The sequence below is a fragment of the Salvelinus sp. IW2-2015 genome, linkage group LG4q.1:29, assembly GCF_002910315.2.
Source record: "Salvelinus sp. IW2-2015 linkage group LG4q.1:29, ASM291031v2, whole genome shotgun sequence".
Taxonomy (NCBI): domain Eukaryota; kingdom Metazoa; phylum Chordata; class Actinopteri; order Salmoniformes; family Salmonidae; genus Salvelinus; species Salvelinus sp. IW2-2015.
The window spans coordinates 32,358,254-32,430,342 of NC_036842.1; the positions used below are offsets into that span (position 1 = coordinate 32,358,254).

The 72,089-nt window shown below is 42.7% G+C and overlaps 1 protein-coding gene across 1 annotated transcript; it reads left to right on the top strand.

Moving 5' to 3' along the window:
* Positions 1-27,171: 27,171 nt before the first annotated feature.
* On the top strand, positions 27,172-52,122 carry LOC111961827 (neuropeptide FF receptor 2-like). The gene is made up of 6 exons (XM_023984389.2): positions 27,172-27,407; positions 31,588-31,944; positions 46,857-46,956; positions 47,126-47,246; positions 47,401-48,171; positions 49,865-52,122. The coding sequence occupies exons 2-6, from the start codon at positions 31,596-31,598 to the stop codon at positions 49,880-49,882; spliced, it is 1,359 nt and encodes a 452-aa protein (XP_023840157.1). The 5' UTR covers positions 27,172-27,407; positions 31,588-31,595; the 3' UTR covers positions 49,883-52,122.
* The last annotated feature ends 19,967 nt before the right edge of the window (positions 52,123-72,089 follow it).

Genomic DNA, 72,089 nt, shown 5'->3' on the forward strand with positions numbered 1-72,089 from the left:
TTTAGACGACTAACAACAAGAAGACTTTGTGTTGTAGCCTATTTCTTACTATTCAAGAAATAAGAGGTAGGCCTACAGGTTTGACAGACGAAATTATAGCATACTATCCATACATTTTGTCAGCCAATTCCTTCAGTCACAATGCTTGACCTGGTTTTAAACTCAGCAAAAAAAGAAACATCCTCTCTGTCAACTGTGTTTATTTTCAGCAAACTTAACATGTGTAAATATTTGTATGAACATAACGAGATTCAACAACTGAGACATAAACTGAACAAGTTCCACAGACATGTGACTAACAAAAATGGAATAATGTGTCCCTGATCAAAGGGGGGGGGGGGGTCAAAAGTAACAGTCAGTATCTGGTGTGGCCACCAGCTGCATTAAGTACTGCAGTGCATCTCCTCCTCATGGACTGAACCAGATTTGCCACTTCTTGCTGTGGGATGTTACCCCACTCTTCCACCAAGGCACCTGCAAGTTCCTGAACATTTCTGGGGGGAATGGCCCTAGCCCTCACCCTTTGATCCAACAGGTCCCAGATGTGCTCAATGGGATTGAGATCCGGGCTCTTCGCTGGCCATGCCAGAACACTGACATTCCTGTCTTGCAGGAAATCACGCACAGAACGAGCAGTATGGCTGGTGGCATTGTCATGCTGGAGGGTCATGTCAGGATGAGCCTGCAGGAAGGGTACCACATGAGGGAGGAGGATGTCTTCCCTGTAATGTACAGAGTTGAGATTGCCTGCAATGGCAACAAGTTCTGTCCGATGATGCTGTGACACACCGCCCCGAGGCCATGACGAACCCTCCATCTCCAAATCGATCCCGCTCCAGAGTACAGGCTACGCTGTAGTCTGCAATGCTTTATGCAAGAAACAAGCTGTAAAATGCCAGGGAAAGACGTGACTCTGATGCATATGGGATATATTTGGTGTGTCTCTGACATTCAGAGGCTGCGCTACAACCTTCTATAGCCGAGGACAAAAAAATGACTTTTTACTTCGGAAGCAACGATTCTATCACTATCAACTGACATTGGACATTTCAACAGGCTATTAAACAATATACTCTAAATCAGTCAGGAGCAAGACAGGTTGCCTAACAAGGAACGGAAATGTATTATTTAGGCTATATCATTATTTCAAAGCTATAGTGAATCAATTGTGAAGCATCTGTGACACACTACAGGCTGGCAGGAGTGCTCAGCATTTCAACAACAGCACTTCAACAACATGCCTATGATTGTAGCATTTAGGCTGTATAAAATATTTATATATTTTAAATTTTTAACCTGGAATTAAATAATAATGAAAAGAAAAATGCCTTATTAGGCTACACAGTCATTCTACAGTGCCTTTCAATTCACTTTCAGAAACACAAGTTTGGCCAGTCTTTGGTTTGAGGATCATGTGATGATCTATGTATGCCTAGTTTGTTCATTTAGCCTAGCAGACAGTCTTATATTCCCATGCCCTAATCACAGTCAACACAAATCTATTTTGTAACAACAATGAAAAAGTGACAAATAAGATAGATTCATGCAGTGCTTTTATTACAATGGATATCTTTTCACCCTTATCCGTGGTGGTCTGCGAATCCACAACCTTCTGGCTACCTTCTGGCTTACAAAATGAATGCAGTTTCTAAAACTGCATATCTAACGCTTTAGTCTGTCCTGAGGGTAAATGGTAGGTATGTTCTCTGCTATCCACTTTATGTTTTGATTATTATTTTGGGTACAGGGAAGGGTCACTTGTTTTTTTCAAGTATTCAGGGAGTGTTAGGGAAAAATATATTTTAATTAAGGGACGACCATCCATTTTAATTTCAGAGAGATCCAATTTTCTCCAGGTATCCCTCATTATAAATAACGATAACGATAATGTCCCTTAGGATTGACGCACAGGTGCATCAATAGACTCTGAAGGTTAATAGTACTTACACCACACTTGTGAAACTAGTAAATGACCTTTTAAAGGCATCAGAACAAGGCTCTGCATTTGTTCTCATGCTCCTAGACCTTAGTGCCGCTTTCGATACCGCCATCGATCACCACATTCTTTTGGAGAGATTGGAAACCCTAATTGGTCTACACTGACAAGTTCTAGATCTTATCTGTCGGAAAGATATCAGTTTGTTTCTGTGGATGGTTTGTCCTCTGACAAATCAATGGTAAATTTGTGCTCCTTAAGATTCCCTTCTAGGACTACTACTGTTTTCAATATATACTTTACCTCTTGGTGATGTCATTCGGAAACACAATGTCAACTTTCACTGCTGTGCAGACAACACACAGCTACCCTGGAAACCTATGTTTCAGACAAAAGGAAGTGGATGGCAGCAAATGTTTTACTTTTAAAGTCAGACAAAACAGAGATGTTATTTCTAGGTCCGAAGAAACAAAGGTATTAGCTGTTGAATCTGACAATGAATCTCGATGGTTGTACAGTCGTCTCAAATAAAATTGTGATGAACCTTGACATCACTCTGGACAATGATCTCTCTTTAGGTGAACATATCAAAAATATTTTTCCATCTTCGTAACATTTAAAAAATATTAAATATTTATTTCATTTTAAATGATGCAGAAAAGCTAATCAATGCTTTCGTCAATTCAAGATTAGACTATTGCAAAGCTCTACTTGCCGGCTACCCAGATAGGGCACTAAATAAACTTAATTTAGTGCTTAATACAGGTGCTAGAAACTTGATTACAACCCAACATTTTTATCATATTACTCCAGTTCTAGCCTCTGGCTTCCTGTTAAGGCTAGGGCTGATTTCAAGATTTTACTGTTAACCTATGTACAAATCATTACATGGACTTGCTCCTACCTATCTCTCCGATTTGGTCCTGACCTATACATACGCTACGGTCACAAGACTCACACAATTCTCATTGTTCCTAGAATTTCTAAGCAAACACCTTTCGGTCTCAACCTTAAAGTCTTTACTAAAGACTCATCTCTTCAGTAGGTCCTATGATTGAGTGTAGTCTGGCCCAGGGTGTGAATGTGAACGGCACTGGAGTGACTAACCACCCTTGCTGTCTCTGCTGGCTCCAATCTCTCCACTGGGATTCTCTGCCTATGACCCTATTACTGGGACTGAGTCACTGGCTTGCTTGCGCTATCCCATGCCGCCCCTGGGAGGGGTGCATCACAGCTTTTTCACTATACTCAACTTGAGTGGGTTGAGTCACTGACTCTGACTCTATCTCTCTGAGCCTGGTTCCTCTCCAGGTTTATTCCTAGGTTCCTAGCTTTATAGGGAGTTTTTCCTAGCCACCATGCTCCTGCATTGTTCTGGTCTCTCTCTGGTCTCGGTGCTCAAACATCGCCCTACCCGAAGGCCTGCACCCAGCTGTGTGTGTCATTTGTTCAATCTGGAGTTTTCCACTCCCGGGGCCCTCTAACCTTACTGTGAAGAGAGCGATCATCCTGGGATGGGTTCAAATGAGGAGCATTTTCTCCTCCAGAGCATCTTCTCCAAGAGTGGTCTTCAGCCACACAGTCTGATGAGTCTCCTACAGGGATTAGACTAGATGGCTGGGCCATTCCATGTTGCTCCATGAGTGGTGACTATAATCATCTATTACAATGAAAAGAGCTGGTACTGACAAGCCTGGGGGTTTGTTGGGTCATTGTTCTGTTGAAAAATCAATGAGAGCCCCACTAAGCGCAAGCCAGATGGGATGGCGTATCGCTGCAGAATGATGTGGTAGCCATGCTGGTTAAGTGTGCCTTGAATTCTAAATAAATCAAAGACAGTGCCACCAGCAAAGCACCCCCACACCTCCTCCTCCATGTTCACGGTGGGAACCACACATGCGGAGATAATCCGTTCACCTACTCTGCGTCTCACAAAGACACAAATTTGGACTCATCAGACCAAAGGACAGATTTCCACTGGTCTAATGTCCATTGCTCGTGTTTCTTGGCCCAAGCAAGTCTCTTCTTCTTATTGGTGTTCTTTAGTAGTGGTTTCTTTGCAGCAACTTCGGCCATGAAGGCCTGATTCACACAGTCTACTCTGAACAGTTGATGTTGAGATGTGTCTGTTACTTGAATTCTGTGAAGCATTTATTTGGGCTGCAATTTCTGAGGCTGGTAACTCTAATGACCTTATCCTCTGCAGCAGAGGTAACTGGGTCTTCCATTCCTGTGGCGGTCCTCATGAGAGCCTGTTTCATCATAGCACTTGAGGGTTTTTGCAACTGCACTTGAAGAAACTTTACAAGTTCTTGAAATGTTCCTTATTGACTGACCTTCATGTCTTAAATTAATGATGGATTCTCTTTGCTTTTTTGAGCTGTTCTTGCCATAATATGCACTTGGTCTTTTACCAAATAAGGCTATTTTCTGTATACCACCCCTACCTTGTCACAACACAACTGATTGGCTCAAACGCATTAAGAAGGAAAGAAATTTCACAAATTAACTTTTTGCAAGGCACACCTGTTAATTTAAATGCATTCCAGATGACTACCTCATGAAGCTGGTTGAGAGAATGCCAAGAGTGTGCAAAGCTGTCATCAAGGCAAAGGGTGGCTACTTTGAAGAATCTCAAATATATTTTGATTGGTTTAACACTTTTTTGGTGACTACATGATTCCATATGTGTTATTTCATAGTTTTGATGTCTTCACTATTATTATATAATGTAGAAAATTGTAAAAATAAAGAAAAACCCTTGGAATGATTAGGTGTGTCCAAACTCTTGACTGGTACTGTATGTTATTAGTGCATATGGTGATTTTCTCCACAACTAGTGTAGTATATCCATAGTATACTTTAAAATCATTAACTTTGTGGCAAGTGCGTGTCAGAGTGGTAGTGTGGGTATCACATTGAACAAAGAAGGTTGAATGTTTCTATCAAAATGAGTTGTTTCAATACATTGATGGCATTCTCCACGATTAGTGCTATCAGACCTCAGGAGAAGACCTAGATGCAGACAGTTCAAAGTAACAAAAGTGTATTACAAAAACAGGGGGCAGGCAAATGACAGGTCAAGGGCAGGCAGAGGTCAGTAATCCAGGGCAGTGTCACAAGGTATAGAACGGCAGTCAGGGTCAGGTAGGCAGAATGGTCAAAACCGGAAAAACAGGGACTAGAGAGAAAAACAGGAGTACGGGGAAAATGCTGGTAGGCTTGACAAGACGAACTGGCAACAGACAAACAGAAAACACAGGTATAAATGCACAGGGGATAAAGGGGAAAATGGGCGACACCTGGAGGGGGGTGGAGACAAGCACAAGACAGGTGAAACAGATCAGTGTGTGACAAGTGCAGCCTGCATGTACAATATAATCAACTTTGTTAAAGGTTTGGTTTTTTCAATTTTGACGTTATGGCTCAGATAATGGACTGACTCAAGATGGATAGTAGGGTTGAGTCTTGCATTAGAATAATTCATTACCCTGTCTGTTTCTGCATTCTTGCCAACTCCTTATGACATTGTATTTGATTTGACTATGACAGCAATGGAGTTGGCAAGAGCCGAACCAGATCAGGGACCAGGCTAAGAATTCACGGCAATAATGGAAGACAATAAACCAAAACAAGTAAGAGTACTTCATATTGTATGGGACAATATACACTGAACAAAAATATAAAACGCAACATGCAACAATTTCTAAGATTTCACTGAGTTACAGTTCATATAATAATCAGTAAATTTAAATAAATTCATTAGGCCCTAATCTATGGATTTCACATGACTTGGAAAACAGATATGCGTCTTTTGGTCACAGATACCCATTCCTCTTCAATGGCTGTACGAAGTTGCTGGATATTGGCGGCAAACTAGAACACGTCGTAAACTTCGATCCAGAGCATCCCAATGTCACGACTTCCGCCGAAGTTGGTTCTAGCATCATCTATCCACTTTATTTGTTTTGTCTTGTCTTCCCACACACCTGGTTTCAATTCCATCATTACATGTTGTGTATTTAACCCTCTGTTCCCCCCCATGCCCTTGTCCGGAATTGTTTATTGTAAGTGCTTGTGCATGTTATTTTCTGGTGTGCGACGGGTATTGTACCCATTGTATTGATTGTTCTGTTTTCATTATTAAACTGCGCCGTTGTAACATTTTTTGCTCTCCTGCGCCTGACTTCTCTGCCGCCAGTATGCACCCCTTACACCTAAACGTGCTCAATGGGTGACATGTCTGGTGAGTATGCAGGCCATGGAAGATCTGGGACATTTTCAGCTTCCAGGAGTTGTGTACAGATTCTTGCGACATGGGGTCGTGCATTATCATGCTGAAACATGAGGTGATGATGGTGGATGAATGGCACGACAATGGGCCTCAGGATCTCATCACGGTATCTCTGTGCATTCAAATTGCTATCAATAAAATGTAATTCTGTTGTCCATAGGTGATGCCTGTCCATGCCATAACCCCGCCGCCATCATGGGCACTCTGTTTACAACGTTGACATCAGCAAACCGCTCATCCACACGACGCCATACACACTGTCTGCCATCTGCCCGGTATAGTTGAAACTGGGATTCATCCGTGAAGAGTGCCAGTGGCCATCGAAGGTGAGCATTTGCCCACTGAAGTTGGTTACAATGCCGAACTGCTGTCAGGTCAAGACCCTGGTGAGGACGATGAGCATGCAGATGAGCCTCCCTGAGACAGTATCTGACAGTTTGTGCTGAAATCCTTTGGTTTTGCAAACCCACAGTTTCATCAGCTGTCCAGGTGGCTGGTCTCAGATGATCCCGCAGATGAAGAAGCCAGATCTGGAGGTCCTGGGCTGACGTGGGTTACACATGGTCTGCGGTTGTGAGGCCGATTGGACGTACTGCCAAATTCTCTAAAACGACATTGGAGGCAGCTTATGGTAGAGAAATTAACATTCAATTCTCTGCTGGACAACAGCCCTGGTGGACATTCCTGCAGTCAGCATGGCAATTGCACGCTCCCTCAAAACTTGAGACATCTGTGGCATTGTGTTGTGTGACAAAACTGCACATTTTAGAGTGGACATTTATTGTGTAATGATTATGCTGTTTAATCAGCTTCTTGATATGCCACACCTGTCAGATGGATGGATTATCTTGGCAAAGAAGAAATGCTCAATAACAGGGGTCAAAACAAATTTGTGCAAAACAATTGAGAAATAATATTTTTGTGAGTATGGAACATTTCTGGGATCTTTTATTTCAGTTTATGAAACAAGGGACCAACACTTTACATATGTTAATATTTTTGTTCAGTATTTTGGGAAAGATCATTTGATAGAGATGAAAATGTAATAAATTGAAGGTTATGTTATTTGTTGATGTAAAAATGTAAATCGATTGATTTTAAGGTTGTCATTAGATTTGGGAGGGGTGGGGTCACCAGAACTTCTGCTGAAAAACTTTGAATTCCACTGTGTGACAACTTTTTAAACAAATGTTCTTGAATTTCACCCTTCCTCTTTCCTCCTCCCACATTCAAAACATTTTAAATTGACATTTAGCAGACACTTTTATCCAGAGCAACTTACAGGAGCATTTAGGAATAAGTGCATTACTCAAGGGCACAGCGACAGACTTTTCACTTGGAAGACTCAGGGATTCGAACCAGGGGTCTTTCGGTTACTGACCCAATGCTCTTAACCGGTAGGCTACCTGCAGGCAAAGCAGATTTGAAAACAATTGTTTTGACATCCGATTCTGCTTGCAGGCTTTGTTCAGGAATGCAGGATGCTTGAGACACTTTAATAATGAATCACAAATTCTGCAGAGCAATCTGACATTTCTGTTCTGCATATATTTTCTCTTTGGGGTGTAAGAGGAGCCCCATAATTATTATTCTTTGTTTTAACTGAGATCTGGCATAAGTCTCAGACTCAGGTTTATTATCTTCACATACCAGTGAGTGTTTGAGATTCTATCTAGCTCAGGCCTAGGCAATGATTTCCCATGGAGGGCCATTTTAGAACCACGGACGGAACTTTTGTTAACGGGTATGCACAAAAACACAAGAAAGAGAGAGGGCTCAACATTACATATAAACTACTCAGTGTGAGGAGTGAAGTCTCTGATGGGCATTGACTAGAGCAGTGAAGTCAGGTATCGTTTCTGACGTCGCTATCCTGCAGGATTGCTGAGAGGTGAGAGTCAGTAAGAGATGATCTGTGCCTTGACTTGTTATATTTCAACACTGAAAATGTCTGTTCACATAGGTTGACCCAAACAGTACAAATCAAAGTTTATTTGTCACGTGCGCCAAATACAACAGGTGTAGTAGACCTTACAGTGAAATGCTTACTTACAGGCTCTAACCAATTGTCACGATCGTTGTAGAGAAGGACCAAGGCGCAGCAGATGTTGAGTTCCACATAATTTATTAAATGTGAAACTTTAAACAAAACAAAAAATGACCAGTGACTACAGAGGTGCTACATACACTTACTCAAAATAAAATATCCCACAAACACAGGTGTGAATAAACACTACTTAAATATGATCCCCAATTAGAGACAACGATTACCAGCTGCCGCTAATTGGGAATCATACAAATCACCAACATAGAAAATTAAACCTGGAACCCCACATAGAAATAATAAACTAGAACACCCCCCAGTCACGCCCTGACCTACTTCACCATAGAAAATAAAGGCTCTCTATGGTCAGGATGTGACACCAATAGTGAAAAAAAAGGTATTCGGTGAACAATACGTGAGTAAAGAAATAAAAACAACAGTAAAAAGACTGGAAAATAACAGTAGCGAGGCTATATACAGTAGCGAGGCTATAAAAGTAGCGAGGCTACATACAGAAACCGGTTAGTCGGGCTGATTGAGGTAGTATGTACATCTAGATATGGTTAAAGTGACTATGCATATATGATGAACAGAGAGTAGCAGTAGCGTAAAAGAGGGGTTGGCGGGTGGTGGGTGGCGGGACACAATTCAGATAGCCCGGTTAGCCAATGTGCGGGAGCACTGGTTGGTCGGGCCAATTGAGGTAGTATGTACATGAATGTATAGTTAAAGTGACTATGCATATATGATAAACAGAGAGTAGCAGCAGCGTAAAAGAGGGGTTGGGGGGGTGGCACACAGTGCAAATAGTCCAGGTAGCCATTTGATTACCTGTTCAGGAGTCTTATGGCTTGGGGGTAAAAACTGTTGAGAAGCCTTTTTGTCCTAGACTTGGCACTCCGGTACCGCTTGCCATGCGGTAGTAGAGAGAACAGTCTATGACTGGTGTGGCTGGGGTCTTTGACAACTTTTAGGGCCTTCCTCTGACAACGCCTGGTGTAGAGGTCCTGGATGGCAGGCAGCTTAGCCCCAGTGATGTACTGGGCCGTACGCACTACCCTCTGTAGTGCCTTGCGGTCGGAGGATGACCAATTGCCGTACCAGGCAGTGATGCAACCAGTCAAGAGCTCTCAATGTTGCAGCTGTAGAACCAAATCTTTTTAGTTTCCTGAGGGGGAAGAGGCTTTGTTGTGCCCTCTTCACGACTGTCTTGGTGTGTTTGGACCATTCTTGTTTGTTGGTGATGTGGACAACAAGGAACTTGAAGCTCTCAACCTGCTCCACTACAGCCCCGTCGATGAGAATGGGGGCGTGCTCGGTCCTCCTTTTCCTGTAGTCCACAATCATCTCCTTAGTCTTGGTTACGTTGAGGGATAGGGTTGTTATTCTGGCACCACACGGCCAGGTCTCTGACCTCCTCCCTATAGGCTGTCTCGTCGGTGATCAGGCTCATCACTGTTATGTTGTCTGCAAACTTGATGGTGTTGATGGTGTTGGAGTCGTGCCTGGCCATGCAGTCGTGGGTGAGCAGGGAGTACAGGAGGGGATTGAGCATGCACCCCTGGGGGGATTCAGTGTTGAGGATCAGCGTGGCAGATGTGTTGCTACCTACCCTCACCACCTGGGGGCGGCCCGTCAGGAAGTCCAGGATCCAGTTGCATGTCATTTTCCAACACTTTCAAAACGACAAGAAAACTCACCGTTCAAAGCATGCAGCAGCGATGTATACTTCTCCCGCTGGTCATCTGATAGGGAACAGACTAGTGTCGGAATGTGGGTGAGATTGTTGGCTTCTACTTGGCGGGTCAGGAGGAGTCATTTTCCCTTCAAGGCTTTGACAAGGCTGTACATTTGATGTGCAAAAAGGCCCTTCCCTTGTAGTTTAGAATTCAGTTCACTCTTGAGGGCTATGATGTCCACGGTGAAGGCAAAATTAGTCAACCTTTCTTTATTCTTGAGTTGAGGGAAATCCACATACAGTATTTTCCTTTCATTTGCAAAAACTCAGCAATCTCCGACTTCAGGTTCCATGCCCTTTTAAGCACCTTCCCCGAACTGAGCCATCTCACGTTGTGTGGTAGGGGAGATCTGCATGACCTGACGCTGTGTCTTCCAACAGTGAGACAAACCGCCTGTAGTTTAAAGATTTTGCTCTTATGAAATTTACCACTTTAGTGACTGTATCCACAACATGGCTCATTATAATGCAATGCAGGAAAATCGTTTTCTGATCTGGGTTCAGCTCAGCTACTTGATCTTTTATCCTTTTCAAAAGGCCAACGTTTTTTCCTGTCAAGTTTGGGCACCCATCAGTGGTCACACTGGATAACTTTTCAAAACTCTGTCCCAGCTTTGCCACACTTATTAACCTCCTCCAATAAATCTTTCCCTGTGGTTGTGCTCTTCATTGACTGTGCTGAAGCAAGCTCCTCTGTAATGTCAAGCTTTGGGGTTATGCCTAGTAAGAATATCAACAACTGCGCCGTGTCACGTGCATCACTGCTTTCATCCAGGGCCAAGGAGAAATAGGTGAAATCCTTTACCTTGTCTTTCAACTGTTGTTCCATATTCTCTGCGATGTCCTCAACACGCCGTGTCACTGTTCGCCTTGACAGAGAAACATTTTCAAACAGCTATTTCTTGTCGGGGCAAAGTATTGGTCACCACCATGCTTGAAAATAAGGAGGCAGTTACTCAGTTATGTGTTGTGTTGGATTTGCCCCTAACACAAGCCTTTGCATTTAGGCCAAAAAGTGTATTTTCTTGCCGTGTGTTTTTAGTGCCTTGTTGCATACATATGCATGTTTTGGAATATTTTTATTCCGTATATTTTTTATTCAAGATGACACTGCAGTAGGACGTGTATCTGTCTTTAAATTATCCCATGTAAATACTGGTATTTTTCATATTTATCTTAATCTCACTTTCTATCTACGAAATAAAAATACTTTCCTGCAACCCGCCTCACCCAATGTGGTACGGATCTGCTATTTTTATTCCTTATAACTGGAACTTCCATCAGGAGCTTGCCAGCTAACTAGCTACTAGTCTTTGTTAGCCATGGCTAGCGGTCCTCGCCTTTAATCCCCGTCATAAGCCAGCCTTAGCTTGGCCAACACCTGCCAGCCTGCACAGCGCGATATCAACCCAGATCATATCGGACTGCTTCTCTCTACCATATCACCGGATTCCTGCCGTTCTGGATCATTACACCGGATCATTACTCCAGATCATCGCAGCTAGCTAGCTGCAAATGAGTGGCTACTGTTAGCTAATGCCTCTGTCCCGAAGCAAGCACCAGCTAGCCTTGACCTAGCCTCGAGCTAGGCCCATATACCAGCTAATTATAGGGCAACAATACCGTCTTTGCCAATTGGCCTGGACCCTTTATTGTCGACACGGAGCCCCGCCGATCCATCACGACTGGACTGCCGACGTGATCGCCCAATGTGGTCTCAACAGGCTATTCTGTTACGATGTCGCTGAAGAACCAGCTACTAGCCCCGGCCCGCTAGCTTTTCAGAACCCTGTGTCCCCTGCTTGCCTAGCATAGTAGTGACCACCGAACAAAACCCTGACTCAACTTTTGCTGCTCTTTTGACCCTATGATCACTCGGCTACACAGCTGATGCCTCCTGGACTGTTTCAATAACACGGTAACTCATTTTGTTTACCTGTCGGCCCCAGCCTCGAACTCAGGTCCTGTATGTACCTAACTGACCCGCTCTGCCCATTCATCGCCATTTACCCGTTGATCTCTTAGCTCTCCTGATCAACACCTGTGATTGCTTTATGCCTCACTCTAATGTCAATATGCCTTGTCTACTGCTGTCTTGGCTAGTTTTTACTGTTTTATTTCACTGTAGAGCCTTCAGTCCCACTCAAAATGCCATAGATAGCTCTTTCGTCCCACCCCACACACATGCGGAGACCTCACCTGGCTTAACTTTTTGTCCCTCCAGAGACGAAACGTCTGTCATCGTCACTCAATGCCTAGGTTTACCTCCACTGTACTCACATCCTACCATACCCTTGTCTGTACATTAGGCCTTGAATCTATTCTACTTCGCACAAAATCTGCTCCTTTTATTCTCTGTCCCCAACGCACTAGACAACCAGTTCTTATAGCCTTTAGCCGTACCCTTATCCTACTCCTCCTCTGGTGATGTAGAGGTTAACCCAGGCCCTGTAGCCCCTAGTTCCACTCCTATTCCCCAGGTGCTATCATTTGTTGACTTCTGTAACCGCAAAAGCCTTGGTTTCATCCATGTTAACATCAGAAGCCTCCTCCCTAAGTTTGTTTTATTCAATGCTTTAGCACAGTCCGCCAACCCTGATGTCCTAGCCGTGTCTGAATCCTGGCTTAGGAAGGCCACCAAAAATTCTGAAATTTACATCCCCAACTACAACATTTTCCGCCAAGATAGAACTGCCAAAGGGGGTGGAGTTGCAATCTATTGCAGAGATAGCCTGCAGAGTTCTGTCATGCTATCCAGGTCGGTACCCAAACAGTTTGAGCTTCTACTTTTAAAAATCCACCTTTCCTGAAATAAGTCTCTCACTGTTCCCGCTTGTTACAGATCCCCCTGAGCCCTCAGCTGTGCCCTGGACACCATAAGTGAATTAATTGCCCCCCATTTATCTTCAGAGTTTGTTCTGTTAGGTGACCTAAACTGGGATATGCTTAACACCCTGGCCATCCTACAATCTAAGGTAGATGCCCTCAATCTCACACAAATTATCATGGAACCTACCAGGTACAACCAAAATCCGTAAACACGGGCACCCTCATAGATATCATCCTGACCAACCTGCCCTCTAAATAAACCTCTGCTGTCTTCAACCAGGATCTCAGCGATCACTGCCTTATTGCCTACGTCCATAATGGGTCCTTGGTCAAACGACCACCACTCATCACTGTCAAACGCTCCCTAAAACACTTCGGCGAGCAGGCCTTTCTAATCGACCTGGCCCGGGTATCCTGGAAGGATATTGACCTCATTCCGTCAGTAGAGGATGCCTGGTTATTCTTTAAAAATGCTTTCCTCACAATCTTAAATAAGCATGCCATATTATAAAAAATCCAGACCTGACTGCCCTCGACCAGCACAAAAATATTATGTGACGTATTGCATTAGCATCAAACATCCCCGCGATATGCAACTTTTCAGGGAAGTTAGGAACCAATATACACAGGGAGTTAGGAAAGCAAAGGTTAGCTTTTTCAAACAGAAATTTGCATCCTGTATCACAAACTCCAAAAAGTTCTGGGACACTGGAAAGTCCATGGAGAATAAGAGCACTTCCTCCCAGCTGCCCACTGCACTGAGGCTAGGAAATACTGTCACCACCGATAAATCTACGATAATCGAGAATTTCAATAAGCATTTTTCTACGGCTGGCCATGCTTTCCACCTGGCTACCCCTAACCCGGTCAACAGCGCTGCAACTTGCCCAAGCCTCCCCATTTCTCCTTCACCCAAATCCAGATAGCTGATGTTCTGAAAGAGTTGCAAAATCTGGACCCCTACAAATCAGCTGGGCTAGACAATCTGGACCCTCTCTTTCTAAAATTATCCGCAGCAATTGTTGCAACCCCTATTACTAGCCTGTTCAACCTTTCTTTCGTATCGTCTGAGATCCCTAAAGATTGGAAAGCTACCACGGTCATCCCCCTCTTTAAAGGGGGTGACATTCTAGACCCAAACTGTTACAGACCTATCTATCCTACCCTGCCTTTCTAAAGTCTTCGAAGGCCAAGTTAACAAACAGATCACAGACCATTTCGAATCCCACTGTACCTTCTCCCCTATGCAATCTGGTTTCTGAGCTGGTCATGGGTGCACCTCAGCCACGCTCAAGGTCCTAAACAATATCATAACTGCCATCGATAATAGACAGTACTGTGCAGCCGTCTTCATCGACCTGGCCAAGGCTTTCGACTCTGTCAATCACAACATTCTTATCGGCAGACTCAACAGCTTTGGTTTCTCAAATGACTGCCTCGCCTAGTTCACCAACTACTTCTCAGATAGAGTTCAGTGTGTCAAATCGGAGGGCCTGTTGTCTTGACCCCTGGCAGTCTCTATGGGGGTGCCACAAGTTTCAATTCTTGGGCCGACTCTTTTCTCTGTATACATCAATGATGTCGCTCTTGCTGCAGACGACACCCTTCTGTATACTTCTGGCCTTTCTTTGGACACTGTGTTAGCAAACCTCCAGACGAGCTTCAATGCCTTCAATGCCAATGCCACAACACTCCTTCCGTGGCCTCCAAATGCTCTTAAATGCAAGCAAAACTAAGTGTATGCTCTTCAACCGATCGCTGCCCGCATGCACCTGCCCGTCTATCATCACTACTGTGGACGGTTCTGACTTAGAATATGTGGACAACTACAAATACCTAGGTGTCTGGTTAGACTGTAAACTCTCCTTCCAGACTCACATTAAGCATCTCCAATCCAAAAGGAAATCTAGAATCAACTTCCTATTTCTCAACAAAGCATCCTTCACTCATGCTGCCAAACATACCCACGTAAAACTGACTATTCTACCGATTCTTGACTTCGGCGATGCCATTTACAAAATAGCCTCCAACACTCTATTCAGCAAATTGGATGTAGTCTATCACAGTGCCATCCGTTTTGTCACCAAAGCCCCATATACTACCCACCACTGCGATCTGTATGCTCTCATTGGCTGGCCCTCACTTCATATTCGTCGCCAAACCCACTGGCTCCAGGTCATCCATAAGTCTTTAGGTAAAGCTAGGTAAAGCTCCACCTTATCTCAGCTCACTGGTCACCAGAGCAGCACCCACCCGTAACACGCGCTCCAGCAGGTATATTTCACTGGTCATCCCCAAAGCCAACACCTCCTTTGGCCGCCTTTCCTTATAGTTCTCTGCTGCCAATGACTGGAACAAATTGCAAAAATCACTGAAGCTGGAGACTTATTCTCCCTCTCTAACTTTACGCATCAGCTGTCAGAGTGGCTTACTGATCACTGTACCTGTACACAGCCAATCTGTAAATAGCACACACAACTACCTCATCCACATATTGTTATTTATCTTTTTGCTCTTTTGCACCCCAGCATCTCTACTTGCACATCATCATCTGCACATCTATCACTCCAGTATTAATGCTAAATTGTAATTATTTAGCCTCTATGGCATATTCATTGCCTTACCTCCCTAATCTTACTACATTTGCACACAGTGTATATTGACTTGTCTATTGTGTTATTGACTGTACGTTTGTTTATCTCATGTGTAACTCTGTGTTGTTTGTGTCGCAGGTCACAGTTGGCCAGGTCGCAGTTGTAAATGAGAACTTGTTCTCAACTGGCCTACCTGGTTAAATAAATGTGAAATAAAATAAATAAATACATTGCTGCAGAGTCAATTAAACATTCTTTAATGAATTTGCCCTCAGCGATTGGCTTGCTATGTTTAGCAATTTTGTGGGACAGTACATAGCTAGCTCTCGTAATTCTGTCGTTTGCTGAATGCAGTTTTGTGAAAAGTCCTTGCTGCTTTTGCAACTGAGAAAGCAACTCTTTTGATGCACCTGCCCTCTGCTCAGAAGACATATTCCTATATTTCTCTGCATGCTTCATCTGGAGGTGTCGGGACAAGTTGTAGACAGCGATGCTCTCTTTGCACACTAAGCACACAGCTTTCCCTGATACCTCAATAAAGAAATATGTCGATGTTCACTCTTGCTGGAACACCCTACATTCATTGTCTACTTTCCTTTTCTTTGAAATCTTTGAAAAACTAATTTTTGCGCAATTTCTAACTAGCTACTATTTGTAACTGTGTAACTGTACCTGTCAGTCAGTCTGTCCTCGTGCAGTTGTTATTTATACGTGTCTTCATAATAAACATCCCACAAGCGGTGGGAGTTAAATCATTACACAAAGGGGAGTATTCATTGGGCTTTTAATTTGAATAACAAATACCTTTTTCAAAACTTTACTATCGCAAATTCTTATGTGATCTGAGCATGATTCTGCGGGCCGTATTGAATCAGGTTTGCGGGCCGCATACGGCCCCCGGGCCCCCATTTGCCCAGGCCTGATCTAGCTAGTCTTTCTCTGTGTTGCTGTGTCCAATGGGCCTGTAACAATGCATGCCGTTGGACTCTATTCAAGCCAGACCTAGGTTAAAATACATAGGTATTTAATTATTTTTTATATTAAACATATTTTATGTATTTTCAAATAATTTGGCCAAATCAGCTTATTCTATATGAAGTATTTAAAAGTATTTTCAAATAACTTCCGATAAATACATTTGTTTCAAATACCCCTAGGACCAACCAGACCTTGGTTCAAATGCATATTTGGTTCAAACGAGTATTTGAAATTACACTTGTTGGTGTAACGCTCGTCTTCCTCCTCGTCTGAGGAGGAGCAAGGATCGGACCAAAGCGCAGCGTGGTTTGAATACATATTTTAATTATAGCAACGAAGACGAAAAACACTTGACAAAATACAAAACAATAAACGACGTGAACAAACGAACGGAAACAGTACCGTGTGGCGAACAAACATAGACACGGCAAAAATCACCCACAAACAAACAGTGAAAACAGCCTACCTTAATATGGTTCCCAATCAGAGACAATGACAAACACCTGCCTCTGATTGAGAACCATATTAGGCCAAACGAACAAACCTAAACATAGAAACAAATAACATAGACTGCCCACCCCAACTCACGCCCTGACCATCCTAAATAAAGACAAAACAAGGGAAATAAGGTCAGGAACGTGACAGTTGGTGTATTGTATTTTCAAATAGATGCCAATACTTTCCAAGTGTATTTCCAAAAACATTCCAATATTGTACTTGTATTTTCATAGAAAAAATATCCAAATACTTATTTCGAAATGTCTTTGAAAGTATTTGAAATACCCTAAATAGTATTTAAACCAAGGTCTGATTCAAACCTATATCTGCACATGAATCAAATGTGTATTTTGACTTTTAAACTCATGCAGTCTTGCTTGGGAAAATAAATTGTGCAACAGACTTGAAGCTACCACAGATGTACTATGTATTGTACTCTTTTCATTTACATGGTTGTGTTTTCTTGGACCTCCTCTTTTGTATTCTTAATTTTAATGAATTGTTAATGTCTGTGCTTTAGCTATTCCACTATACAGTCACTTGCTACAGTACAGTGCCACTGTAATTATGCATAACATAACACCTTATCTGAGTGCGAAACTGGGGCAGAGCACTCAACCCACAAATGTGTCATCACACAATTATGTCCTTATGATTCTTTGAGATCCTTATAAATACTTTAAAAATCCCCGTTTGATCAATCCAATCACTGTGCTCTCCAGAGGGGCAATGCAGGGCATGCCAACGATGACAGGAAAATAAAATATATTTTGATGTTATTAGAGGATGATCACAAGAGATTAGTTGGGGCTACAGGGCTAGTGTATTGTGTAACTCCCTTGATGTGGCTACTGGATAGTGTTTTGTACATCATCTTGTGAGGAAATGTCTTGCAATGACCTAGTCTGCATCCTAAAAGGCACCCTATTCCCTACATAGTGCACTGTTTTTAATCAGAGCCCTGTGGGCCCTTGTCAAAAGTAGTGCACTATTTGTATGAATAATGTATGGAAGCCTATTTGCGTGTGTTTTCTGTCGCAAATGGTTCTATCCTAGAGGGTTCTATCTCAGAAGGTTCTATCCCAGTGGGTTCTATCCAAAAGGGCTCATTATAATTAAGGGTTGCACTGCAAGGCTCCCTTGAAAAGACACCTTGGTCTCAATCGGGGGAAAAAAAAAAAAAATACAATGCCTTCGGAAAGTATTCAGACCCCTTGACTTTTTCCACATTTTGTTACGATACAACCTTATTCCAAAATAGATTACATGTTTTTTTAATCCTCAGCAATCTACAGACAATACCCCATAATGATGAAGCGAAAACAGGTTTTTTGAAATTTTTGCAAATGTATAAAAAAAAGATATCTTATTTACATATGTATTCAGACCCTTTGCTATGAGACTCAAAATTGAGCTCAGACGCATTATGTTTCTATTGATCATCCTTGAGATGTTTCTACAACTTCATTGGAGTCCACCTGTGGTAAATTCAATTGATTGGACATGATTTGGAAAGGAACCTCCCAGAAGAACAACCATATGCAGCACTCCACCAATCAGGCCTTTATGGTAGAGTGACCAGACGGAAGCTACTCCTCAGTAAAAGGTACATGACAGCCCGCTTAGAGTTTTCCAAAAGACACCTAAAGACTCTCAGACCATGAGAAACAAAATGTTCTGGTCTGATGAAACCAAGATTGAACTCTTTGGCCTGAATGCCAAGCGTCAATTCCGGAGGAAACGTGGCACCATCCCTACGGTGAAGCATGGTGACGGCAACATCATGCTGTGGGGATTTTTTCAGCGGCATGTACTGGGAGACTAGTCAGGATCGAGGCAAAGATGAATGGAGCAAAGTACAGAGAGATCCTTGATGAAAACCTGCTCCAGAGCGCTCAGGACCTCAGACTTGGGCGAATGTTCACCTTCCAACAGGACAACGACCTTAAGCACACAGTCAAGACAACGCAGGAGTGGCTTCGGGATAAGTCTCTGAATGTCCTTCAGTGGCCTAGCCAGAGCCCGGACTTGAACCCGATCGATGTGTGTAGATTGATGAGGATTATTCTTTTTTTGAATGCACTGTTTGTACTGTGTAGGGAATAGGGTGCCATTCGGGACACAACCCTGAACTAGGATGAACATTTTGAGATAGAACCCTTTGAGACCGGAATCACACATGCAAATAGGCTTATAGTCATCCATTATTAATGACTCTCATACAGAGGAAAACCCTGACCTTTGACCCAGTTGATGATTACATTACATAAAGGCCAGAACAATAATGAGCGTTTTTCCCCCTCTGGAATTCTGTGACTAGGAATAGAATAGAAAGAGACATTCTGTTCTCTTTCCTGGAACAGCTGATGGGTTAAACAAGGCCAGTACAGAGGGCATAGTAAAAGGCAAGGAGAAAATGCCTTCATCCCAAATGGAACCCTATTCCCTATATAGTGCACATAGAGCTCTGGTCAAAAGTAGTACACTACAATATATAGGGAATAGGGTGCCATTTGGGATGCAGCCTATGGTTTGATTTAAAAGTCTTGAAAATTGTGAATAATAATTAGATACTAATGAGTATCAGAGTTGTTACAGCATACATACATTATATACTGTATATACACACACACACACACACACTGCATAATCACATCGTTAATTCCTCCCACGTCTGCAACCAGACTGCAGTAAAGAATGCTGTAGTAATTGTTTTCCCTGGTATAGACCAGTGGCGGTCGGTGATGTTTAAGATGAGGGAGGATGATTTTTTTTTTTTATGGGCATGGCCTTATTTCTATTATAGCATATTGGATGACTGTCATTCCTATTCCACTCACCCAGCTCAATGTAACATTGATAGGTTTCGGTTACTACATGATACTTGTCACTGAGTGGGCATTCTATGTTGTATGTCTAGTTTGTCTGTTTCTGTGTTTGGCCTGATATGGTTCTCAATCAGAGGCAGGTGTTAGTTGTTGTCTCTGATTGGGAACCATATTTAGGTAGCCTGTTTTGTCATTTTGGGTTGTGGGTGATTGTCTATGTGTAGTGTTTTGTGTCAGCACTATTATTCGATAGCGTCACGCTCGTTGTTTGTTATTTTTGTATAGTTCGTTCAGTGTTCTCTTTTTAAATAAATATCAAGATGAACACTTACCATGCTGCATATTGGTCCTCCGATCCTTCCAACTACTCCTCCTCAGATGAGGAGGACGACGAGCGTGACAATAATAGCATTTTCCCTATACAAATCACGGGGTTGCTACAACCTAGCCTATGAAAGAAAGTTTACAACATAGGTGCACAGGTCAAGAGAAAAATGTAAGTAATCAAGAGGTGTGTTTGTAAATTCACTCTGGCTATCTACTCCGATTCCAGAGCACTCGTCTCTGTGCCAGAGCGCAGAATAACTGATGAATTTATGAATGTGCAACACCGTTGAATATGGGAGGTGTCAGTAAACGTTGGCAAAGAAACTTAATTAAATTGTTGACAGCAGCACAGTTACATTCACTAACGCTCTCAATAATATGCTAGGGCGAGTAAAATGGTCAGAGTGAGTTGTTCTCTCATTTGTGTCTGGAAGTAGCTACCCAACTTTAGCCAATTAGCTTGGGTGCTTGACTGCCGTTGTGAGGTTAGAACGCTCACATCAACCCTACTGAACGCTCTGAAAGCAACACACTCTGAATATACGAATGGACAATCTGACAACTCTCTGAATTTACACACGCCCAGAGTGCAACGTGAGCATACTCTGGCACTCTGGAGGTAATTTACGAACACACCCAAGGTGACATACAGTGACACATTCAATACAGCCTTGCACACTCTTGCAATAATTAGTCCAACAGTTGCAAACAAGTTTCTATTGGACAAATGCAGGTAGGTTTATCCTCGTTTTGTTCCCTTTGCTTCTGTTTAAGACACGTATTTCAACAGAATCGGAGGAATGAATACACCCCTGATCACTTTCATAGCAACCACATACAAACAGCTTGTTGTATATAAAATACCTCCTAGCAAATATCTACATGTTCTTCTCCTCTCACTTTTTCCCTTAGCTTGTGGACTTCAGTGCACAACACATCAGCTGTCTGTGATCAGGTGAAAAAACCTTTCCAAGCCAAACCTTCATATCATGAGCACTAATTGCTGCACACAGCCTAAATAGTCAGATCATAGACAATAACCACAGTTGCTGGAACTAATGCCATAGTAAACCTGCTACAATCATGCAAAAAACTGTCTACAGTCAGAAGCAAGAAGTTTAGCAGATACACCGGTAGGTCCTGGTGGCAATGCATTTATAAAACCAAAAGCTTACCTTGACACTTGTTCCAGTGTTGGATAGTCATAGCCAGCTAGCTAACATAGCATCCCTCTCTGTTTGAGCCTGGTGTTTAAACAGGCTAAACTAGCTAGCTGCATTTGATACTAGCTGGGTAAGTGAAAGTGAAACAAATATATACAGTGGCTTGCGAAAGTATTCACCCCCCTTGGCATTTTTCCTATTTTGTTGCCTTACAACCTGGAATTAAAATGGATTTTTAGGGGGTGTGTATCATTTGATTTACACAACATGCCTACCACTTTGAAGATGCAAAATATTTTTTATGTGAAACAAACAAGAAATAAGACAAAAAAACTTTAGCGTGCATAACTATTCACCCCTCCAAAGTCAATACTTTGTAGAGCCACCTTCTGCAGCAATTACACCTGGAAGTCTCTTGGAGTATGTCTCTATAAGCTATGCCCATTCTTCAAGGCAAAACTGCTCCAGCTCCTTCAAGTTGGATGGGTTCCGCTGGTGTACAGCATTCTTTAAGTCATACCACAGATTCTCAATTGGATTGAGGTCTGGGCTTTGACTAGGCCATTCCAAGACATTTAAATGTTTCCCCTTAAACCACTCGAGTGTTGCTTTAGCAGTATGCTTAATAAGGTCATTGTCCTGTTGGAAGATGAAACTCCGTCCCAGTCTCAAATCTCTGGAAGACTGAAACAGGTTTCCCTCAGGAATTTCCCTGTATTTAGCGCCATCCATCATTCCTCCAATTCTGAACAGTTTCCCAGTCCCTGCCGATGAAAAACATCCCCACAGCATGATGCTGCCACCACAATGCTTCACTGTGGAAATGGTGTTCTCGGGGTGACGAGAGGTTTTGGGTTTACGCCAGACATAACGTTTTCCTTGATGGCCAAAAAGCTAAATTTTTGTCTCATCTGACCAGAGTACATTCTTCCATGTGTTTGGGGAGTCTCCCACATGCCTTTTGGCGAACACCAAACGTGTTTGCTTATTTTTTTCTTTAAGCAATGGCTTTTTTTCTGGCCACTCTTCCGTAAAGCCCAGCTCTGTGGAGTGTACGGCTTAAAGTGGTCCTATGGACAGATACTCCAATCTCCGCTGTGGAGCTTTACAGCTCCTTCAGGGTTATCTTTGGTCTCTTTGTTGCCTCTCTGATTACTGCCCTCCTTGCCTGGTCCGTGAGTTTGTGGGCGGTCCTCTCTTGGCAGGTTTGTTGTGGTGCCATATTCTTTAAATTTTTGAATAATGGATTTAATGGTGCTCTGTGGGATTTTCAAAGTTTCTGATATTTTTTTATAACCCAACCCTGATCTGTACATCTCCACAACTTTGTCCCTGACCTGTTTGGAGAGCTCTTTGGTCTTCATGGTGCCGCTTGCTTGGTGGTGCCCCTTGTTTAGTGGTGTTGCAGACTCTGGGGCATTTCAGAACAGGTGTATATATACTGAGATCATGTGACAGATCATGTGACACTTAGATTGCACACAGGTGGACTTTATTTAACTAATTATGTGACTTCTGAAGGTAATTGGTTGCACCAGATCTTATTTAGGGGCTTCATAACAAAGGGAGTGAATACATACGCACGCACCACTTTTCAATTTTTAATATTTTAAATTGTTTGAAGAAGTTATTTTTTTCATTTCACTTCACCAATTTGGACTATTTTGTGTATGTCAATTATATGAAATCCAAATAAAAATCTATTTAAATTACAGGTTGTAATGCAACAAAATAGGAAAAACGCCAAAGGGGATGAATACTTTTGCAAGGCGCTGTATGTCTCGCTCTCTCTCTCTCTCTGTCTCTCTCTCTCTGTCTCTCTCTCTCTCTCTTTCTCTCTTGCTTCTCCTTCATTTTGGAAGAAATTAATATGTTAAAATTTTTTCAAATATTGTCTTTCTCTCTCTTTGAGTCAACTACTCACCACATTGTATGCACTGCTGTGCTAGCTAGCTGTAGCTTATGCTTTCAGTACTATATTAATTATCTGATCCTTTGATTGGGTCAGTTAGAGCGTTCGGCCAGTAACCGAAAGGTTGCTGGATTGAATCCCTGAGCTGACAAGGTAAAAATCGGTTGTTCTGCCCCTGAACAAGGCAGTTATCCCACTGTTCCCTGGTAGGCTGTCATTGTAAATAAGAATTTGTTCTTAACTGACTTGCCTAGTTAAATAAAGGTTAAATGTAAAAATATATATACTGTATCTTCATGTCAGTCACCTCTCCTTATTTCTATTGTGATAGTGTTTCTGTGCACCAATGGAAAGTCTACAAAACAATCAGCAAAGCAGCCTTTGTATTGAATACATGGAATTGGATTGTGATGATACCGATGATGAATCCTTATTTATTTTAAAATCAGGAATAATATTTGATATGTATGAAATAATTGGTTGAAATAGGCATAAAAGGAGAGTAATGTCCTATAATTCTGCTCCTTTGGATAGTACTCCCAATTATTATCATCATGATTTAGTGACTACAAAGAAAATGTATTGCTCTACTGGGATTTTTAAAAGACAATTCTAACTTTCTGTTTTGTCTGCTTGGACGCAAGAGATAAGTATGGTTGCATTCATTTTTTGCAGGCCGTTGTGTTCTTTTGTGGAATCTATTTGCAATTTTGACAGTATAATATTGTTTTGAGAAGGCAACTACATTTTGAAAACACATTGTGAAAGTGATTCTCGATCCGTCTGTCTCTAGAGAAACCATCCAAGCTCATTAAAATGTGATCAAACCAGGACTGTGTTCAAACTCTATTTGAAATAATTTCAAATACTTCTGCTGTGCTTGATTGAGCTTGCCAGTTACGCTGCAACCAATAGAAAAGTCCCACAAGTGTAATCCTTGCATGCCGGGCACTCTAGGCAGGCTAAAGCAAACACTCAAAGTATTTGAAAGATGTTGAATAGTATTTGAACACCGGTGTGTATGCTGTGCGCTCTAACCAGGAAGTGTAGCTACACATTGTAACACGAGATGTGATTTAACCAAAACAATTTGGATCATTATACTGGTAGTTACAGGTGTGGCTATACAAAACGTTTGCAGAGATTTTTCAATTTACCTGGTATAGGGTACGGTGCCATCTTGTCTATTTCAAGTCTTCTCTCATTGATCGAGGTGTCTGACATCATGACATGCAGCACTTTGGAATGGACCCACCTGTCTCGAGAGATTTGAAAAAGACAAGATGGCGGTGTATGTATTGTTGGATTACTTCTTGGACTAACACATTTATTTTAATAAGGGAGCATTTTCTAAATTCAAACTGAGCCCCTTCAACTGGACACAGACTTGAAATTCCCGTTTCCACGAATTGAGGACGAATACCAGGTTGGTTGAAAAAAAAATCCATACCATTTTAGGGCATGGTTCTTTCAATAACATTTTAGGGCATGGTTCTTTCCATAACATTTTATGGCATGGTTCTTTCCATAACATTTTATGGCATGGTTCTTTCCATAACATTTTAGGCATGTTATTTCCGTAACATTTTAGGGCATGGTTCTTTCCGTAACATTTTAGGGCATGGTTCTTTCCATAACATTTTAGGGCATGGTTCTTTCCATAACATTTTAGGGCATGGTTCTTTCCATAACATTTTAGGGCATGGTTCTTTCCATAACATTTTAGGGCATGGTTCTTTCCATAACATTTTTAGGGCATGGTCTTTCCATAACATTTTAGGGCATGGTTCTTTCCATAACATTTTAGGGCATGGTTCTTTCCATAACATTTTAGGGCATGGTTCTTTCCATAACATCACACTTTTAAGTTGTACCCATAAATTATACTGAACAAAAATAAACGCAACATGCAACACTTAAAGATTTTACTGAGTTACAGTTCATAAGGAAATCAGTCAATTGAAATACATTCATTAGGCTCTAATCTATGGATTTCACTTCACTAAGCAGGCGCGCAGAATCAGAAGGAGCTTTTCCCCACAAAAGGGCTTAATTACAGAAGGAAATACTAATTTCATCAGCTGTCTGGGGGACTGGTTTCAGACGATCCCGCAGGTGAAGAAGCTGAATGTAGAGATCCTGGGCTGACATGGTTATACATGGTCTGCGGTTGTTAGGCCAGTTGGATGTAGAGCCAAATTCTCTCAAATTACGTTGGAGGCGGCTTATGGTAGTGAAATTGACATGTCATTCTGGCAACAGCTCTGGCAAACATTCCTGCAGTCAGAATGCCAATTGTACACTCCCTCAAAATTGAAAAGAAACAAGCACAGGAAGCGGTGCAGCCTAGTAGACAGGCATCAATTTTCTATAACCTTCTATTGTCCTCTAAACCCAAATCTCACACATGGCCCAGGAAGCTGCCACGTCTCTGGACTGCATCAATTCCCATGAGCAGCCGCCTAGAACACTTCTTCAGTGAGGTTTAACGGCAGTTGTCATACAATATGTTGCATTACCGCCCCCAACTGAACTATAGATCTATTACACTTTGACACAGCCTGAGAGGATGGGACACTACCACTCAACACACCGTGTAACTTCTGAAGTCAAATCTCATAACCCCAAGTACTTCTCTGCAGCTTCCACCACATCTCTTTTCTGTGATTTACTTTCGACTTCTGCAGTACAGTTGATAACCATTGCTGTGAACACTAAGAAGCCAACCTTACCGAAGCATATCACTCATTGGCCTAGACCTCTGCAACATGTGCACCACTACAGTTGACAACTTTATCCACCGAAACGACACAATCCTCTGTCCCAAGCCCCCCTGCACACTTCCCACATCTTGGAATCTCCCTCCTACACTGCTGCGACGTGACCATAAAGTTGCACTTGAAACAGCGTGGTGGATTCGCCAAAAAAGCTTTAACAGGATAAATGATATCCTAACAAGACCTTGTCAGGTAAAGACTGACTCAAAAGGACTGATGTGACGCCTCCGTTTCACCACACTCACCACCGGCTCTGTGTCGCACCAAACAGCAGGGCTCTTCAACGGCTCCACCTCCACATTTCCACAGAAATTACTCCTTTCAAAGGTGCCCTGTTCTTAAGAGCAAAGCAAGAAACAGATCTTGACCCAAGTTGCATGACACGGAGCGTCCACTCCCTCTGCTCAGAAGAAACAATCACAAGTCCACTACAGGTTACCTTCACTGATTCAACTCCTTTCACACCCACCCTGAAACAGATCCACCAAAAGGCAAGGATCCACTTTCTCAAAAATATCACTCCTACTGGACCAAACGCATCTTTATCATAACCATGTCCATCAACAGCTCAGGCTCCAAGCTCCTCACAACACCTTCTACCACTACCAGTTCACCTCCAGAACTCAAACTGGCATCTGGCTCACACTGAACTTGACAACAATCTTCCTCGACATACCTTCTCCCTTGTTATTGCTAGCTTCAACAGATTCAAACCATCATCTGCCTCCCTCAGTCTTTTCAACCTCCTCTTTTTCCCTCCAGTCCTACTTCCGTTAACCAATTACCCAACTCCTTCTGAACATATTAAACTTTTCCAAACATAAATCTCTTTTAAGCCTCCTCAAGAGACATGCTAAGAACTGTACTCCCTCCACTTCAACCTCCACCAGCTCAAGGCTTGGCTAGAGCTCCCTTTTTAAAGCTCTGGATAAATCCTTATCACATTTTTTATGGATTAAAATCAATACAGAGCAATAAGCATGAACTCGAAGACAGATACTGTGAGATGCTTAAAAGTCGATATTTACTGTTTTTGCTTTTGCATGGTGCTACATATGGCAATTGCATTTTAATTGGAGACATTTAATTGAATTACAGCACCACCACCACCACCCACGCAGTTGGTGTGATCTCGTCACCTTTGCTCTCCTCTATAATTCCTTCTTTGGGCAACCTCTTGTTGCGCGAGAAACAGTGGGGCGTTGGGTGGCACGCACTTTACTTACCCGCTCTGCGCGCCTCCTCCCACCCCATTCAATGTTTCTTGCGCTTGTTAGTGGATTTAGCTATTTGTGCCACAGCGCGTGGAGCAACAGCACTCTGTCCGTGTCTGTCCTCTCGGTCGTCGCGATGTAGGCTACGGAGCATCTTCACAGCAACGCTTTCTCATTAACAAGTGGCGCACGTACATCTCTTTGGACTTTTGAGTCTTCCATATTCACATTTTGGAAGGAAATATACATTGGACATCTTTTTCAAGTTACCCAAGGTAAGATCTTTCTTGTTTTTCTTTTTTTAAGGATTTGCTGATCGAATAATAATACCACATCTTCATTAGGTTAATACAACAAAAGCATATTTTAGGAGTGAATGTGAGCAGAAATTGTAATAGCTTAATAATTACATGAAGTATGTTAGAAAATAATGATCAATCATCAATGCATTAGCCTGCCTATTGAAAAAGACTTTGCCTTTATTTTATTTGAAATGCATACAGATTGCCCCGTCCCGTGGTCAATAATCAACCTAATTATTGACCGTGCTTGATTGCAACTGCAAATTAAAATATTCGTGTCATTTGCTCAACTCTTGCAGAGTTGACTGACGGAGCTCAGTGAGCAGAGGGCTGGCCTACAGTGTATAGGACTGATCTTTCTGAACAATGGCAGATGGTATAGCAGTGTACCTTCTCCCATCCACATCATTTAATGCTAGAGATTGGCACAATTCAATTTAGTTTATAGTTAGCTAGTTCAGGAACTGAAATTGAGTTTATGTGAATGTAATTAAATATGAACATTTCATTACATATTGAATTAACATCTACATGAGTAGAATTTGAATTATTTCCATAACTGTCGTTATCCATTGACCTGTGGTGCTGAAGGTTGGAACCTCGGAACGCCGCTATCCCGCTGTCCAAGGTTCTGAAATGAAATCTCTCTTGATTTGTTCACATCGGACATTCTGTATACGTGCAGAGGGAGGATGACTTACTTCTGCTCAGTCATCCTGCTTGTTTACCTTAATATCTTGGTCTTGGTTTTGTCTAGTTGTTGACTGGAGGTTGAAGAGGTTTACAGACAACCTAATCTCCAAATAAAACGCCAACCCGTGCAGCAACATAATTACGCCATGGCTGGACATTGTGGTGCCATATCTTAGCTGTCACAAAATTAAGCCATGGCTGGACGTTTTAATTATACCATGTGGTGCCATATCATAGCTGTCAGTCAAGCTGTCAGTATACTCTAATTATGCCAAACATTTCCAAACGGCCTGTCCAGCGAATTAAAGGCTCCCTGTGTGAAACATTCTATGAGAATTATTTTTATTTAACCTTTATTTATTTAACCTTTATTTAACTAGGCAAGTCAGTTAAGAACACAGTTAGGAACACACTCCTGCCAAACCCGGACGACGCTGGGCCAATTTTGCGCTGCCCTCTGGGACTTCCAATCACAGCCGAATGTGATACAGCCTGGAATCGAACCAGGGACTGTAGTGATGCCTCTTGCACTGAGGTGCAGCGCCTTAGACCGCTTCGCCACTCAGGGGCCCAGCCCCCCGAGAAAGAGTGACACAATCTGAATGACCTAAAATAAAAATCACAAATTGGTCTTTCACAGTCAGGCCAACCCAAGCTGTAATGTGCAAGTAGATTAATAGTAGGCCTAATATTGAAACAGAAAATGTAGGCTTTAAACTGAGTCAGAAATTCAGATTTCCGATTTCCTCCAATTTTTTCAGGTTTTTGCTCTCCAAGTCACACTTTTTTTTTATACAGAAATACGACACAATTGTATGCTATAATACCATGACAATGCTTGAACAACATCAGCAGACCACTTTTGAGGTCTCTGAAAAAATCTAAGAATTCTCTATATTTTTATTTAATTGCCTTTTAATTCAATTGTGCAGGCACTTAGCACTGTTGTTTGATTAGCAGTGTTTCTATTGAACATGAGAAGGAGTTTGCAAAAGAAATGGCCACTGGATTGATGCAAATTATATTGTGACAGGTAGGCAGAGGCTACTTTGTAGCTAGTTAACATTTAAAAGGGACGTTTTTGGGAAAGCCTTGCCATCTACCAGAAAACAGTCAGGTCTATCATTAGCGTCGCTATATTTGTCCTGTTCCTTAATTGTTTGACACCTGGACGGTTTACTTGATATTATGAGTCATGTCTTGCCTTGCTTCAAAATAGCCCATAGCCAAAATCTCCTGTTCTAAATGTTTTCTTTAAACTTTCTTTCATTGTCTAGCAGCCAAAGGCATTATCCTAATCATATTAGCAACCCATGATAGTTGTTGCATCTTTAAACACCCCCTCTTTCTAAATTTCTAAAGAATATTTCCATCTCTGTCCATGAAACCGCTCGCATGCACATTTGCAATTGCATTTTGGAACGTTCACGCGTAGGCCTACCGCCGTGTGTACATTGCTGCGCCTAAAATGTGAAGAAATAATAGTTTATCAACATGTTAAGCTAAACATTCTGATCTGTTCTATCAGCCTTGTTAATTGATATGACATATACTTCCACTACTCTACTTTGTGTGAGGATTAAGAAGTGAGCATACGCAATGCCCACTGAAAAATAAGTGGGTATATGACGCATACCTGCGTATATCCCCATTACACCACTGGGTTAAGGTTAGGGATAGGGTTAAACTTAAGTTTAGGCATTAATTCCGAGTGATTGAGTTAAGGGTTAAGGTTTGGGAAAGGCTTAAAACAAAAAACAAGTGCCTAGCACTGGGATTGAACATCTGGACCCAGATCTGCCCAGGAGACATCCCTGGAGAATATGCTGATTGAAATTCAGAATGATTACTAGAGTAAATTTTATCAGCAGATCTCTCACCTGTAGTTTGAGTTATGAGGTGTTGCAGGTGCACTGACCCTGGAAATGAGCTGTTAATTTCCCAGGTTGGTGGAATTTGTTCTCCATCCAATTAAAATTCCTCGCTTCCAGTACTTTGGACTTCAAAAAAACTTGTCAATTCTGTCAATGTTTCACATGTGAAAGTTAATTAACAAAAGCCCAAAGGAGCTTAGGCCACTTATCAATCATTGGCAGGTTAGAAACTTCAGAGAGAAAGGAGCTTGAAGTCAATAGTTATTCTCTCCAGTTGAGGAGAAACTTTGACCGTTTTTGAGGCAGAGCTGATGTGATTGATGAATAACGTTTTGATGCCATGGTGCTCAGCAGGGTACTAGCACACCTGCAGAATATAATCACTAGCAAAAATACCTTGACATTTTTCACTTCGCTCATTCTTTTGTCATCTGTGTTTGAGTGTGTGTTTGAGTGAGGGAGTGAGTGTGTGTGTGAGAGACGGCATATAGTTGACTGAATCATCACACAATCATCAAGGCAGAAAATGGTTCTTATGGATTTCTGGAGACTATGTTGTGTTTTATACGTAATAACCAATCAATATCCACTTCCTGTGAGTGTGGTGTTGCCTGTTATTACCTAGGTATTGTAAAGGCTCTAACTTGTCTAAGTATGGGCTCTCTTGATTGGATGACTTTGTCAAGGGGATGTTTCTAACAAGGTCTCAGCACACGGTCATGGTCATTGAAATCTTATTGATGTGACTGGAAAGGTTACACCTCCGCCCATCCACTGTTGCACACACACACACACACACACACACACACACACACACACACACACACACACACACACACACACACAGCACACACACACACACATGTACATACATTAGAAGGTTATTCACATAAGGTGCATGTATGTCAATGGAAAGTGCCTTCAAGGTTCCACCCACCATAGAAAGATGGCTTTTAAAGTAGAATTAAAAAGAAATAAAAAAACAGAAGGAAGCAAGCGCACTGTCACGACCGTCGTTCTGATGAGACCAAGGTGCAGCGTGGTAGGCGTACATATTCCTTTTTAATAAATGAACAACCAACAAAAACAACCAATAACGAACGAAACGTGAAGCTTCACAATATGTGCTGACAGGCAATTAAACATAGACAAATCCACAAATAACCATGGGGAAATGGCTACCTAAATATGATCCAAATCAGAGACAACGATAAACAGCTGCTTCTGATTGGGAACCATATCAGGCCACCATAGACATTCAAATTCACCTAGATGACCCTCCCAAGTCACTATCATGCCCAACCAACACAGAGAATAACAGCTTACTATGGTCAGGGTGTGCACACACCATCTCAACCAGACTGTTATTTTGTGAATGACTACAATATATTCTAGAGGTGTCCAATGTGACAAATAATTTCACTGTCTGAAAAGCACAAAGAAAGAAATCCACAAACTAAAACTACCATATCTCCTCTCTCTCTCTCTCTCTCTCTCTCTCTCACTCATTCTCTCGCTCTCTCTCTCTCTCTCTCTCTCTCTCTCTCTCTCTCTCACACTCTCTCTCTCACTCTCTCTGTCCTCAGATTCCACCATGACGCACACTCTGGATTCCATCAGCTCCAACAGAACAGAAGACTGGAACACCACTTTCTTCAACTCATCCAGGGACCTCCAGCACCCCCCATACCCATTCTACCAACAGAACATCACATACGTGGACCTCTACCTCCACAAGCCCTCGGTGGTGGTAGTCTTCATTGTGTCTTACCTGCTCATTTTCCTGGTGTGCATGGTGGGGAATGGTGTTGTGTGTTTCATTGTCTTGCGGAGCAAGAACATGAGGACGGTCACCAACCTCTTTATACTCAACCTGGCCATCAGTGACCTACTGGTGGGCATCTTCTGCATGCCAACTACCCTGGTGGACAACATCATAACAGGTTAGTAGCCAAAGTCCTCTTAACCCTAACCCTAGCCTCAACCACAACACCAACCCAAGCTTAATGTCCACACTCTAGCTCAGTGCTTCTCAATTATTTTCTGTTACGCCACCCCTAGGAAGAAGTAACCATTTCGCGCCCCCCAACTCTCCGCCGCGACTGTAAATAGTTTCATTTGTCTATAAAATTGTTATAAGTACACCTCTGCATAACATTGTATCCTTATTAACATTAAAGAAAACAAAAAAGAAAGATATAGATCAACTTACAAAGAATAACTTTATTAACATTGTTTTTTAGTCTGTAACAGAAAAGACTTAAAGTGCATCGATTTGCCTGAAATGTAAAAAATAATTCAAGCCTTATTTAAACTGTAAGCATTTTTTTACCATTTGATACTGAAAAATTAAATTAAATATTATCAATAAATAATAATAAATTCAAATTGATCAGCAACATTAACTCAGGAGTACAATATATGAAACACTTTGACCTATAAAACAAAAATGAATAAAACCATTTTTGCTGATTTTTTTAAATCAAAATGAGGAAGTGATAGTTTTATTTTTGCAGCACTTGCGTCATCCAGCATGACAGAGACCATGTCTAATGCTGCAGGTAGTATCAGCTCCTCTGCTATGGAGTGTTTTTTTTTGCACTGAGCAATTTGGTACGCCACTTTATATGATGCTAACAGTGCTCGCTGGTTTACTGAAGTAGCATTCACAAAGCGGGACGATTGTTGGCAATATTCGGCACGTTTTTGCTGAAAAAACTCAAATGGCTTATCAGCGTGATTGGGGTGTAATGTCTTTAAGTGACGCCTTAATTTATTTGGCTTTATGCTGTCCGCTGCCAACATTTTTAGACACAGTAAACATACCGGTCTTTCCTCGTCTCCCACCGTAGTCACAGTGAAGCCAAGCGCTACATACGCGTCGTCATATTTCCTCGTCTTAGCTTTCGGGAGACTTACGTTTGTCTCATTATCTCCGTCTCTCTCCGCCTTTCTTTTCATCCCTGTTAAATATTTTTCCATGGTGTCTCTTAAGGGTTTGTTATCTGCACTTCATATCTCCTGCTCTGTGCTGTGTGCTCTTGTTCGGTGCAACAAAAAAAACAATTCCCTGCAGCAAAAAAAAGCATGTTCCCTGGGGTCACATCGCATCGAGCCCCCCGAGGGGGGCGCGCCCCACTATTTGAGAAGGACTGCTCTAGCTCAACCCTAATACTAGCCTCAACCACAACCCTAACCCTAACCCTAGCTTCATGTCCACACTCCTGCTTAACCCTAGTTTAACCGCAATTATAGTATATCATTATTATCTACACTGAACAAAAATATAAACGCAACATGTAAAATAAATGATCCCAGAAATGTTGTTAATGCTCAAAAAACGTGTTTCTCTCAAATGATGTGCACAAATTTGTTTCTACGGACCCCCCCTCCCGGATCCGGGATCATCCTCATCAGAAAAGCTCACTAGCATAGCCCAGCCTAGCGCCACAAGGATATCATATAATATAATTTCATGAAATCACAAGTCCAATACAGCAAATGAAAGATAAACATCTTGTGAATCCAGCCAACATTTCCGATTTTTAAAATGTTTTACAGCGAAAACACAATATATATTTATGTTAGCTCACCACAATAGCCAAACACACAACGCCATTTTTTCACCGCAAAGATAGCTTTCACAAAACCCACAAATAGAGATAAAATGAATCACTAACCTTTGAACAACTTCATCAGATGACAGTCTTATGACATCATGTTATACAATACATTTATGTTTTGTTCAAAAATGTGCATATTTATAGCTACAAATCTGGGTTTTACAACGTAGCCATCATCACAAATAGCACCAAAATTTCCGGAGAATTTTTGGAGTCACGTAATCTAACAGAAAAACTCATCATAAACTTTGCTGAAAAATACATGTTGGACAAATAATTAAAGATACACTGGTTCTTAATGCAACCGCTGTGTTAGATTTAAAAAAATAACTTTATTAAAAAGCACAGCATACAATAATCTGAGACAGCGCTCAGCCATTCTCCGCCATGTTGGAGTCCACATATTCAACAAAAATACGAAATAACATCATAAATATTCTCTTACCTTTGATGAACTTTCCTCAGAATGCAGTGCCAGGAGTCCTAGTTCCACAATAAATCGTTGTTTTGTTTTAGAATGTCCATTTCTTCTGTCGAATTAGCAACTTTGGCTAGCATAGTGGAGCGCACATGTTCATGAACGTTTGGCGCATGGAACGAAAAATTCCAAAATTCATAATAAAAGTCGAATAAACTGGTCAAACTCAGTTGAAAATCCATCTTTATGACGTTTTTCTCATATGTATCCAATAACGTCCCAGACGGAGCATTTCTTTGTGTCTACCTAACCCATTGCAGAAAATGATATGGTGCTCCCAGGTGCGCAGCAAAATACTGCCAATATGGCTGACCTGTCACTCCAAAAGCTCTCATTCGGTCCCACATCAGGCCAGACACCTCATTCAACATTCTACTGCCTGTTGACATCTAGTGGAAGGCGTATGAAGTGCATACATATCCATAAATACAAGGCAATTGAATAGGCAGGGCCTGTCACAGAGACCCATTTCAGAATTTTCACTTCCTGTTTGGAACTTTGCCTGCCAAATGAGTTCTGTTTTACTCACAGATATAATTCAAACAGTTTTAGAAACTTCAGAGTGTTTTCTATCCAATAGTAATAATAATATGCATATCATATGATCTAGAACAGAGTACGAGGCCGTTTAATTTGGGCACTATTTTTGCCCAAAGTGGAAATGGCGCCCCCTATTAAGAAGAAGTTAACTCCCTGTTAGTGAGCATTTCTCCATTGCCAAGATAATCCATCCACCTGATAGTTGTGGCATATCAAGCAGCTGATTATACAGCATGATTATTACACAGGTGCACCTTGAGCTGGGGACAATGAAAGTCCACCTTAAAATGTGCAGTTTTGTCACACAACACAATGCCACTGATGTCTCAAGTTTTGATGGAGTGTGCAATTGACATGCTGACTGCAGGATTGTCCACCAGAGCTGTTGCCAGACAATTGAATGTTCATTTCTCTACCATAAGCCGCCTCCAACATCGTTTTAGAGAATTTGGCAGTACGTCCAACCGTAGAACACGTGTATGGCATCATGTGGGCGAGCGGATTGCTGACGTTGTGAACAGTGCCCCATGGTGGAGGTGGGGTTATGGTATGGGCAGGCATAAGCTACGGACATCAAATACAATTACATTTTATGGATGGCAATTTGAAAGCACAGAAATATCGTCACTAGATCCTCAGGCCCATTGTGAGGCCCATTTCTTTTAAGGAATCTGTATTTCTGTATGCATATCTGTATTTCCAGTCATGTGAAATCCATAGATTAGGGCCTAAAGAATGTATTTAAATTGACTGATTTCCTCATATAAACTGTAACTCAGTAAAATCTTTGAAATTGTTACATGTTGCGTTTATATTTTGGTTCAGTGTATATATACACCTCATTTGGAAAGCAAACACGAAAAACAAAACACAATGATATGAAACAAACACAGTAAAAAAGCATCCGCCTGAATTGCCTAGAGCAGGGCTTCCCAGCCCTGTTCCTGGAGAGCTATCCTCCTGTAGGATTTCACTTTAACCCCAGTTGTAACCAACTTGATTCAGCTTATCAACTAGCTAATTATTAGTATCAGGTTAGATTAGGGTTGGAGCGAAAACCTACAGGATGGTAGCTCTCCAGGAACCGGGTTAGAGAGCTCTGCCCCAGAGGGACCTAATCCATAAAATTTAAGGACTTTTGGAGATCGATCATTCCACGAGAGGCAAACATTTTGAAGGCAAATTAATTTAACCCAGTGGAGATTAAAGGTATCTCCAGTGTCAGCAGTGGATTCGGAAAGTATTCAGACCCCTTTACCTTTTCCACATTTTGTTACGTTACAGCCTTATTCTTAAATGTATTAAATCATTTCCCCCCAAACAATATAACCCATAATGAAAAAGCGAAACAGGTTTTTTGAAATGTTTATAATAATAATAATAATAATAATAATAATAATAATTTACATAATTAATAATAATTTACATAATTATTCAGACCCTTTGCTTTGAGACTCTAAATTGAGCTCAGGTGTATCCTGCCTCCATTGATCATCCTTGAGATGTATCTACAACTTGATAGGAGTCCACCTGTGGTAAATCAAATTGATTGGACATCATTTTGAAATGCACAAACCTGTCTACATAAGGTCCCACAGTTGACAGTGCATGTCCGAGCAAAAACCAAGCCATGAGATCTAATGAATTGTCCGTAGAGCTCAGAGACAGGATTGTGTCAAGGGATAGATCTGCGGAAGGGTACCAAAACATTTCTGCAGCATTGAAGGTCCCCAAGAACACAGTGGCCTCCATTCTTAAAGAAGTTTGGAACCACCAAGACTGAGCAATCGGGGGAAAAGGGCCTTGGTCAGGGAGGTGACCAAGAACCCGATGGTCACTCTGACAGAGCTCCAGAGATTCTCGATGGAGATGGGAGAACCTTTCCTGAAGGACAACCATTTCTGCAGCACTGCACCAATCAGGCCTTTATGGTAGAGTGGCACGACAGAATCCACTCCTCCGTAAAAGGCACATGACAGCACGCTTGGAGTTTGCCAAAAGGCACCTAAAGATTTTCAGACCATGAAAAAACAAGATTCTATGGTCTAATGAAACCAAGATTGAACTCTTTAGTCTGAATGCCAGGTATCACGTCTGGAGGAAACCTGGCAGCATCCCTACGGTGAAGCATGGTGGTGGCAGCATCATTCTATGGGGATGTTTTTCATTGGCAGGGACTTGGAGACTAGTCAGGATCGAGGGAAAGATGAACGGAGCAAAGTACAGAGAGATCCTTGATGAAATCCTGCTCCAGAATGCTCAGGACCTCAGACTGGGGAAAAGGTTTACCTTCCAACAGGGCAATGACGCTAAGAACACAGCTAACACAACGCAGGAATGGCTTCAGGACAAGTCTTTGAATGTCCTTGAGTAGCCCAGCCAGAGCCCGGACTTGAACCCTATTGAACAACTCTGTAGCACAACCTGAAAATAGCTGTACAACAATGCTCCCCATCCAACCTGACAGAGGTTGAGAGGATCTACTGAGAAGAATGGGAGAAACACCCAAATACAAGAAAAAAGACTACAATCATCAGGAATTCAGCTAGAGTGAGTTTAATTTAGGAAATCTGTTCCCAAGAATTCCCACAAATAGAAAAATAGATAATGTCTCACCGTAATCAAGGTCAGAAATTATTGTTATTTTCAAATACAATCTGTTTTTGGGATTAGTTGTGTTCAATTAGTTGTGTTCAAAGATGGCCCGTGGCTGAAACTAGTTGCCTATCCCTGCTATAGAAGAAGCCTAGTTTAATTCTTAATTTCTTAACTAACTTATCAACATGCAAGATAACTTTTAGTCAATCCAGATACCCATATATTTACAAGTGGGGACAGGATCAATGAGGGCACCATCCAAAGTACGTATGCATAAATCATCAGATAAATTTTTACAAATTCATAGAAAATGAAATGCTGAATTGTCTTTAGTCAATAAGTATTCAATCCCTTTGTTATGGCATGCCTAAATAAGTTCAGTAGTACAAATTTGCTTAACAGGTCACATAATAAGTTGCTTGCACTAAGCTAACATATGGCATTGCTTTAAGATGGTCATATAATGTATTATTTAGCTATTTAATTTAGAATTTTAGGACATTGAGTTACACATTCATAAATGACAAAAAAGATAGTAAAAAATTTATCATAAGGAATAAGGTTTTCAAATGTTTGTCCTATATCTAAGAGATAAGAAAGCTCAGGAAATACAAGTCGGAAGTTTACATACACTTAGGTTAGAGTAATTAAAACTCGTTTTTCAACCACTCCACAAATTTCTTGTTAACAAACTATAGTTTTGGCAAGTCGGTTAGGACATCTACTTTGTGCATGACACAAGAAATTTTTCCAACCATGTTTACAGACAGATTATTTCACTTATAATTCACTGTATCATAATTTCAGTGGCTCTAAAGTTTACATACACTAAGTTGACTGTGCCTTTAAACAGTTTGAAAAATTCCAGAAAATGATGTCATGGCTTTAGAAGCTTCTGTTTGGCTAATTGACATCATTTGAGTCAATTAGAGGTGTACCTGTGGATGTATTTCAAGGCCCACCTTCAAACGCAGTGCCTCTTTGCTTGACATCATGGGAAAATCAAAAGAAATCAGCCAAGACCTCAGAAAAAAATTGTAGACCTCCACAAGTCTGGTTCATCCTTGGGAGCAATTTCCAAACGCCTGAAGGTACCACATTCATCTGTACAAACAATAGTACGCAAGTATAAACACCATGGGACCACGCAGCCGTCATACCGCTCAGGAAGGAGATGCGTTCTGTCTCCTAGAGATGAACGTACTTTGGTGCGAAAAGTGCAAATCAATCCCAGAAGAACAGCAAAGGACCTTGTGAAGATGCTGGAGGAAACGGGTCCAAAAGTAGCTATATCCACAGTAAAACGAGTCCTATATCGACATAACCTGAAAGGCCGCTCAGCAAGGAAAAAGCCACTGCTTCAAAACCGCCATAAATAAAGCCAGACTACGGTTTGCAACTGTACATGGGGACAAAGATCATATTTTTTTGAGAAATGTCCTCTGGTCTGATGAAACAAAAATATAACTGTTTGGCCATAATGACCATCGTTATGTTTGGAGGAAAATGGGGGAGGCTTGCAAGCCGAAGAACACCATCCCAACCTTGAAGCATGTTGTGGGGGTGCTTTGCTGCAGGAGGGACTGGTGCACTTCACAAAATAGATGGCATCATGAGAAATAAACATTCCGTGGATATATTGAAGCAACATCTCAAGACATCAGTCAGGAAGTTAAAACTTGGTCGCAAATGGGTCTTCCAAATGGACAATGACCCCAAGCATACTTCCAAAGTTGTGGCAAAATGGCTTAAGGACAACAAAGTCAAGGTATTGGAGTGGCCATCACAAAGCCCTGACCTCAATCCTATAGAAAATGTGTGGGCAGAACTGAAAAAGCCCACAAAAAGCCCACAGGTTTGTAGGAGGCCTACAAACCTGACTCAGTTACACCAGCTCTGTCAGGAGAAATGGGCCAAAATTCACCCAACTTATTGTGGGAAGCTTGTGGAAGGCTACCCGAAAAGTTTGACCCAAGTTAAACAATTTAAAGGCAATGCTACCAAATACTTATTGATTGTATGTGAACTTCTGACCCACCGGGAATGTGATGAAAGAAAGAAAAGCTGAAATAAATCATTCTCTCTACTATTATTTTGACATTTTACATTCTAAAAATAAAGTGGTGATCCTAACTGACCTAAGACAGGGAATTTTTACTAGGATTAAATGTCAGGAATTGTGAAAAACCGAGTTTAAACGTATTTGGCTTAGGTGTATGTAAACTTCCGACTTCAACTGTACATAGGATGCCCAATGAGTGGAAGGCATAAGGACATCAGAGGAGAGCCGATAGTTATTATTCAGGCGGTGAAGATCAAGGCGGAGTAGTTTGGTTGGGAAAGAACAGGGAAGAGGAAACCATACTAATCCAGGGCAGAGTGCAAACAGGAGGAAAAGAGAGGAGCCATTGGGCAGTGGTGGAAAAAGTACCCAATTGTCATACTTGAGTAAAAGTAAAGATAACTTAATAAAAAAATAATAAAGTAAAAGTGAAAGTCACCCAGTCTAATCCTTCTTGAGTAAAAGTCTAAAAGTATTTGGTTGTAAATATACTTAAGTATCAAAAGTAAAAGTATAAATCACTTCAAATTCCTTATATTAGGCAAACCAGAAGGCACCATGTTCTTTAAAAAAAATGTATGGATAGCCAGGGGCACACTCCAACACTCCGACATCATTTACAAACAAAGCAAGTGTGTTAACTGAGTCTGCAAGATCAGAGGCAGTAGGGATGACCAGGGATGTTCTCTTGATAAGTGTGTGAATTTGAAAAATTTTGTGTCTTGCTAAGCATTCATTATGTAACAATTACTTTTGGGTGTCAGGTAAAATATATGGAGTAAAAAGTACATTATTTTCTTTAGGAATGTAGTGAAGTAAAAGTAAAAGTAGTCAAAAATATAAATTGTAAAGTAAAGTACAGATACCCCAAAAAACGACTTTAGTAGTACTTTAAAGTATTGGTAAATGTTTTTATTATTATAATTTTACCTCCCTTTTCTTCCCAATTTCGTAATATCCAATTGCGATCTTGTCTCATCGCTGCAACTCCCCAACGGACTCAGGAGAGGCGAAGGTCAAGTCATGCGTCCTCCAAAACATGACCCTCCAAACCGCGCTTCTTAACACCTGCCCGCTTAACCCGAAAGCCAGCTGCACCAATGTGTCGGAGTAAACACCATTCAACTGACGCCCGGCCCGCTACAAGGAGATGCTAGAGAACAACGAGCCAAGTAAAGCCCCAGCCGACCAAACCCTCCCCTAACCCGGACGACGCTGGGCCAATTGTGCGCCACCCAATATGACTCCCGGGTCGCGGCCGGTTGTGACACAGCCTGGGATCGAACCTGGGTCTGTAGTAACGCCTCAAGCACTGCTATGTAGTGCCTTAGACTGCTGCGCCACTTGGAAGTGAAAATATTTTTTGTTAAGAATTTTACACCACTACCATTGGGCAGGTGCATGACAGCGATTCAGATCCAATAAAATGCCTGATAAATCCACACAGAAACCACCACGGTCAGCAAAGCAGAAAGACAGAGCCCAACTAGTCTACTTTAAACCAGCTAGCACTAGAAATCACAGTCTATAACACATCTGAAACACAAGCCTCAATAGCAGAGCAAAAGCAAAGAGAGAGCAGAGACTTACTCAATGAGATGGTCGGCTGGGGCCCACGCGATGGCAAAAGAATGGACGCTGGGTTACCAGAGCGAGAGCCAGGGAGAGAAGGGCTTCAGGGGAGAGGCCATAGGACTCGGCTAGGGATGCCGTCTGGGCCGGCAGCCTTGTGAGGGTTAACACACTTAAATGTCTTACTCATGTTGGCCATGGAAAATGAGAGCTCACAGTTCTCGTGACAAATGATGGACTTCATCAGCAAAACTGTGTTTTCCTCGATGTGGGTGAAGAAGGTGTTTAGCTTATCCGGGAGCAAGGCGATGTGTCTGGTTTTCCCTGTTACTGGAGTCTTTGCCACATACGTCTCACGTCTGAGCCATTGTCTCTGTATTGACGTTTTGCCTGTTTGATTACCTTACGGAGGGCATAGCTGGGCTGTTTGTACTCGTCCATGTTCCTAGTCACCTTGCCGTCTTTAAATGCTGCCATCTATCCACTGTGTTTGGTTTGGATAAGTTCTAATTGTCCCAGTGGGAACAACATCCTATATGTACTTCCTGATGAACTCAGTCACAGAATCAGTGTATACGTCAATGTAATTATCAGTGGTAACCCAGAACATATCCCAGTCCGCGGGATGAAAACAATCTTGAAACATAGATTCCAATTGGTCAGACCAACGTTGAACAGTCCTTACCAAGTGTACTTCCTGTTTAAGTTTCTGTCTATAGGAAGGGAGGAGCAGAATGGAGGTGTGATCTGATTTGCTGAAGGGAGGGCGGGGGAGGGCTTTGTAGCCATCCTGGAAGGGGGAGTAACAATGGTTTAGAATTCTTGATGAGCGAGTAGTGCAGGCAATGTGTGGATAAATCTTCTGTCACATTGTCCTCAGATTTGCTTAATTAAATAAATGCCGCCTCAGGATATGCAGTTTCTAGTTTGCACAAAGTCCAGTGTAGTTTCTTGAGAGGCTTGAGGATAGAAGATGTTCAAGAGCCTATGGTCTCAGACTTGAGGCAACGGTACCGCTTGCCGTGCGGAAGGAGCGAGAACACTCTATGACTTGGGTGGCTGGAGTCTTTATCAATTTTCTGGGCCTTCCTATCACACCACCTGATATAGAGGTCCTGTATGGTAGGGAGCTCGGCCCCATGATGTACTGGGCCGTACGCACCACCCTCTGTAGCACCATGCGTTCAAGGTCAGTGTATTGCCATACCAAACAGTGATGCAGCCAGTCAATATGCTCTCAATTGTACAGCTGAAGAACTTGTTGACGATTTTGAGGGCCTGTGCCAAATCTTTTCAACCTCCTGATGTGTTAAAACGAGAAAGTGGTGCAAGGTAGTATCCTCAGTAGCTACAGGAGAGAAACCAAATCTCATGGAGAACCCTGGCTCATTCCCTTGGTTCCATCAAAAACAGCATCCATTCTCTTCTTAATTGTTTAAGTCAGTAAATGATTTTGCTTTCACTACAGTGAACATACTGTATCACAGGTCTCACATTTTATGGCTTGACACTCCATCTCTGGATCTGACTCCAAAACAGAGGAGTCTGACATGCTTATACTTAGTACTTAATAAAACACTTAAAACAATGGTTTTATAGGTATAAAATGTGTCTTTGAAATATAAAATCTATCATGCATTGAGTTGTTCAACTGACTAGGTATCACCTTTCCTGAAGTGTTTAAAAAAAAAATAACACTGAAGGGCAGAATCGCAACTCCAAACTTTCTAGCCTCAACCACAACCCTAAATCTAACCCTAGCTTCATGTCCACACTCCGACTCAACCCTAACCCTCGACCACAACCCTAACCCTAGCTTCATGTCCACCCTCTGGCTCAACTCTAACCACAGTAACCCTAACCATAACAATCCTGCATGCCAACAACTTTATAACATGTCACACACTTTCCACACTTTCTCTGTGATAGTATTGCTAACATGTTGTTTGTGGTATTGGGGTTATTTTCTTGAATGTTTGTGTTTACTGTAATGGTCATATTCTGACAGCTGATAGGTCCAATGGATAAAATCAGTCCAAGAGCGTCAACCATTGCTACTTCTATACCTACAGCACTTGCTTAAAGTGACAAAGTCATGAACTTAGTGCTTAGAGTGCTATCTACGTTTGCCCAACGTCTATTACACAGTTTCCAATCGCTTGTCTTTCCAAGTATTCCCTTGCTCAGTCCCTATACATTTTTGTTAATGCTTATGATCTTTTTCATAATATTCTTTTGTTGTTACCACCACAAATATATGCTGCCACTAAGGCCGCACTGAACGAGCTGTATAAGGTGTCATGACGTGTCCCTCTTTGGGTATAGCGAGTGGCTTCCCCCTCTCTCCCTCCTACACCCAGGTTCTGTTATCTCAGGTCGTAAATTCCTGGAGGAGACTCTCTCCTCCTGGCCATGCAGGAAGAGACACATAGAGAGCAAAGGAACTCCTTCTACATGACAGAACTTTAGAACTGAACAATATCCATGTTTTGGAGAATGTGCAAACGGTTGGTGGAGAAGCCAGCTACGACCCGGTCCGTTTTGTTTCATGTTTGTGACCTCATGAAAGACAATACAGCCACATTACCATAACTCTGTTTATACAGGAGCCTCCGTTATGAGGTTTGCGTCTAATTATTGTATAAAATGAATGAGTAAAGATTAAACTATTTGTGAAATGATGTAATGTGATTTTAAACGGTTAATGTGAGAGAATTGTATTCCCTTTAAAGTTTAACTAAGTCATTGGCCCGCCCCCATGAGCACAGACATGATCTGGCTCATGGGACAGCCCTTTTCTACTGTTACGAATAAAACCCCCACCTGAAGAAATCCTCTTCAGACCATGCGTACCTCGGACACCGAGGGGGCAAAGGTTGAGTTTAGACCACAAAAATCTCTGTATAAGCTAATGTTGTAATGGTTGTTGACTTCCTAACCATATCACGTGGAGCATTGGCTACACGTGTGGAAATGGTTGAACTCTGAGACTATCGATCCTGACAGAATGAGAGCAAATCTTCGATACTAATTACTAGTCTACAGCTAGAAATTGTTAACCTGGGATGCGAAGACTGACAACCGCCGAAACATCTATTCTATAAGAACATTTCTGAATGGTACCCGAAGTATCTATTCTAACCACGAAAAACTCCAGGGAAGCAGAGAGGCGTTTGGATGAACTTTCCAACAGAAAGACGAACGATTCCAACAGAGATCACGACGACACACTGAGCGTAAATATATATTGATTGCAATTATTCCCGAATGAGTGAGCGTTCATGTGCAAAGGATTAGCATTTCAATTAATATAATTATCAACTGTGTAGTGACTCTTTTTTCTTTCCCGTCCTTCTCAGTCCACACCCACTTCCCTTTGTCCACCAAGCCGTCATATCGGCTTAGCCCACTAGGGAACCTCCCCTATCATTTCCTTGTAACCATATCTACTGTTTGTTTGTTTGTGCATTTGTGTGATTATTTAGTTAGTTAGTAAATAAATGATTAAGACAATTGGTGTATGGATGATTCATAGTAAGGGCTGGGTTCGTGCAGATAACCAACAATTTACGACGTTTGGAATGAGACTAACGTGAGGTAAAGAATAATTAATTAATTTGAAGACTAATTGAGTTATATTAGGAAAATTATAACTTTGTAATCTGAAGATTTTCCTTGGTGCCCCAACATCCTAGTTAATTACATTTACATGATTCGTTTAATCACGTAATAATCATTAGAGAAATTATTTGATAAAATATGTCTTCGACAAAGGCCATAAGCAAACAAGAAAATGCTCACCCAAATACGACACTCCAAGTGGCCAGGGATTTTAATGCAGGGAAACTGAAATCCGTTTTACCTCCGTTCTACCAGCAAGTCTCCTGTGCAATTAGAGGTGAAAAAAACTCTAGGTCATCTCTTTTCTACACACAGAGATGCATACAAAGCTCTCCCTTGCCTTCCATTTGGCAAATCTGACCAATACTCCATCCTCTTAATTCCTGCTTACAAGCAAAAGCTCAAACAGGAAGTACCAGGGATGCGTTCAAAATGGAAGTGGTCCGATGAAGCGAACGCTAAACTACAGGACTGTTTCGCTAGCACAGATTGGAACATGCTACGGCATTCATCCAATGGCATTGAGGAGTTTACCATATCAGTCAGCAACTTAATTAATAAGTGCATCGGCGACATAGTCCCCACAGTGACTGTACGTACATATCCTAACCAGAAGCCATGGATTGCGGGCAACATCCACACTGAGCTAATGGTAGAGCTTCCACTTTCAAGTAGCAGGACACAAATCTGGACACGTATAAGATATCCACTATGCCCTCCGATGAACCATGAAACAGGCAAAACATCAATACAGGACTAAAATCTAATCCTACTCTGACACTTGTCAGATGTGGCAGGGCTTGCAAACTATCATGGACTACAAAGGGAAACCCAGCCGCGAGCTGCCCAGTGACGCCAGCCTACCAGAGGAGCTAAATGCCTTCTATGCTCGCTTCTGGCAATCAACACTGAATCATGCATGAGCGCACCAGCTGTTCCTGACGACTGTGTGACCACACTCTCCATAGCCCATGTGAGTAAGACCTTTAAATAGGTTAACATTCACAAGGCCACAGGGCCAGACGGATTAGCAGGACGCGTACTCAGAGCATGTGCTGACCAGCTAGTAAGTTTCTTCACTGACATTTTCAACCTTTCCCTGACCCAGTCTGTAATACCCACATGTTTCAAGCAGACTATCAAAGTACTCGTGTCTAACTGACTATTGCCCCGTAGCGCTCACATCTGCAGCCATAAAATGCTTTGAAAGGATGGACCCACAATTCACATACAGCCCCAACAAATTCACAAATGAAACAATCTCTATTGCACTCCACACTTCCCTTTCCCACCTGGACAAAATTAATGTCTACGTGAGAATGCTGTTCATTGACTACAGCTCAGAGCCCTCTAAGCTCATCACTAAACTAAGGACCCTGGGATTAAACACCTCCCTCTGCAATTGGATACTGGACCCTCTGGCGGGCCGCCCCCAGGTGGTGAGGTTAGGCAACAATACGGTAATCTACGCTGACCCTCAAACTCTCCCTCAACGTCAGCAAGATAAAGGAGCTTATCGTGGACTACAGGAAACGGAAGGCCGAGCACCCCCCCCATTCATGACAACACCTTTTTTCCCCCTCAGGAGGCTGAAAAGATTTGGTATGGGCCCTCAGATCCTCAAAAGGTTCTACAGCTGCACCATCAAGAGCATCTTAACTGGCTACATCACCTCTTGGTATGGCAACTGCTCGGCATCCAACCGCAAGGCGCTACAGAGGGTTATGCGTACGACCCAGCTCCCTGCCATCCAGTACCTCTATACCAGGCGGTGTCAGAGGAAAAAATGTCAAAGACTACAGCCACCCAAGTCACAGTCTGCTACCGCAGAGCGTTACCGGAGCACCAAGTCTGGGACCAAAAGGCTTGTGAACAGCTTCTACCCCAAAGCCATAAGACTGCTGAATTGTTAATTAAATGGTTACCCGGATGTTCTGCTTTTCGACCCACTACCTACATGTACATAGTACTTCAATTAATCAATCACCTAACCAAACCTACATGTACATATTACCTCAATCAATCACCCCAACTACCACGTACCTCAGTACACTGACTCGGTACCGTTACTCCTTGTATGTAATCTGTATATTGCCTCGTTATTGTTATTTTATTGTGTTATTTTGTGTCTCTATTTTCTTTTTATTTCTTTGTTAATTTTCTAATTTTTAACTGCATTGTTCGGAAAGGGGCCTGTAAGTAAGCATTTCACGTTAAAGGCTACACTTGTTGTATTCAGCGTATCTGACAAATAACATTTTATGTGAATAGAGATTCAACCTCAGAATCTATTTCACATGACTCATTATTTGTCCCAGATATCTCCTTTCTTGTATATTCTAAATATGTCTCTTTTGACAGGCTGGCCTTTTGGGAGGTTAGTGTGTAAGCTGAGTGGGATGGTTCAAGGCATATCAGTGTCAGCTTCAGTCTTTACTCTGGTGGCAATAGCTGTGGATAGGTGAGGTTTCTTTCAACTGATTAAATCATTTTATTAAATTAATTGTGCGTGTTTGTGTGTGTTTAGACAATTTCAACGCAATTTCACAGCACAACAGACAATTTCACAATACAGACATTTTACAGAATGCTCTTATACTCTCCTCCCCCCTCACCTCCCGTCTGAACAGGTTCCGCTGCATCGTGTACCCCTTCAAGCAGAAGCTGACAATCTCCACCTCCACACTGATCATCATCATCATCTGGGTGCTGGCTATCTCCATAATGTGTCCCTCAGGGGTCATGCTCCAGGTACACTGTCTAATGCTGGTGCATGTCAGGTTTTGTTAATCAATGGATTTGAGAGGGACACATCAACATGTCAAGTTTAACATCAATGTAAAGCGTAAGCATCAGACACATTTTCATCCCTTTCTGTTTTCTTTATTGTGACTATATTTCCAAGGTGACCAAGGAGCAGCGTGTCCTTATCCTACTGGGGGACGGCTACAACAACACCCGCCCCTTCTACTGGTGCCGTGAGAACTGGCCCAATCAAGAGATGAGGAAGATCTACACCACCGTCCTATTCGCTAACATCTATCTAGCCCCATTATCACTCATTGTCATCATGTACGCCCGCATCGGATTCACCCTCTTTAAGACGGCTGTACCCTCCTCTGGCGGGTGCAGTGGTAGTGGCAGCAGCGGTGGGACAAAACCCAGCCTGGACAACCACCGTCAGTCAAAGAAGAAGAAGAGGGTGATCAAGATGCTGTTGGTAGTGGCGCTTCTCTTCATCCTGTCATGGCTCCCGCTGTGGACGCTGATGATGCTGAGCGACTACGCCAGCCTGACGGCAAGCCAGCACCGCATCATCAACATCTACGTGTACCCGCTGGCCCACTGGCTGGCCTTCTTCAACTCCTCCGTCAACCCCATCATCTACGGCTTCTTCAATGAGAACTTCCGACGGGGGTTCCAGGCCGCATTTAAATTCCAGCTGTGCTCCGCAGTCATGGAGCGCCAGAAGACCTACTCGCATCGTATCCAAGGCAATGCAGTGTTACCAGCGAATCTGCACCTGCCCACCGGGCCCGGCTCAGGGGGGTCAGAATTGGCTTTGGTGAACAGGAAGGGGCTGGGTCGGGAGGAAGTTGTCGGGCGGACATCCGGCGGGCGATCGTCAGAGAGCGACGTGAAGGAGCAGGATCTGATCATGGAGGATCTGGAGAAGGTATCCCAGATTTGAACATTTCAAACATACTGTATTGGGACATGTAGTGGACAGATTTAAAGATGTGATTTTAATCACACATACTGTAACACACATACTATACTGTACATGCCATAGAGAGACATTCAGATAACCTGGAGTAGGTATCAGATTTAAACATGACATTTAAACATGTACTGTTACATTTACTGTAATACCCATACTGTGCTATAGACATTCAGGAAATGCGGAAGGTATCCCAGAATACACATACTGTACCTGCCATAGAAACTTGAGGCAGACGCTGCACTGAGAAGACCCTCACACCCACATAATGTGTCCCTGGAGAAGATATCCCAGATTTAAACACTGAATTTTAACATGTACTGTAACTGTACGTGCCATTGCCCATTGGGACCGGCCAGAGGAGCCAGACCCTGCACTGAGCACAGAGGATACAGGCTGCGTCCCAAATGGCACCCTATTCCCTAAATTCTTGCAACAACTTGCCATGTGGCCCCGTTTTTAAAGGATTGTGGGTAATTCCAATTTTTTAGACTTCATGACACTTTTACACAATATTATATGCATGTTTGAAGAAAGAAAACTATATTTCTATATTAGTATTAAGCAGTTTGTTGTGCTTTGAGGTGTACTGGATCATGGTACACGGATATCAAAGCCGATGACACAACATATTCCCAACATCAACAATGTCATGTGCACCACCCTTAATGACCGAGGCAAATGCAACATTCCACACTGCTTGCAGCTCTACCACCACGTATTCTACTGCTAGTGGATTGAGCACTATGCTCAACAATGCCTGCGAAAGTGGGTTAAAATGACTGATAATCAAAAACATAAATCAATGTTAACACAATAAGACACAATCACTGAAAGTAACTAATCAAAAATATTAACTAGATCTAACAGATAACAGTTTTGGAATTGATCAAATTAAGTTGGATCTAAGGCATTTTTTAGATGCTGGACTTGTGAAACACCAAATGATAAGTATATTATACATACGAATACCTCATCTTGGAAATACTCAAAAAGCTGATGCAAATAGTTGCAACATTTACATAATTTAGGAGACACTCTTATCAAGAGCAATTTACAGGAGCAAAGCCTTGCTCAAGGGGACATTGAAATAATTTTCACTTTGTCACATCATGGATTCGAACTAGGGACCTTTTAGTCTTAACCGCTAGGCTACCTGTCACTAAACTAGCACAATATTTTTTACGCTGCAGGCACATCTCTGCTTAGCAGAAGTATTTACAATCTGTCTAAACATCTCTTTCTGAATGTCATGAATATGTTTCATTATTGTGTCCGTGTTTAGTGGATGGTGGATTAATCCATACAGAGACACTGATTGTGGCGAAGAGGGAAGATGATTAACAGGGAATTCTTTTTATACACAATTCTTGATTATGTTCAATTATATGCCAATCTCTCTATGGGGAAAGTCTGATTGGAAAAGACAACATTAACTATAGATGTAAGAAAGATTTGATTTGAGCATCATCTTGTATCATACTGCACTTTGATTGTCTTGTCTCGAACATTGCATTCCATTTGCTTGCACCAAATACACAATCTTCCATTCCAGTACCTCTTTTGTATTGAAAAACATAATTAGGACATATTGTTCTTCAACTGATGTTTAAGGGGGCGCATTTTCTCCTTTTTTTCCCTTCCGCAGGTTATATATGACCTATGAGACACACTTAATGTCACAAAGAAATGGTGCAGTCAACCTTCATTCAGCCGTGCAGTAGCCAGTGGACATCAATTTCCTCATGGCTCTTTAGGGTCATGACTGACTGGTGACATTTAAGAATGACATCTCAGACTTAAGAGGGACATCTTATTGAATGTCACATGATATGCATGGATTCATCCTTACCGGTGGACAATAGAGTACCTGTGCCTCTTGCTGGGCTATGCTCAGTCAAAGAGGGGAGTGGGAGGGTGGATGGATGCAGGGGGACACTTGTTGTGCTCCACACCTCTCAGTCAAAGGGAGGGGCACTCAGAGCCGAGGCTAACGCAGTGACGTGCCTATTCAGTTGCCTTGGGACTGATTCAAACATGACAAGAGACCATGCAGGGATGAGAGATGCCTCCTGCTGCTGCACACTTAAACAGACAAGAGGACTGGGAATGAAAGGGAATAGAAACAACCAAACAACGACCAACAATTAAGCAGTGTACTTATGAGATACAGTGAAGGATATTATTTTATGTTGTTTTGTTTGTATTTTAATAGTGATTGTGAATATTAATTTTTAACGATGAGTGTCTTGCACCAGAATTTTATGCTGCTTTTCTGTGTGCCAAAATATCGTAAACTTTCTGCAGAACAGGAATAGTTGTTCTGACTACTGATCCTTGTTAACAAAGAAAATATTACTTTATGACTACAGCCTACTTAATTTGGAGGCTAAGGAATCTATATGTCATATAAATACAGTAGCTGTATTCATGCATGTTTTACTCTTTTGGAAAACCTTTACGATGTTGGAAAACCTTTATGATGTTGGAAAACCTTTATGATGTGGAAAATAACTGGTAGCCTAATATTTCACTTCCATCATGGTTTCTAGTTCCCACGCTACACTGTGTCTTAACATAGTAACATAACATCACAGTTATGTCAGTCGACACAACGACACTGTTAGGAAACAGGGAATTATGGATCTAGACCAGGGCTCTTCAAACTTGTTCCTGGAGAGATACCCTCCTGTAGGTTCTCGTTCCAACCCCAGATGTATAGCCTGATTCGGCTTATCAACCAGCTAATTATCAGATTAAGGTGTGCTAAAGTAGGGTTGGAGCAAAAACCTACAGGAACAGGGTTTGTTGTATTAAAGGGTTTGTTGTATAAATATATGATGTACTGTATCATATCTGTCAAAGTCATCAAATGTCATCAAATGTTATGATAGGTTGTCTGTCGTTGTCATGAGACTGACAGGGCTGTGATTTGTCATGAAGTATTGCCACAATAGCGGTGTTGTGATTGTCTGGTTCAAGAAATGTGTAACATAAAAAATACATACCTCAGCTTATCGGTTGAAGATGAGTCCACCCAGCCTCTGAGATTGTACAATCATTTGAACTGTTTACAGCTGCTAAGTAATCGTAATAAACCAGTTAAAAATTATTTAATTTTGAAGATGTCAAAGGCTGTGCTATGTTCCCACATTTAAAAACAGTTTAGTATTCACTGTAGTGTTTTTGCAGACTAAAGTACTGTAGTATTTACTGTAGTGTTTTTGCAGACATTACAGTAGTATTTACAATACTGCTTTTGTTATATCATTGACATAGCAGTGTGGTCTTTGTCTTTGAGGAAACCTACTGGACAAAATACTCAAAGAGCAGATTTTCCATAACATGTAGGTAGGATTCAGAGCTTCTGCTCTTTTTTTATAAACTGTAGGGAACACATTATATGGTCTATACTTGGCATGTAGGTTTCGTATGGGTGGCACACATTGGGATATAGGTTAATGGGCAGTGTATATGCAAATCAAATACTTGAATGTATACTATAGTAATTACTGTAGTGTTTTTGCAGATATTACTGTAGTATTAAAGTGTTTTGCAGACTAGTGTTTTTGTGAACAATACTATAGTATTTGCTGTGGTGTTTTTGTGGTCTGTAGTATACTGTAGTATTTACTATACATTTACTCTACAGTATACTACACCATTCTATAGTAAGTACTACACATGCTCGAGGTATACTACAGTGTGTAGTATAGTATTCTACAGTTTACCACAGAATTCTATAGTAAGTACTGTAGTATTCTATAGTAAACTGTACTATTTTTTCATGTGGGTTGTTATGTTGTGTTACTGGGCTTCTGCGTAAATGCGTTGTACTCTGTGTGAGCTTATCATTGCTGATGGAGGAGAACATTGTGGCTTCAAAATAAACATGTTATAAATCTACATGGAAAATACGTTTTTGAGTCAGTGAGTTTGTGAACGAATGTATGCTTTGAGGGACTTGTAATTCACCATGAAATGAATTTTCACTTATCAGTTTCACATCACTTTTTCAATATATCAATGTTCTGTTCACCAGCAAAATCCAGAAACCTACTGTATGCTATGTCTGGAGATGAAACATAGAGAATAGTGAATAGTATAACAAGTCTGCTGTGAGATTTGGACTGTGCTTGATATTTATAAGAGGAGTATGGAGTCAATTGGGTTTTAGAGAGCTCAAATAGTTCCTAGAGTTTCATCATCCTTCTCTGAGTTTTGGCTAGTAGTCATATACATAAGTGGTATAAAAGTAATTCCATCTTAATGCCCCCTGGGACTCAATAAAGTTCTATTATTGTCTATTCGACAAGGACTCCACCACATTTAGACATGGAATTCACCACATTGCCCTTGTTGTTGGCAACACATTTCATAGGAATGGCACAGAGCATTATAATTACTGAACCTACTGTAGTAGCACTTACCATTTCTGGAAAGTGAAGTGAAGTGCTACTGCATAATTGCACACCTAGTCTACTTATAGCCTACTAACGGTATTATATGGTTCTGTTACAGGGTAATAAACTGGCAGCTACACGTGTATAAGATCTATGGCATGTTAAGTGTGGCTGTTCAGTTCAGTAAACCCTGTAGCGATTCCAGCCATTTTAGCTAAGCTAATGGATTCTGTGAATTTTCTATTTAAATAATACCTAATTCCAAAATAAACAGACCAGGCTACAGATAAAACAAGGGGATGAAACAAATGTCAAAAATAAATGAATCCACCGCATTTGCAAACCTTTTTAATCCACAGATGTTTTTAATCCTAATGGATGAACATGGAAGGTATACGGTATACGCTGTCAATGAAAACCCTGAGACTTGCACTCTCCTTCTTCTCTCTCATTCTCGCTCATTCTCTCTCTCCTCTCTATCTCTTTCTCTCTGCCTCTCTCTGCTATCTCTCTCCGTCTCTGCCACCCTCTCTCCCTCTCTCTCTCTCTCTCTCTCTCTCTGCTGCTCTCTCTCCCTCTCTGCCTCCCTCTCCCTCTCTCTCTCCTTTATCCTCTCTCTTCCCATCTTTGTCTGTCTCTCAACTAATCCTGCAGGATTACACACTCACGGCCCTCCTATGGCACATTGCCAAATCACATCCACCTGTGCCTGCTAAGGCTTAATCAAACCTAGCAAAGTACTCTGCATGTTTGCTGCTGTTACAGTTGTTATTGTTGTTGTTCTTAATTCTCCACATACTGTGCCTCGTTGAAAGGTAAATCACTTGATACAAGGCTAAGGCAGTGCAGCCTGCACCTCCCCATCTGTTCGCAGGCATGTGTTTAGCTCTCATCACATAGGCCAGGGCTCTCAAACCCTGTTCCTGGTAGGCTAATGCAACTTTAATGTGAACTCACAACACCATTGACATAGTAAATCATGAATGCATCACGTGGGTGCTTCTATATGTGGCTATATAGCTTGGATCTTCTTTCCACAATGTGTAATTCATTCTGATTCCTTTATTTGGGCATCTGCTTATCAGCAACCCAATGGAGAAATTAGACTTTAACAAGCATAAATGTGTGTTTACAGATATAGTAGCATCTTATTCCATTATATAGACGACAAATACGTTTAAAAATAATGGTTCCATAGATGACGTAAATCGTCATTATATATAGTAAAATACAAAAAACCAGCCTTATGATAAATATGATAAACACATACAGTGGGGAGAACAAGTATTTGATACACTGCCGATTTTGCAAGTTTTCCTACTTACAAAGCATGTAGAGGTCTGTAATTTTTATCATAGGTACACTTCAACTGTGAAAGACGGAATCTAAAACAAAAATCCAGAAAATCACATTGTATGATTTTTAAGTAATTAATTTGCATTTTATTGCATGACATAAGTATTTGATCACCTACCAACCAGTAAGAATTCCGGCTCTCACAGACCTGTTTCGTTCTTCTTTAAGAAGCCCTCCTGTCTCCACTCATACATGTATTAACTGCACCTGTTTGAACTCGTTACCTGTATAAAAGACACCTGTCCACACACTCATCAAACAGACTCCAACCTCTCCACAATGGCCCAAGACCAGAGAGCTGGTAAGGACATCAGGGATAGAATTGTAGACCTGCACAAGGCTGGGATGGGCTACGGACAATAGGCAAGCAGCTTGGTGAGAAGGCAACAACTGTTGGCGCATTATTCGAAAATGGAAGAAGTTCAAGATGACGGTCAATCACCCTCGCGTCTGGGCTCCATGCAAGATCTCACCTCGTGGGGCATCAATGATCATGAGGAAGGTGAGGGATCAGCCCAGAGAACTACACGGCAGGACCTGGTCAATGACCTGAGAGAGCTGGGACCACAGTCTCAAAGAAAACGATTAGTAACACACTACGCCGTCATGGATTAAAATCCTGCAGCGCACGCAAGGTCCCCTGCTCAAGCAGCGCATGTCCAGCCCGTCTGAAGTTTGCCAATGACATCTGGAGATCCAGAGGAGGAATGGGAGAGTCATGTGGTCTGATGAGACAGAAATTGAGCTTTTTGGTCTAAACTCCACTCGCCGTGTTTGAAGGAAGAAGAAGGATGAGTACAACCCCAAGAACACCATCCCACACCGTGAAGCATGGAGGTGGAAACATCATTCTTTGGGAATGCTTTTCTGCAAAGGGAAGGACAACTGCACCGTATTGAGGGGAGGATGGATGGGGCCATGTATCGCGAGATCTTGGCCAACAACCTCCTTCCCTCAGTAAGGCATTGAAGATGGTCGTGGCTGGGTCTTCCAGCATGACAACGACCCGAAACACAAGCCAGGGCAACTAAGGAGTGGCTCCGTAAGAAGCATCTCAAGGTCCTGGAGTGGCCTACCAGTCTCCAGACCTGAACCCAATAGAAAATCTTTGGAGGGAGCTGAAAGTCCGTATTGCCCAGCGACCCCCGAAACTTGAAGGATCTGGAGAGGTCTGTATGGAGGAGTGGGCCAAAATCCCTGCTGCAGTGTGTGCAAACCTGGTCAAGAACTACAGGAAACGTATGATGTCTGTAATTGCAAACAAAGGTTTCTGTACCAAATATTAAGTTGTGCTTTCTGATGTAATCAAAATACTTATGTCATGCAATAAAATGCAAATTAATTACTTAAAAATCATACAATGTGATTTTCTGGATTTTTGTTTTAGATTCCGTCTCTCACAGTTGAAGTGTACCTATGATAAAAATTACAGACCTCTACATGCTTTGTAAGTAGGAAAACCTGCAAAATCGGCAGTGTATCAAATACTTGTTCTCCCCACTGTATAGCTACAGTGTATCTCAAAATCAAGTACATCAGTCACGAACCATAGGGCGCGTGAAGGTGTATTCTGGTAGTCAGTGCAGCATTGTGATTTTAAACCTCCCCTTATTGTCCTGTATTTATTTATTTGTCCTTCAACCTGAAAAAATAAAGTTTCAATGCATCAGCGGTCAGAGCACAGGTGTGTGACTAACTGATTTCAACGCTCGTAAGGGCATAACATGAATCAGAGAACACTACTAAAGGGCAACTCCGCTACTTTTCAACCTCATATTTATTATCTCCAGCATCAATCCAATGTCTACATACAGTGCCTTCAGAATGTATTCATACCCCTTGACATATTCGGTGCTTTTGCACCGCTGCTACTCTCTGTTGTTATCATCTATGCACAGTCACTTTAATAACTCTACCTACATGTACATATTACCTCAACTAACCGGTGCCAACGCACATTGACTCTGTACCGGTACCCCCCTGTATATAGTCTCGCTATTGTTATTTTACTGCTGCTCTTTAATTACTTGTTACTTTTATTTCTTATTCTTATCCATATATTTTTTAACTGCATTGTTGGTTAGGGGCTCATAAGTAAGCATTTCACTGTAAGGTCTACACCTTGTTACACTGATGCTTGTACGAACTCGAATCTAGTCGCAGAGAAACACAGCAAGCAGAGGTAAAGGTAAATTCCGCTCTTTACTTAAAGTCTTGACAAAAACAAGGCAACAGCACAAGAGTGCACTAAACAAAACATAAGACCTAAGCACAGACACAAGCAACAGAGGAACCTAAATAGCAAGGCAACCAGGTGAACAGTGATGGTCATCAAAACCAGGTGAAACCAATAAGTAATAATTAGGGTAACCTGGAAACTAGAACACAAGGCAAGGGTGCTCTCCAGCGGTAACCCAAGGGAACGGCTCCTGACATTCCCTTGGGGGGTTATGGTCTCAAGGAATGGCTCCTGACGTTCCACTAGTGGTAGCAGAGAGGCAACGGAACTCCCAAATGTGTCCGGGGTCCAGAATGTCCGGAGCCGGAACCCAGGATCGCTCCTCAGGACCGTAAACCTCCCAGTCCACGAGATATTGAGTCGCATGCCGGAAATGGTGACGGGAGAGGATGCGTCGCACAGTGTAGGCTGGCTGTCCCACTATCATGCGAGGCGGAGTTGGAGGCCTAGTGGCCGGAACCAGAGGATTGAACACCGGCTTGAGTCTGGAGATGTGGAAGGTGGGGTGAACCCTCATGGGCCGGGGAAGACGAAGGCGATAGGCCACTGGATTGATGCACCATAGAACCTTGAATGGCCCAACATACTGGGGTGCCAACTTCCTAGATTCCACGCATAGAGGCAGATCCCTAGTAGACAACCAGACCTTCTGGCCTGGACGCAGGAGAGGGTGAGAACGGAGATGACGGTTGGCCTGGCGTTGAGCCCGGGCAGAGGACCTCAGGAGCGCTGAACAAGCCCTCTTCCAGTCCGGCGGCAACGAGAGATAAGATGTTGAGCAGATGGAACCGCCACTTCAATCTCCTGATCTGGAAACAGAGGAGGCTGGTACCCGTACAACACCTGGAATGGTGACAGGCTGGTGGAGGAATACTGGAGAGTGTTGTGTGCGTACTCCACCCAGGGAAGATGCTGACTCCAAGTGGTGGGGTTGGTGGACACACAGCACCACAAGGTGGTCTCCAAATCCTGGTTCACCCACTCCGTTTGGCCGTTGGACTGAGGGTGATAGCCCGAGGACAAACTGGCTGATGACCTCAGAAGAGTACAGAACGCCCTCCAGAATCTGGAGGCAAACTGGGGGCCCCGGTCGGAGACAATGTCCAGAGGAAGATCGTGAAGGTGGAAAACATACTGAATAACTAGCTGAGCAGTCTCTCGGGCAGATGGAAGCTTAGGCAGTGGAACGAAATGTGCCGCCTTGGAAAAGCTGTCCACAATGACCAGGATGACAGTGTGGCCCTCTGAGGATGGAAGACCCATGATGAAATCCATAGAGAGATGAGACCAGGGTCGAGAAGGTGTTGGCAGCGGATGAAGATACCCCAGAGGCTGCTGACGAGGAGTCTTGTTCCGGGCGCATGTCGGACAGGCAGCCATGAAGGTCCGAGTGTCCGCCTCTGCCGAGGTCCACCAAAACCTCCTCCTCAAAAACTCTAGCGTTCGCTGCCCTCCCGGATGAGAGATGAGATGCGACGAGTGAGCCCACTGAAGTACTTTGGACCGTGCCCCAAGAGGAACAAAAAGTCTGTTAGAAGGACAGCTGGCAGGAACTGCCTCCCTACCTTGCGCCTCCCTCACTACAGTCTCTATACCTCAGGACACCGTCGCGAGGATGAGCGACTTAAGGATGATGGATCCAAGCTGGCCGATCCTCACTGGAGCTGGGGAACTGGCGAGACAGAGCATCTGGCTTCACGTTCTTAGACCCTGGGCGGTAAGATAACATGAATCTGAACCAAGTGAAGAAAAGAGCCCAATGAGCCTGTCGGCGATTTAAGCGTTTAGCCTCCTGGATGTATGTCATGTTTTTGTGGTACGTTCAAACCGCAAAAGGATGTTCTGAACCCTCCAACCAGTGCCTCCAACCACTCCTCCAAAGCCAGTTTGACTGCAAGCAGCTCCCGATTGCCGACATCATAGTTCCTCTCCACTGGAGTGAGACGTCTGGAAGGCATAGGGATGAAGCTTTTGGTTTTTAGCCGAGCGCTGAGACAGAACCGCACCCTCGCCAACGTCAGAGGCATCCATCTCTACCACAAAGGGAAGAGAAGGATCCGCATGAACTAGAATGGGTGTAGAAGAAAACTGACATTTCAGGTCCTGGAATACCTCTCAGCAGCAGAGGTCCAGCTTACATGCCCAGCCGAGCCCTTGGTTAGCCCTGTCAATGGCGCAGCCACAGAACTAAAGTTTCTCACAAATCTAGAAGTTAGCAAATCCCCAAAATGCTGGACTTGCTTGACAGTGCTGGGCCGCGGCCAGTTGACCACCACTTCTACCTTTTGGGAATCCATCCGTACACAGGCTTGAGACACAATATACCCCAGGAAGGAGATCTGAGGAACATGAAATTCACACTTTTCGGCCTTCACGAACAAGTGGTGAGAGAGGAGTCTTTGAAGGACCTGGCGTACATGTTGGACGTGTTCAACCATGGACCTGGAGAAGATGTCATTCAGGTATACAAACACGAACTGGTGAAGGAAGTCGCGCAGAACGTCATTAACCAGGGCCTGGAAAACTGCTGGAGCATTAGTAAGTCCAAACGGCATGACACAGTGCTCATAATGTCCATTAGGGGTGTTGAACTGGGTCTCCACTTGTCTCCCTGTCTGATGCGCACCAGATTGTACGTGTTCTGTAAATCCACAAAAAAAAAAAACGTAGCTCCCTGGAGTCTCTCATAAGCTGATGACATAAGAGGCAGAGGGTAATGGTTCTTGATGGTAATGTTATTCAAACCCCGGTAATCTATACAGGGACGTAATCCTCCATCCTTCTTCCAGACAAAGAAAAAGCCTGCTCCTGCAGATAACGTGGACGGCCGAAGAAAATCAGCTACCAGCGCCTCCTTAATATAACTTTTCGTGGCTGCAGTCTCTGTACCTGAGAGAGAATACTGCCCTCCTCTTGGAGGAGTAGTGCCATGCAGGAGGTCGATGGCACAATTGTAGGACCTGTGAGGAGGCAGTTCGCTGGCCCTTCATTTGCTGAAGACCTGACCCATATCACAGTAATCCCGAGGTACGTGGGAAAGATCAGGCTTGTCATCCCCAACCGGGGGAACAGGAGCATCGGGGCCTCCAGATGAGCAGGACCGGAAGGATGAGGAGAGAGCTGCTGGCAGGTGAGCTGGCATGAAGGACTCCATCCCAGAATCCTTCCCGAGGGCTAGTCAATTTGAGGATTATGGATAGAAAGCCACGGATGTCCAAGAACCAGTGGCAGCTCAGGAGAGTCCACCAGATGTAAGTGGATAAGGTCCACATGTTCATCCAGAACTCGTAGCTGGTGAGTTGCTTCACCTTCCCAGACCTTAGGGGTTGATCATCCAGCACAGTGACCGACAATGGAATGTCCAGCTTAGTGAGAGGCAGTCCCTGTTGGCGAGCTAATGTGCGATACAGAAAACAGCCGGTAGCCCCAGAGTCTATGAAAGCAGGAATGTCCAATGTCCCAGGAAGCCAGTTCATCCTTGAGATTCTCGCTGAGTCCATTCAGAAAGGCTGAGTGAAGTGCCTCTGTATTCCAACCGCTCTCAGCGGCGAGCGTCCGAAAGTCAATGGCGTAATCCGCTACGCTCCGGCTGCCCTGCCGGAGTGAAATGAGTCTTTGAGCAGCGTTCCTGCCGCTGATGGGGTGATCAAAATCTCTCCTCATCTCCTATGTGAAGCTTTGCCAATTAAAACAAATGTCTGATTGCTGCTCCCATATGGCCGTGACCCAGGCCAGAGCCCGTCCTGAGAGCAAGGAGATGACGTATGCCACTCTGGAACGCTCGGTTGAAAACGTTGATGCCTGCAGCTCGAAGACCAGAGAGGAGCAGGAACCCACGACACCTCCCAGGATGCCCCTCATAGCGCTCCGTTGCCAGGAGATAGGCTCCCGAAGAGAGGAAGACGTTTAGCTGGTAGGGAGTGGAGGATTAGGAACAGACACAGGTGCAGCAGCCATTGCTCCCATCTGTCCTGTCTGCAGAGCAGACACAAGAGTTCTTAATTAAATAATCCGATAATTTCTGCAGCCGTGCCTCATGGTGGCCAATCACAGTTCCATGGTGGGTGAGAGCCGACCGTAAATGGTGGAGTTCGGCATGTAACACGCCATTGAATTCTGAGGCAGCCCGTAAGGTGTGTTGCAGTATGAGGCAACTTTTACAGCAAGAACCACTGTAACTAGCTACCAAGAAGCTATTTCAAGCCATCAATCAAGTTAGAGTAGTTACCCACTGGGCACAGATGTCAATTCAATGCCTATTCCATGTTGGTTCAACGTGATTTCATTAAAATGACGTGGAAACAACATTGATTCAACCAGTGTGTGCCCAGTGGATAGCTTGTCTAACTATCTTAGCTGGCATACCTGCTGGCAAGGTTGGTAGCAATAACTAAATGTACCGAATAAGACTCACATTCCTTCTAATCTTTTTTGTTTGTTTAAAAAAAGAACCACCAGTCAGGAGGATACAGACAGCTCAAGAAGTATGCTTAGATATGCAGAAAAATATAAATATTTTTTACATAGATTTAAGCATAATGATTATAGCTCTAGATTCCAGGAAAACGCTGTTTCAGGTTTTTGAAAAATGCTAAATTTGCAAACAGATTTTTGGGGTGACACCCCTGAATGGTTTGGTGCTGGAGATAATGCATATGAAGTTAAAAAGGACAATGAGATGCCAGGCAGATTACTCTCCTGCATTCTCTCTCTCTCTCTCTCTCTCTCTCTCTCTCTCTCTCTCTCTCTCTCTCTCTCTCTCTCTCTCTCTCTCTCTCTTTACTCTCCCCATTGTCCCCCTCTCCTCTCTCTCTCTCTCTCTCTCTCTCACTCATTCTCTCTCGCCCTCTCTCTCTCTTACTCTCCCATCTCTCTCTCTCTTTACTCTCCTGCATTCTCTCTCTCTCTCTCTCAAATTCAAATTCAAGCTGCTTTATTGGCATGAATAACATTGTGTCAATATTCCAAAGCAACAATTGTATACAATATACATTGTAATAAAGTATAAACGATAAAATATCTCTCTCTCTCTCTCTCTCTCTCTTCTCTCTCTCTCTCTCTCTCTCTCTCTCTCTCTCTCTCTCTTCTCTTCTCTCTTCTCTCTCTTTACTCTCAATCATTGCTCTCTCTCTCCTCTCTTCGCTCCCATTCCTCTCTCTCTCTCTCTCTCTCTCTCTCTCTCTCTCTCTCTCTCTCCTCTCTCTCTCTACTCTCTCGCTCCTCTTACTCTCTCTCTCTTACTCTCTCTCTCTCTCTATCTTACTCCCCCATCTCTCATTCTCTCTCACTCCCTCCCTACTTCCTCCATTTCTCCCTCTGACAAGGTTAGACTGATTATGTCTGATCACCACAGATTCCCACTGGCTCTACTATACCTAGAGAAACACAAGCGCCGCAGCTGAATCAATATATATGTCTCTCAGATTGCCAGTAGTGTTGTGCTGATAAATTCCAAAAAAAGTCTCACCGGTTAAATATGTTGCAGGTTCTTTCACAGATGCTTTACAGATAATCATGCTGTAGATGACTCAGTCTGATTGTATACAATCACAGAGTAAAATCTAATACAAAAGAAGAAAAAAAAGGAAGGTAGTGCTATAAGTTAATTATGTGGAAACAGTATTTCACCATGATAGAAGTAGTGGTTAAAGGGATACTGCGAGATAAACAAAATGTCAACTTACCCAGAGACAAGACAACTTGTGATGCCATTTGCATGTCTCTTGCGTGCAGTATGAAGGAAGTTAAAAGTAGTTCTCGCAAAGCAAATGCTGTCTAGCATTAGCGCAATGACTGGAAGTCTACAGTACGCTTGCGTATGTATCGCAGTTTTCCTTTAGAAGGATATACTGTAACTCTAATCTCTCTCAAAACAGAGGATTTTACAATTGAGCACAATCTTCCTTTACTGAACTATCCCAAACATCCCCTCTTCGTTTCTGAATTCCCTCTGTTCCCCTCGTTTCTCTGTACTTCATGTCACTGCCAAACGTACTGTATCTAACCATCCGTATTTACAAACCATATCTTTATCCAAACCATCCTGTACTTCAACTATCCGTACTAAACTATCTTGAATATTACAACCACTTTGTTCCAACCATCTTGTATCCAAACCATCCGTGTATCTAAACTATCTTGTATCCAAACCATTCTAGTATCAACCATCCTGTACCAAACATCTGTATCTAAATCCTGTATCTAACTCTGTATTAAACCATCTGATTCAAACCATTCGCTATCCAACCATCCTGTATCTAAACTATCCTGTATCATAAACTATCTTGTATCCAAACCATCTCAGTATCCAACATCCCGTATCTAAACTATCCTGTATCTAAACTTATCTTGTATCCAAACCATCTTGTATCCAACCATCCTTATCCAACCATCCTGATCTAAAAATCTATCCTGTATCTAAAACTATCTTGTTTCTAACACATCCTGTATTCAAACATTCTTATCCAAACCATCCTGTATCTAACTATCCTGTATCTAAACTATCTTGTATCCAAACCATCTAGTATCCAAACAACTTGTTATCCATCAACCAAGTCCTGTACTAAACTATCCTGTATCTAAAACTAAATTCCTGGGGTATTTCACCATATGTAATCTAATATCTCCTTATCCAAACACCCTGTATCTAAACACATCTTGTATCCAACCATCCTGTACAATAAACATATCCCTGCGTAAACATCTTATCTAAACTATCCTGCTATTAAAAATCCTGTATCAACCACTATCTGAATCTACTCAAAAGCCTTGTTTCTTATCATACCTATCAAAACAAACACCATCCCTGTATCCAAAACCATCTTGTATCCAAGACCATCCCTGTATCTAAAACCCAACCACTGTATCTAAACTATTCCTGGTTATAACCATTCCTGTATTCAAATCCATTTCTTATATCCAAAACCATCCTGATTCCAAACAGTCCTGTATCCAAAACATCTTGTATCTCAACCATCCTGTAATCTAAACTATCCTGTATCAATATCTTTCTGTTCTCAAACCATCCTGATCTAAACAATCTGTATTTCCAAAACCATCTATGATCCAAAATCATCCTGTTCGTCTCAAAAATAATTTATCCAATTATCACAGCCTCGTACAGCACCCACAGCCCCTACAGCACCGCAACAGGCCCTAGAGGACGCTCACAGGCCGCAGCCCCCCTACATTGCCAGCAAGCCTCCGCAGCCTACAGCACACACAGCCCCGCAGCCCCTACAGCACACCACAAGCCCCTAACAGCCCCTACAGCACCCACAGCCCCTACAGCACCCACAACCCCTACAGCCCCTTACAAGCCCCTACACCCCTACAGCCCTAAGCACCCACAGCCTACAGCCCCTACAGCACCCACAGCCCCACAGCCCCTACAGCCCCTACAAGCCCCTACAGGCACACACACCCCTACAGCCCTACAGCACCCACAAGCCCCTACAAGCACCACAGCCCCCTACAGCCCCTACAGCCCCATAGCAGCCCCACAGCACCCACAGCCACCATACAGCAACACCACAGGCCCCACAGCCACAAAGCACCCACAGCCCCACAGCCTACAGGCCACCTAACACCTCTACACGCACCACACCGCACCACCAACAGCACCACGGTCCCGCAGCCCTACAGGCACCCACAGGACCCTACAGCACCCACAGCCCCTACAGCACCCACAGCCACCATACATCACCCACGTCCCGCAGCCCCTACAGCACCCACAGGCCCCGCACGCCCTACTAGCACCCCACAGCCCTACAGCACCACAGCCCTACCAGCACCCTACAGCCCCTACAGCACCACAGGCCCCACAGCCCCTAACAGCCACCCAACAGCCACAGCCACCAATACAGCCCAATACAGCCCCTTACCACCCACCCAGCCCCGCAGACCCCTACAGCACCCACAGCCCACCAGCCCCACAGCAACCCACAGGCCCGCACCCTACAGCACCCACGGTCCCGCAAGCCCCTACACACCCACAGGCCCTACAGGCACCCACAGCCCCTTACAGCACCACACCCCTACAAGCACCACGGTCCCGCAGCCCTACAGCAACCCACAGAGCCCGCACCCTACACACCCACAGAGCCCATACAGCACCCACAGCCCCTACAGCACCCACGGTCCCCGCACCCCACACACCCACAAGCCCCGCAGCCCCTACAGCACCCACAGGGCCCCGCAGCCCCTACAGCACCCCACAGGCCCCGCAACCCCTACAGCACCCACAGGCCCGCAGCCGCCCTACAGCACCCACAGGCCCCGCAGGCCCTACAGCCACCCAACAGGCCCCGCGGGCCACAAGCACCCACAAGCCCCTTACAAGCACCCACAAGCCCGTACAGCACCCGACGGGTCCCGCAGCCCCTGACAAGCACACCAACAGCCCCGCAGCCACCTACAGCACCCACAGCCCCAGCACCCCTACACACCCAACAGCCCCCGCAGAGCCCTACAGCACCACAAGCCCCTACAGACCCACGAGTCCCGCAAGCCCCTACAGCACCCACAAGGCCCCGCAGCCACCTCAAGCACCCACAGGGCCCGCAGCCCTAACAGCACCCACAGCCCCTCAAGCACACAAGCCCCTACAGCTGCGGGTATTTTTCTGATCTACACAAATTAATAATGGAATAAATCAAACAAATTATCAATGCGTTGCTTTTAAAGCAAAAATTAAGATTTTTTGGCAGTTGAAAAGAGCAACACATTTTTCACAGTATAGCAGACCCTACATCACCCACGAAGGCCCCGCACCCGAACACACCCACAAGGATTCCCGCAGCCCCTACAGCAACCACAAGGCCCCGCGCCCATACAGCACCCACAGCCCCGCAGCCTACTAGCACCCACAGACAATACAGCACCCACAGCCCCCACCCCTACACACCCACAGGACCTACAGCCCCTCAAGCACCCACAGCAGAGCGCCGCAGCCAATCAGCCCCCCAGCGAGCCTTCATGCAAAATCTGTAAATTAAAGATGTTAGCTGTTTTCCCCCTCAAAAACATAGCTTCAACCTAGCAAGGAGCATAAGAAGAAATCGCCATACTCCACTCTAAAAGGTAAGTCAAGTGATCTTACACAATATTAAAAATAATAGAATAAAATCAAACAAATTATCAATGGTTGTGTCTTTTAAAGGCAAAAATAAGATTTTTTTGGCAGTTGAAAAGAGCAACACATTTTCACAATGTAGTAGCGCAGATTCAACTAGATTCAGCTGCGGGTGATTTTTTCTTGAGCGGATGGTCGGAGATCCGGAACATAATTACAAATAATTTATAGACTGCAAATTGACTGCGAGAAGCCCAAACAGATGTCCTATTTGACTAAAACATAAGCATTTCAAATCCTGCTGACATATGTATTCGATCACGTATCTCTCTGTAACGCGTGGGAACACTTGGGCGGACAGATAAAACTAATTTGGCCCGCGGGCTGCCAGTTGGGGAGCCCTGTAGCAGTGTATGTCAATCATTTGTTTTTGGTTCTGGTTTTGATGGTGAATACTGTATTGAAATGGAACCTTTGGAATATTTTAAATGCTGTCCATTTTATGTTCTACTCTGAAAATACAACACACTATTCCACATAGAAGTAGAGTAGTGTTCAATCCATTCTTAAGTGTAGTACTGTCTTTTATTATTTATCAGAAGCATTATAGAAGCTCCACATCACCATACAGTGTTTTGCCATTTAGGAAATGGCTGCCTAGACGGAGTGCTCTTTTCTTCGTTAAATCCTTTGTCCCAAGAGTGGTTCAGAAAGTGTCTGAAATTGTGTAGTCTTTTTAGATTAAACTAAGCCTTACTTAAAGCAAATGTATCCCACTCTGTTTTGTCATTAAACGATCACAGTAAAATATTCAGCTAATGGGGTTGTTATTGATTATAGTTAAGGATAATAGCATAATACCAGGAGAAGTTTGGTTTCACTCCTTGGTTGTTGGTAATTTATGTTAAACAAATCAACAGATGCCAGGGGCATTTTGGCGATTTGAAGACATCGGTGGCTTAGCTCAAAGCCAGTAGGGGAGTCTGGGGGCATCCTCCCCAGACAAAAAAGAAGGAATTTCAACAGCTAAATGCATGAGTTTGGTGCACTTTGAGAAGAACATTGAGAGATTAGAACATTGAGAGACTAGATATTTTTCAGGTACCTTGCATCTTCCCACCTGACACAGCAGACACTGACAGAATTCAGTTACAGTAGTTATTGTGGATCGCTCTACTCTGGAACACTCTCTACTTTCTTATCTGGAACACTCTCTACTCTCTTCTCTGGAACACTCTCTACTCTCTTCTCTGGAACACATACATCTACAGTGTATTGCCAAAAACCTCTATATCACTTAGCAACTTGTGTCTTGTCTGTTGTGTCTCTTTCCATCAACTATTCTTCTGTTGCTGTCTCTGTGTCTTGTCTGGTGTGTTTCCCACTAGTTTTGCAATCCAAAATGGTCAAGGAGATACTGGGGTAGCTTAAGTTGTTTTGGGCCTGTGTCTGGGTCACCGAAATCTTCCCTACCGGTTGTCCCTGGCTGCTGCTTTTCTAAATGCTCCACTGGCCTGCTGTTCTCATCCATCCTCCTCTGCAAGGTAGGATGGAAGAGGTGCAACATGTCTGGGCTCCCGAGTGGCGCAGCAGTCTAAGGCACTGCATCTCATTGCAAGAGGCATAACTACAGTCCCTCATTCAAATCCAGGCTGTATCACATCCGGCCGTGATTGGGAGTCCCAAAAAATTACTGTATACTGACACGACCAGGGCAACTCAACTGTAAAGAAACATTCATGTCTTTGCATAACAGAGAAACACAACTCCAAACATGGCAGATAAGATGCTATATAGCCCCAAGTATACATGAATATAAAGAGACATGAGCCAAAACAAATTCCTGTAGAATGAAATAAGTTATAAGAACTCTATGATAAATTTAATTGTATCAGTTCTACCAGGTAATTTGAGATTTTTAGATTACATAACATTTTAGGAGACACTGGGTAGGTGCAGTGAAATATGTTGTTTTACTGGGTCAGCCATAGTAGTACAGGGCCCCTGGATCAAAGTGTCTTTCTCGAGTGTACATTGACAGATTTTTCTGGGTATTCGAACCAGCGACCTTTCATGTTTTTTTACTTACCCAGAGACATATAAACTCGTGGATACCATTTTTATGTCTCTGCATACAGTCAGCCAAGTTTACCTGGAAGTAGAGGTTATAAAACCCTCCTCCTGACCGGACCTTCTGTCACTTTGCCAAACTGTCCATTATCTAAACCATCCTGTATCCAAACCATGCTGTATCCAAACTATGCTGTATCCAAACCATCCTGTATCCAAACTATGCTGTATCCAAACCATGCTGTATCCAAACCATCCTGTATCCAAACTATGCTGTATCCAAACCATGCTGTATCCAAACCATGCTGTATCCAAACATGCCCGTATCCAAACTATGCTAGTATCCAAACCATCCTGTAGCTCCAAGATAATTCTGTATCGTAAACCATCCTGTATCCAAATGAATCTGTATCTAAACCATCCTGTATCCAAATGATTCTGTATCTAAACCATCCTGTATCCAAATGATTCTTGTGTATGCTAAACCATCCTGTATGCCAAACCAATCTGATCTAAACCATCCTGTATCCAAACTCACATGGATCAAACATCGTATCCAAACATCCGATCCAAACAGTGCTGTATCCAAACTATGCTGTATCCAAACCATCCGCTATCCAATATGTCTGTAACAAACCATCTGTATCCAAAACCATGCTGTATCTAAACATTCCTGTATCCAAACCAATGCCTTGTATCCAAACCATGCTGTATCCAAACCATGCTGTATCCAAACATGCTAATACTATCTAAAACTCATAGTCTGTATCCAAACTATGCTGTATCCAAACTATCTGTATCTAACCATCCTGTCATCACAAACCATCGCTGTATCCAAACTATGCTGTATCCAAACCATTCCTGTATCCAAATGATTCTGTATCCAAACCATTGCGTATCCAAACTATGCTTGTATCCAAACTATGCTGTATCCAAAACCATTGCTGTATCCAAAACTAGTTCCAAACATGCTGTATCCAAACCATCCTGTATCCCAAAACTATCCTGTATCCAAACTATGCTGTATCCAAAACCATGCTGTATCCAAAACCCATGCTGTATCCAAACCATCCTGTATCCAAAACTATGCTGTATCCAAACCATGCTTATCCAAACCATACCTCTATCCAAACCATCCTGAATCCAACCATGCTGTATCCAAACCATCTGTATCCAAACCATCTGTATCCAAACCATCCTGCATACCACAACTATGCTGTATCCAACCAACTCATGCTGATCTAAACCACCTGTATCCAAAATTCTGTATCTAAGACCTCCATGCGCTATCCAAAACCATGCCTGTATCTCTAAAACCATCCTGTATCCAAACCATGCTGTATCCAAACCATCCTGTATCCAAATGATTCTGTATCCAAACCATCCTGTATCCAAACCCTCCTGTATCCAAACCCTCCTGTATTTAAACCATCTTGTATCCAAACTATCCTGTATCCAAACCAACCTGTATCCAAACCCACCTGTATCTAAACCACCCTGTATCCAAAAGGTACTGTATCTAAACCATCTTCTATATAAACCGTCCTGTATCTAAACCATCTTGTATCCAAACGATTCACGATCTAAACCATTCAACTACTTTACACCTCACAGTGGCCTACATACACACTGAGGTTTTACAACTGATGCACAGCATATTTTTGATTCAACGGAGAGTCACTCTGCACAAAAATGTTTACACAACCATTGTGTGGTGTCTCCACTATGTTTGTGTAATTATTTTGATTCAGAAAAGCTATTTATTTGTACCTCAACTGTTTTGTCAATGTGTTGTACATCAGATGTACAACTTGATTATTTACGGGCCGAAGTCACTGTGGCAAACATTCTCTATCCAAACCATTCTGCATGCAACATCACACCTCACATTTTGGAACAACTGATATGACCCTGATGAACACTTTGCGGCAGTAAACAATTGTTTTAACAGTAATATTACAGGCTTTTTCACCTCACCTGCAAATTCTTTGTAAACCATGTTTTTACTTTTTCACTCTCTGTATTTCATCTGCTATAATTTTTGCTAATAAATACAAGTAATTAGAATCTGTAGAGCAGCTTGAAGTAATACAATCTACTGTGTGCTCAACCCACCTAAAGTTAAATCTAGACTTGGTTTCCTCTATCGTAATCGCTCCTCTTTCACCCCAGCTGCCTAACCAACCCTGATTCAGATGACCATCCTACTCATGCTAGATTACGGAGACATAATTTATAGATTGGCAGGTACGGGTGCTCTCGAGCAGCTAGATGTTCTTTACAATTCGGCCATCAGATTTGCCACCAATGCTCCTTATAGGACACATCACTGCACTCTATACTCCTCTGTAAACTGGTCATCTCTGTATACCCGTCCCAAGACCCACTGGTTGATGCTTATTTATTAAACCTTCTTAGGCCTCACTCCCCACTATCTGAGATATCTACTGCAGCCCTCATCCTCCACATACAACACCCGTTCTGCCAGTCACATTCTGTTAAAGGTCCCCAAAGCACACACATCCCTGGGTCGCTCCTCTTTTCATTTCGCTGCAGCTAGCGACTGGAACGAGCTGCAACAAACACTCAAACTGGACAGTTTTATCTCAATCCCTTCATTCAAAGACTCAATCATGGACACTCTTACTGACAGTTGTGGCTGCTTTGTGTGATGTATTGTTGTCTCTACCTTCTTGACCTTTGTGCTGTTGTCTGTGCCCAATAATGTTTGTACCATGTTTTGTGCTGCTACCATGTTGTGTTGCTACCATGCTGTTGTTATGTTGTGTTTCTACCACGCTGTGTTGTCATGTGTTGCTGCCTTGCTATGTTGTTGTCTTAGGTCTCTCTTTATGTAGTGTTGTGTTGTCTCTCTTGTTGTGATGTGTGTTTTGTCCTATATTTATATTGCATTTTATTTTGGTTGGCCGTCATTGTAAATAAGAATTTGTTCTTAACTGACTTGCCTTGTTAAATAAAGGTTAAATAAAAAATAAAAAGTTATTTCTCTATCTGCCCTCTTCTGTCACTTTCTCTGTGTCTTGTCTGTTGCTGTCTGAGTCTCCTTTGTCCACTTTTTGTTATGGCCTGTTCTGTTCTTCTGATGTCTCTATCCATCATATCATATTATTCTGTTGCTGTCTCTGTGTCTTGTCTGGTGTGTCTCCCACTAGTTTTGCAATCCAAAATGGTCAAGGGGATACTGGGGTAGCTTAACTTGTTTTGGGCCTGTGTCTGGGTCATCTAAATCATCCTCTTCCCTACCAGTTGTCCCTGGCTGCTGCTGTTCTCATCTGTCCTCCTCCTTGGCTTATCTGCAAGGTATTAAGGTAGAGGTACAACATGCCATTAGTTCAAAATAAAAGTTTCTGTATACTGACATGACCAGGGCAACTTAACTGTAAAGAAAAATGTAAGTGTTCGTGTAACAGAGCAACACAACTCCAAAACATGACAGATAAGAAGCTCTATAGCCCCTAGGCTATATTAATATGAAGAGAGATGAGCCGAACAGTATACAGGCCTCTATGATTCATGTAATTATTACTACCAGCTAATGTGAGACTACATAACATTTGAGGACACATACACCAGATAGGTGCAGTGAAACAAGGTGCTTTCCAGGGTCAGACGTTGTTAAGTGCCTTGCTCAATAGCACATTGCCAGATTTTCACCTTATCTGCTTAGGTATTCAAACCAGCAACCGTTCAGTTCCTGGCCCAACACTCTAACCACTCGGCTACCTGCCACCCTAGAGATTTGATGTGTTTTGTTAACCTATAATCTAACAACAAAGCCTGACATATTTCCCCCGCTCTTTCTGGCTGCCCTCCCCCTTCCCTTCTAAGTTCCAGTTGAAGTTTGTTCATTTGTCATATACACATGATACATAGTGCAAGTATTCAGACGCCTTAAATATTTCCACATTTAGTTACGTTACAGCCTTATTTTAAAATTGATTCAAAAAATGTTTTCCCTCAGCAATCTACACACAATACCCCATAATGACAAAACAAAAGCAGTTAATTTTTTTTTTTTTTAAGAAAAAAATTGAAATATTACATTTACATAAGTATTCAGACCCTCTACTCAGTACTTTGTTGAGGCACCTTTGGCAGCGATTACAGCCTCGAGTCGTCTTGAGTGTGACTCTACATCAGGGGTTCATTAACCTTTTCAGCCTGGGATCCAAATAAAACATTCTGTGTTTTCCTGGGACCCAAGCTTAGGAAAATATACAACTATACTTACATATCGGAACATTTCGTTGCCTTTATGCCTAAAAAAATGCAATATAGACAAAACAAACAACAATGAAATACCCATAAATATATTTTCTGGTTTATTTTTCCCCATTAAAACACTGTTACATATCTGTCTAGGTTGGAACTGTTGCGGTTAAAATACAATGAATAATTTCATTTTGAACTGGAATAAACAGATTGATCACATCACACAGATGTATAACAGAACAGACACACACAGGCTTTTTGATAGTGTTGCACTAAGTAACAGTACAGATAAAATGATCAGGCCTACTGTACATCTTACTGTATACATTATTGTTGATAGAAAGTCTAGGTTGGAACTGTTGCTCTTAAAATACATATATTTTATTCTGAACTGGAATAAACTGATTGATCACCTAACACAGATGTAGACCAGAAAACACACACATGCAGTCCTCATGGGAGGTGTGTGGCTGGTTGAAGTTTTCAACATGTCTATTCT

Coding starts and splice junctions, on each gene's coding strand:
- LOC111961827 (XM_023984389.2), top strand. CDS start 31,596: ATGACGCACACTCTGGATTCCATCAGCTCCAACAGAACAGAAGACTGG. Junction 31,945..46,856: donor GGTGGACAACATCATAACAG/GTTAGTAGCCAA, acceptor CTCTTTTGACAG/GCTGGCCTTTTGGGAGGTTA. Junction 47,247..47,400: donor CCTCAGGGGTCATGCTCCAG/GTACACTGTCTA, acceptor TATATTTCCAAG/GTGACCAAGGAGCAGCGTGT.